This window comes from Rana temporaria, chromosome 1 (genome assembly GCF_905171775.1).
Source record: "Rana temporaria chromosome 1, aRanTem1.1, whole genome shotgun sequence".
NCBI classification, from domain to species: Eukaryota; Metazoa; Chordata; class Amphibia; order Anura; family Ranidae; genus Rana; species Rana temporaria.
In genome coordinates this window covers 25203849-25264992 of record NC_053489.1, presented here as the reverse complement: position 1 = coordinate 25264992, position 61144 = coordinate 25203849, and the positions used below count along the sequence as shown (strand labels likewise).

The window sequence follows — 61144 nt, the reverse complement described above, 5'->3', positions numbered from 1 at the left end:
CCGCAACCTTTATGTCCATGGGAGAAATTGTGCCCCATCTTTGGTATCATTTGGGAGGAACTGTTATCCATCCTTGGTGTCATTGCTAGGACTTGTGCCCCATGGTTTGTGTCCATGGGAGGTAGTGTGCCCCATTTTTTAAATCACTGGAAGGAATTGTGCCCCATCATTTGAGTCAATGGGAGGAACTGTACCTCCTTGCTGATTGCAATTAATGAAATTGGGCCCCAGGGGCCAGATACAAGCCAGCAAAGGACCACATTTAGTCCAAGTGCCCCAGTTTGGAGACCACTGCTCTATAGCATTTTACTTCACGCCTTCCTTGACAGTGACATAAAAAGTTATGTAGGGAAGTGAGGGGAGGGGGAGCTGGGCCAGCACAGACAGTATTTCGATACTCATGAGGAGGAGGAGGGGGCTAGGATGTGCAAGGAGGGGGTAACTCATGGCCCGGTATATATTATGCTCCCCGGACTCTTTTATCACCCGGTATAGACTGTGTGCAGCATAGGAAACAACTTACTATTTCTCCTATATCAAGCGAGTGGTTCAAGGCCAAGGTTGGCGCCCGTTGTCCTTGGTGGAGAACCATGTTTGTGTTTTGTCTTCAGTTTTTGTAATTTTATGTATTGTCTATCTGAGCCGTGGTGTGCCCAGTAGTGTTGAGCAGAATACGCCATATTCGATTTCGCGATATATCACGAATATATAGCCGAATATTCGAGAAATATTCGCTAAATTCGAGTATTCGTGATATTTTATCGAAATGAAATTTTTGCGAAATTTCGCTATTGCGAATGCGAAAATAATTGCGAAATTTCGACAACAGCGGAAGGAGCACTCTGATTGGCTCAGAATATTCGTGATATTTTGCACTCTGATTGGCTCAGAATATTTGTGATATTGTATCGAAATTTCGCAAAATGAGAATGCGATATTGATGGCGAAATTTCGACAACAGCGGAAGGAGCACTCTGATTGGCTCAGAATATTCGTGATATTGTATCGAAATTTCGCGAAATGCGAATGCGATATTGATTGCGGAATTTCGACAACTGCTGGCTTTGATGCAAAAGAAGGGCGGAGAAAATAATCGCGCAATATTCCTATTGCCGAATAATCGCAATGCGAATTTTCGGCAATATAAAATGATGGCTTCAGCTACTCGGCCCAAGCTCTCTAATCATACCAGCAATGCTTTTAGACGTCGATGGAGATCTCTAGGATGTGATCTGTTCTAAAAATAAAATTGAATCGAATATTCGGAATAGCGAATATTGACCGCAAAATTCGAAATATATCGCGAATACTCGAATATGCCATATTCGAGCCGAATATTCGCAATACGAATATTCGTGAGCAACATTAGTGCCCAGAGGCTCTATTTTGTAGTTTGTCTTTGGCTTTTGCCTTAAAAAACGAATAAACTGAATAATAATAAAAAAAAAAAAAAAAAAAAAGTCCTGCCTTATTTTGCCAGATATTACCAGAGATGTTGGTTCTGTGCCCTCCATCTCTGGTTTCCACCCCAACTCCATCTGAGTATTTGAGAGGGCCTACCCCCTTCCAACTCATCTGTTGGGGATTGATAAGGGCCCTCAGAATACTCCAGATGGCTCCTCCCCGCCTCCACTCCCATTCTTCTGGAAGTTTCCAGCAAGTTCCAGAAGCAGAGGGAGGTCTCAGAGATGCTGCCTGTAAGCCATCCAGCCCTCCCTGAGTCTCTACCCTGACCCAGATTAAACACGGCTTGGCTGCCAGCCAAGCCTAAACAATTTTCCTACACTAACAAAAACCTATTGTAGCACATTAGAGGGCGCTACATCTGTTACACAAGCCAAAGACTGGATGGGACTACAAGTCCCAGGAGGACAGAAATATGCAGCCCACCTGACTGACTTCCTCCCTGGAGCTTTGCCCGGCAGCGTTCTCCTGCTGTTCGCCTCCTGCTCCTGTTTCTCTGGTTAGGAAACTTCTTTATGTCGTGAAGAGGATCCCTTCCACACCCGAGGCCCCCCCCCCCCATCCTAGACTAATGGGATACCCTCAAGGGTCTCCGGCAGCCTTCAAACACTCCATCTCTGGTTTCCACCCCAACTCCATCTGAGTATTTGAGAGGGCCTTCCCCCTTCCAACTCATCTGCCCTGCTGTGTGCCCCATGTCCTGATGTGTGCCCCATGCCCGCTGTGTGCCCTGTTGTGTGCCCCATGATGTGCCCTGATGTGTGCTCTACTGTGTGTCCCATGTCCTGATGTGTGCCCTGTTGTGTGCCCCATAATGTGCCCTGCTGTGTGCCCTCCTACATGCCTCATGCCCTGCTGTGTGCCCCATGCCCCGCTGTGTGCCCTGCTGTATGCCCAGTGTCCCACTGTGTGACCCATGCCCTGCTGTGTGCCCAGTGTCCCGCTGTTTGCCCCATGCCCCACTGTGTGCCCTGTGTCCTGATGTATGCCCCATTATGTGCCCTAGATGTGTGCCCCCTGCCCTGCTGTGTGCTCCATGTCCTGATGTGTGTCCCATGCCCGCTGTGTGCCCTCCTGTGTACCCCATGCCCTGATCTGTGCCCTGATGTGTGCCCCATGCTTTGCTGTGAGCTCCATGTCCTGATGTGTGCCCAGTGCGCCCCATGTCCTGATATGTGTCCCATGATGTGTCCTGCTGTGTGCCCCATGTCCTGATGTGTGCCCCATGCTTTGCTGTGAGCTCCATGTCCTGATGTGTGCCCAGTGCGCCCCATGTCCTGATTTGTGTCCCATGATGTGCCCTGCTGTGTGCCCCGTGTCCTGATGTGTGTCCCATGCCCGCTGTGTGCCCTCCTGTGTACCCCATGCCCTGATCTGTGCCCTGATGTGTGCCCCATGCTTTGCTGTGTGCTCCATGTCCTGATGTGTGCCCAGTGCGCCCCATGTCCTGATATGTGTCCCATGATGTGTCCTGCTGTGTGCTCCATGTCCTGATGTGTGTCCCATGCCCGCTGTGTGCCCTCCTGTGTACCCCATGCCCTGATCTGTGCCCTGATGTGTGCCCCATGCTTTGCTGTGTGCTCCATGTCCTGATGTGTGCCCAGTGCGCCCCATGTCCTGATATGTGTCCCATGATGTGTCCTGCTGTGCGCCCCATGTCCTGATGTGTGCCCCATGCTTTGCTGTGTGCTCCATGTCCTGATGTGTGCCCAGTGCGCCCCATGTCCTGATATGTGTCCCATGATGTGTCCTGCTGTGCGCCCCATGTCCTGATGTGTGCCCCATGCTTTGCTGTGTGCTCCATGTCCTGATGTGTGCCCAGTGCGCCCCATGCCCTGATTTGTGTCCCATGATGTGCCCTGCTGTGTGCCCCATGTCCTGATGTGTGCCCCATTGCCACTCTGTGTGCCTAGGGGGACCACATTTCCAAACTATTATTCAGGGACACCCTCCCTTCCCAAAAATCAGCTTGTGCTGCAACGAATCACAGCACAGTGATTGGACACAAGAGGCGGGATTTATGTTGTATCCAATCACAAGCAGGGGGCGAGGACTGTGCTCCTCCAGGCATTCCTGGCCAGGACAAGTACTGTCAGTGAGTAAAGTGGTGATGTGGCGGCCATCAGATTGGCCCGGGGGGGGGCCCCCCTATGGTGGATGTGTCAGTTTCATTCCGGGACACTGTATTGTCCTGGAATATATGTGCCCGGGACAGACCTGCAAAATGCGGGACTGTCCCGGGCTATCCGGGACACGTGGTCACCTGTGCCCCATGCCCTGCTGTGTGCCCTGTGCTCTGATGTGTGCCCAGTACCCCGCTGTGTGCCCCGTGCCCTGATGTGTGCCCAGTACCCCACTGTGTGCCCCGAGCCCTGATGTGTGCCCAGTACCCCGCTGTGTGTCCCGTGCCCTGATGTGTGCCCAGTACCCCACTGTGTGCCCAGTACACCGATGTGTGCCCTGATGTGTGTTCCCAGTACCCCGCTGTGTGCCCCGTGCCCTGATGTGTGCCCAGTACCCTGATGTGTGCCCCGAGCCCTGATGTGTGCCCAGTACCCCGCTGTGTGCCCCGTGCCCTGATGTGTGCCCAGTACCCCGCTGTGTGCCCAGTACCCCGATGTGTGCCCTGATGTGTGTGCCCAGTACCCCGTGCCCTGATGTGTGTGCCCAGTACCCTGCTGTGTGTCCCGTGCCCTGATGTGTGCCATGTACCCTGCTGTGTGCCCCGTGCCCTGATGTGTGCCCAGTACCCTGCTGTGTGTCCCGTGCCCTGATGTGTGCCCAGTACCATGCTGTGTGTCCCGTGCCCTGATGTGTGCCCAGTTGACAGCCATGGTCAGCGCCAAGCGTCACCTCCCTGAAATGAGTTTTTGCAGGTTGGGATGTTGTATTAGTGTGTACCCCACTTTACCATAATTTTCCTTTACTCATGTCAGCATACCCAGCGTCCTATCACGACTGGGTAGGCGTTGGGAAGGTGACCCTGTGGGGTCAAGGGTCGGATGAAGACCTGTGGCGCACCGTCATGAGGAAGGGAACATTACGGTAAGCGTCAGGTCACAATTTCTATAATCTCAGCAGAGAAATATGGCTTTTTTCTTTCATAGCAGCAGACATTTTATTATAAAAATAATCAATGGTATGAATATTGGCTTCTTGGGTGTTTATCTAGACTTGTAATTCACAATAAAGCTTTTTGAAAGGAAAAGAAAAAAAAAAAAGATCAATGAGAGGTTCTCTTTAGTTGGCATAGCACCAAAACCGCTGTCGCCTGGCAACAGGGTCTGGGTCACATGACGTCGCCCGACCAACCAGCCAGAGCGCTAACGGTAAAGGTTCGGCCAATCGGCAGAGGCGCGTGAAACTGGTTTCTTGAATTAAAAAAACTAGACTAAGCCCGCCCACGGGGGATGACTGACAGATCTGGGACGGCTGGGAGGCCGCCGCCAGCTGATTGGTGGAGGTTCGCCCAATGGGTAATGGCGCTGGGGGCTGAGGCGTGTGTAAGTGTGAGAGAGAGAGCGGTGCGGGGGCGGGTTTCCCGTGACATCACGGCGGCTGCTGCTAGTTGCCGGTTACACCGGCTCCCGCTCGGAGTTAGGATTCAGTTGGGCGCTGAGTGAGGAGGCAGCCGCGCGGCCGACAGGTAGGAGAGCTGGTGTGGCTCTGCGCATGCGTGACGTGTCCCCACTGTATTGTACGCCGGCTCATCTGCATATCATTACCTGTCATCCCCCCAATGTGCCCTTGTGAGTGTGTGTGTCACCCTGTGTGAGGGGACCGGGGCCCCCAGAGGGACATGGACTGCCTGGGGTCAGTGTGGTGCCTCAGGGCTGCACTCTTCATATGGGAAAGTGATAGTCCTGGTAGGGTTGCCATAAGTTACAACCAACTTGGAAAGTATCTAGAATTTGTATTATTAATTTATATTATGATTTATAATGTTATAATTATTGGGTATGAATTGTATCCTTCATGGAGAGGTTCCTCGTTACTCCTATGGGGGGGATCTTCCGATAGTCCTTGTACTGGGACCATCAAAGTACTGGGACCATCAAAGGGGTCTCGAATATTGCTGGCACCCAATGAAGGAGGATCGTTGAAGGTGATGGACGGAAAACACGGGATGCCCCATGTTAAAAGCGGCATCCCATGTCCATTCCCCTTTTCCAAAACTTTATGTGCTGCCCCCCCCATGTTCTTCATCCCATCACCTTCAACGTTCCTCCTTCGTTGGGTGCTGGTAATATTCAAGACCCCCTTTGATGATCTCCTTACGTGTACAGAGGTCCTCATAGTCTTCCAAACGACACCCCCCCCACCCCTATAATGCCCTTCCCTTGTCATGTCTGAGGCTGGTGACAACCTGGACACCCTCTACCCCGGATACCTTCAACCATTGTAACCAGAACCCTATTGGGGAAAAAAGTGGACCCTTCATATGTGCTTTGGGGTCAGTTCTATGTGGACACGTTTTACCTATGATATCAGAACTCTTGTGTGTTATTGGTGACCCCCAAATGTGTTTTTACCTCCGGACCCCCTATATCTGCACCATGGGGTGTTATACTCAGGGGACCCTCAATGCTTGGCCCATCCCTTGTGATTTTGGCTGCCTTCCCAGCTTTTACATGGGTGCTCCTGGCATGATTTGCCCCTCCATGACTGGTCAGTTCTAGGTGGACATGCTTCACCTATGATGTCAGAACCCTTGTGTGGTATTGGTGACCCCCAAATGTGTTTTACCTCTGGACCCCCTATATCTGCACATTGGGGTGTTATACTCAGGGGACCCTCAATGCTTGCCTCATCCCTTGTGATTTTGGCTGCCTTCCCAGCTTTTGCATGGGTGCTCCTGCCCCTGGCATGGTTTGCCCCTCTGACTGGTTATGCTGGACATTCCATGGTGACTTATGGAGGAGCCCCCTTATCATCTGTCCTTCCCTTCATACTTCTGCCTTTCTAGCTTTTCCTAGGGTGCTTCTGCCTTCTCCTGCTGATCACCTCCATGACTGGCTATGCTGGACATTCCATGGTGTCTTATGGAGGAGCCCCCTTATCTGTCCTTCCATTCATACTTCTGCCCAGATATAGCTGCCCTTCCTAGGGTGCTTCTGCCTTCTCCTGCTGATCACCTCCATGACTGGCTATGCTGGACATTCCATGGTGTCTTATGGAGGAGCCCCCTTATCTAGCCTTGCCTTCATACTTCAACCCAGATATAACCCTTCTCTAACGGCTGCCCCCTAGCTTTTTTCTAGGGTGCGTCTGCCTTCCTACTGCTGATCTCCTGCATGGCATGATTTGCCCCTCCATGATTGGTTATGCTGGATATTCCATTGTGTCTTTTGGAGGAGCCCCCTTATCCGTCCTTCCCTTCTTCATACTTCAGCCCAGATATAACCCTTCTACAATAGCTGCCTTCCTAGCTTTTTCTTGGGTGCTTCTGCCTTCCTACTGCTGATCACCTCCATGGCACGATCTGCCCCTCTATGGCTGGCTAGGCTGGACATTCCATGGTGTCTTATGGAGGAGCCCCCTTATCTGTCCTTCCCTTCATACTTCTCTCTGGATATAGCCCTTCTATAATATCTGCCCCCAGCTTTTTTTCTATGGTGCTTCTGCCTTTCTACTGCCGATCACCTCCATGGCATTAACTATGGGTGGCTAGGCTGGACATTCCATGGTGTCTTTATGGAGGAGCCCCCTTATCTGTCCTTCCCTTCATGCTTCTGCCTGGATATAACCCTTCTATAATAACTGCCCCCAGTTTTTTTTTCCTAGGGTTCTTCTGTTTTCCTACTGTTGACCCCCTCCATGACATTATCTGCCTCTCTAACTGGCTATGCTGGACATTCCATTGTGTCTTATGGAGGAGCCCCCTTATCTGTCCTTTCCATTCATAGGTCTTCCCGGATATAGATCTTCTATAATAGCTGCCCCCCAGCTTTTTCTAGGGTGCTCCTGCCTTTCTACTGTTGATCCCATCCATGGCATGATCTGCTCCTCTATGGCTGGCTATGCTGGACATTTTATTGTATCTTATGGCTGAGCCCCCTTATATTACCTTAATCCCCCAGATCCCCCTTGTTACTCTCTTACTTTGCCTTTCATACTTCTGTACTGACCTGCCCCCTATATAATGGCTACCCTTCCAGCTTCCATGGGTGCTTCTGCCCTCTTAGTTTTGCTCACCCCCCTGCCCCTCCACCGCTGGCTATGCTGTACATTTTATCATGTCTTATGGCAAATTACGTCAGTCCCCAGATGCCTCTTCTTACCCTCTGACTTTGCCCTTTCTACTTCTGCCCTGTTCCCTATATAATGGCTACCCTCTCATATTTTCCAAGGGTTCTTTTGCCCCCCTCAACCACTGGACCACCCCCATGGCATATTCTACCCTTATATGGCTGACTATAATGGGCATTCTATTGTGTCTTCTGGCAGAACCTCCTCTTACATCTTCAGTCCTTCAATCTCCCCTATCACCCTCTGTCCCTGACCTTTATTATTCTGCCCTGACTTAACCCTTGTATAATGGCTGTCCTCTCAGCTTTTCCTTGGGTGCTCTTGTCCTCCCTCCACTGGGCAGTCTTATGGACCCAGACCCCCTTATTTAGGCTCTTCTGCCTGGCCTAAACTCTTTATAATGGCCACCTCCACAAATTTACCAAAGGTGCTCCTGCCTCAACACCGCTGGCGCAACTCCATGGCATGATCTGCCCATCCACACTTGGCTATGTTGAACATTGTATGGTGTGTTATGGCAGAGCCCCCTTATGTTACCCATGGACCCCCAATGGTAAAGCCCCTGTATTGCCCATGGACTCCCAGTGGCAGAATTCCTATATTACCCATGGACCCCCAATGGCAGAGCCCCTATATTATCCATGGACTCCCAGTGACAGAATTCCAATATTACCCATTGACCCCAATGGCAAAGCCCTTATATTATCCATGGACTCCCAGTGACAGAATTCCGATATTATCCATTGACCCCAATGGAAAAGCCCCTATATTACCCATGGACTCCCAGTGGCAGAATTCCTATATTATCCATTGACCCCAATGAAAAAGCCCCTATATTACCCATTGACCCCAATGGAAAAGCCCCTATATTACCCATGGACTCCCAGTGGCAGAATTCCTATATTACCCATTGACCCCAATGAAAAAGCCCCTATATTACCCATTGACCCCAGTGGCAAAGCCCTTATATTATCCATGGACTCCCAGTGGCAGAATTCCAATATTATCCATTGACCACAATGGCAGAGCCCCTCTATTACCCATGGACCCCCAATGGCAGAGCCCCTCTATTACCCATGGACCCCCAATGGCAAAGCCCCTCTATTACCAATGGACCCCCAATCCTCCTTTATCACATTCTGTCCAAACCCTTTATTCTTGTGCCCTGGTCTGACCCCTCCATAATTTGCTGCCCAGTGACAGAAGCCTCCAGTACCCTCTGGGTCAACCCCCCTGCCTCAATAGTCTGACAACTGACAGCTCAGCTGCCCCATGTGACTGGCAGTTCATGTATGATGAAATATTCTCACTGTTTCTTCACCTCTTGCTGATCCGGCATCTTCACTTTGCACGTTGTGTTCTTATCGGGTGTCAATAGATATTACCCTGATGGAACCCTACAGCTTTGGTTGCTCTTTGGGCTTGGACTATGCCAGAGGATCTAATTTAGAGAGAGCCCAGAAACCCTTCCAAACTGTAGCTTGGCATTAATAATGGGGAAACTGGGTGACTATAGGGCAATGCCCTACCTTCCTCCTTCGTGATGGACTCTCCGGCAGTCTGTGAACATCGGTGTGGACCCTGGCATGGTGGGGGTTTGCAGGAACTACAATGGTTGCCTGTATCTGTTCCTCGAAGAAGGCTAAATCCTCCACTCTTACAGATTTAACCCTCACGATAAATCATTTGCACGTTGAAGCCTCTGCTGCTGGCTTACATGATATATGGGTCTGCCTAAAGGGGAATTGTGCTTTGCCCGTTCTAGGTCAGCGCCCCCCTGTCTTGTCTCAGTGCCCAGGAACAATGGCACCCTGGTTGAGCTGCGCCTTGGGGCAACGAATGGTGTGATTTATCGCTTTCTCCTGCTTCGCTGCCTCACCCTCCAACATGTCCTCAGCTTGGAGTTCATGCTTGGTAACGTGACAGGCTCGTACCAGGCTTCATTGATGGAGAAAGCCGGCATCGCTGCCATGGTACCAAGCTGCCCTTTGAGCAATCAGGAGTAGGAAATGATTGCAGCCATCAAGCCCTGGTATACCCTCTAGTCAAACATAATGGAAATTGGGACAATGGCATTCATGGGGGGGGGGGGGGCATGATGTAATGCTTCTGGATCTAGGTGGGTGTCGGTTAACCCTTTGGGCGCAAGGTTTCAATGAGGGTCTCAAATTGGGGAGGAACAGACCGGCGTGGGCAGAACAACCTGTCTGGATGGTTTTGGCGTTAATGGCAAGAATCGGCTGCCCGTTCCAAGCAGTCTGTTCTCCAGCTGGGTGAGCTTTCCTTATTGGGTCTCGAGCAGCCTGTGCTATCCAGATTGTCGGTGGCTTGGGGAGGGTGTAAGGGGCCAATTTAGTCTGGCACTAATTAATGCTTTTCGTGATTGGCGCTGGAAGAGGGGCGCTCTGTTCTTGACACGCACAGTAATACAAGCCCTAGAAAAATGCACAATGACATGGAGAAGCTTCCTGCAATCCTTCCCAGCTGAGATCCTGCGGCTGGTGTGTCCTATATCCATCCCCGGAATGTGCTTCCTCCTCCCTCCTCCTCCTCCTCCTCCTCTGCAATTCCCAGAATCCCAGCTCGGGAAAAAAATCCATGTGTTTTCCCTGCTGCTTAGTTGTGTTGATGAGTACAAACATGCAACAAAATAAGTCCTCGCTGGTCAGTCCGTGACCTCCGCCATTATGGAACTTCAAGCCTGGATCAGGCTGGGTTCACACTACGGTTTTCCCGTCCGTCAGCCGCATACGATTTATATGAAAAACCGTATGCGGCTGAAACGGACGGGAACGTATGGAACCGCACATATGTGCGTTTTCCATTGACATTAATGTTAAAGGAAAACGTATGCGGTTGCCATGGTTGAACACGGTTTTGCGTACGTTTAAAAAACGTTTTGCCAGCAAATCGTACGCACCCGGATGCATCTGAGTGCATACGATTTGCAATGCATTCTCTATCTATACGTTTTCCCGTCCGTGCCCGTACGTTTTCAATACTGAAATCGTATGCGGCTGACGGACGGGAAAACCGTAGTGTGAACCCAGCCTCAGTCTAGTTGGGATTTCTGACCACCACCAACAACTTAACCACTTGCTTACTGGGCACTTAGACCCCAGCCCCCCCCCCCCCCCCCCCTCCTGCCCAGACCAATTTTCAGCTTTCAGAGCTCTCACTCTTTGAATGACAATACAATACTGTACCCAAATTAAATTGTTGTTTATTTTTTCCCCACAAATGGAGCTTTCTTTTGGTGGTATTTGATTACCTCTGCGGTTTTAATTTTTTGTTTAAAAAAACAAAACAAAAAAAAAAACGAATTATAAATAAATACAAAACATATTTTGTTATAAAATTTTGCAAACGGGTAATTTTTCTCCTTCATTGATGTACGCTGATTAGGCTGCACTGAAGGGCACTGGTAGGTGAGACTGATAGGCAGCACTGCTAGGTGGCACTGATGAGACACTGACTGGCACCACTGGTGGGTATCGATAGGTGGCAGTTAGGGTTGTCCCGATACCACTTTTTTTAGGACTGAGTACAAGTACCGATACTTTTATGTACTCGCCGATACCGAATACCAATACTTTTTTTTTTTTTTTTTTTTAAATGTCCCCCCACATATGTGCAGCCATGTCCCCCCACATATGTGCAGCCATGTCCCCCCACATATGTGCAGCCATGTCCCCCCACATATGTGCAGCCATGTCCCCCCACATATGTGCAGCCATGTCCCCCCACATATGTGCAGCCATGTCCCCCCACATATGTGCAGCCATGTCCCCCCACATATGTGCAGCCATGTCCCCCCACATATGTGCAGCCATGTCCCCCCACATATACGCAGCCATGTCCCCCCACATATACGCAGCCATGTCCCCCCACATATTGCAGCCATGTCCCCCCACATGCAGCCATTTCCCCCGTACCTAAATGATGCCACCGCCACGTTGATCACCGCACGGGGAACATTACAGTCAGCTTTCGTTTGAATAAGCTGTTTTCCCTGCCGCGCTGTGTATAGACACTCCCCCTTGCTCGCGATTGGACAGATCCGTCCAATCCTGAGCAAGGGGGAGTGTCTATGTGCGGCGGGGAAAACAGCTATTCAAACGAAAGCTGACTCTAATGTTCCCCGCGCGGTGATTAACGTGGTGGCGGCTTTGCGATATACGCCGGGGGGGGGGGTGGCAAGTATTCTATTTAGGCATCGGGGGTATTTGCGGGAGTACAAGTACTCCCGCAAATACTCGGTATCGGTCCCGATATCGGTATCGGGACAACCCTAGTGGCAGTGATGGGCACTGATAGGTGGCACTTTATTTTACTGTGGGCACTGGCAGGCGGTACTGGTGGGCACTAATGAGGCTGATGCTCCCCTTCCACTGGGGACCGATGTCCTCACACAAGAACCGGTGGTCGGCTTTTTTTTTCTCCTCACGCTTATCAGCGTGAGGGAAAAAAAAACTGTTACCGAGCTTTGTTTACATCACGTGATCAGCTGTCATTGGCTGACAGCTAATCACATGGCCCCTTACTCGGATTTGTGATCACCTGAGTCTCATTGACTCGGTGATCACAGCGCGCGTCCTGCAGGGGGCGCGTGCAAAAGGGAGGACGTCTATTGACGGCCTGCCGGCATTTGGGGTCCGCGCTGTAGCCGTCATTCGGCTATAGCATGGACGCAAAGTGGTTAAAGGACCAGTTCATCCCAACAGGAGGTTCAGTTATGAGATGGCGTCTAATCGATTCCTATTTACCTTCTGGATCCTAATATTGGTTGGGAATGCTACTGCTGAGACCCAGCTGCCATAATTCCACTCTATCCGAACCCCGTGAGCAAAAAAATATTTGGGTTGGCCGCCTGTCCAGTAAAATCACCCAAGTCCAAAACCACAAAAACGGAGGGGGAGCAGCATCACCAGCTAATGATTTCCACGCTTCCTTAGCGCTTAGTCATAGCTAACATATTGGCACCCACAGCTGGATTTTTGGCCACCCCTCCAATTGCATGCTTGAATTGACATGTAATGGGGAATGCAGCAGGGATGGTGGGAACTCTTCATAATGGGCACAGCAGGTGTATAGAGAAGGGAACTAAGCACATGGATGGTAGGAGCCCCTCCTAATAGGCACATTGGGTGTACAGACCTGGGAACTCAGCAAATGACTGGTGAGAACCCCTCATAATGGGAACAGCAGGTGTACAGACCTCGGAACTTATCACAGGGATGTTGGGGACCCCTCATATTGTGCACAGCAGGTGTACAGACCTGGAAACACAGTACAGGGATGGTGGGAACCCCTCATAATGGGCACAGTAGGTGTACAGGCCCGAGAACTCAGCCCAGGGATGGTGGGAACCCCTCCTAACGGGCACAGCGGGTGTACAGACCCAGGAACTCGGCAAAAGGATAGTGGGAACCCCTTATAATGGGCACAACAGGTGTACAGACCTGGTAACACAGCACAGGGATGGTGGGAACCCCTCATAATGGGCACAACCGGTGTACAGACCTGGCCACTCGGTACAGGAATGTTGGGAACCCCTCCATAATAGGCACAGTAGGCATACAGAGCTGGGAACTTGGCACAAAGATGGTGGGAACCCCTCATAATGGGCACAGCAGGTATACAGACCTTGGAACTCAGTATAGGGATGGTGAGAACCCCTCATAATGGGCACAGCAGATGTACAGACCTGGGAACTTGGGTACTTACCAGTGCCTGGAGTCAACACTGACTCCCCACAGCCGCTTCTTCTTACCATTGTGGTGGGCCATCTTGGATATGGAAGTCAGCTGTGACTTCTGGAGAAATCACGGCCGGGTCCCCATTGCACATGTGCGAGATCGAGCGGCGAGGTAGGACTGGTCTTGCTGCCTCGTGCGACATGTCCCAGGAGGCTACTTGCAGGGAGTGTGCATAAACGAGTACACTAAAGGACTGCCTGTACTGCAGACAGGCGGCCAGTGCAGGCAAAGCAATGTACTGTTATGTCTCTGCCTGCTTTCCAAGTTTAGGGCACAGCGGGAGTCTGTCAGCAGGTCCCAGCCAATGATTCATGGCTGGGACCTGCTGATCAGCTGCGTCTAATCACAGCCCAGAGCTCTGTGTTGACAATCAACACAGAGGGAACGAACTATGTTTTCCTTCTCCGATAAGAAACACAGATCATTAGTAAAAAGCAGCACGTATTACACATTGTTAGGCACACGTTTAACCCTTTGATCACGCCTAGATATTAACCCCTTCCCAGCCAGTGTCATTAGTACAGTGACAGTGTATAGTATTGGCACTGATCACTGTATTGGTGTCACTGGTAATGTCAGTGTCGGATTGTCCGCTGCACTATTACAGCCCTTTTATAATTTGCTAATTACCGCCATTAGCGGTATTTAAAAAAAATAATAATTCCAATACAGAGAGACGCCAGCGGGAGTGTTCAGGCTTGCAGTACAGTTCATGGTTTGTATACGGAATGCACCGGGGTTCAGGGCTCAGGATAAATGCCGTGGTGCCCGCTATTTTATATATTGCTTTTGCGTATATTACTTTCACCTTTAAAAAAAAAAATAGAAAAAAAAATCAGTTTTCGTCTAAATGCATATTTTAACTAAGCTGTGTCTGTCTACAAATCGTCATCGGCGGTAAACTTCCAACCACCCCCCCCCCCCCCCCCCCCAGCAGATTGCAGCATTTTTCATTCACGTCGATTGTATTCAGACAGCTTGTAGCGGGCAGACTGGCACTTCTCATCGGTGACTCACTCAGCCATCATTTGCTGCAAATAGCAAAAATCCCCGGCCTTCCGCTTTTCCCTAATCGGGATGTATTGCCAGCTGATGGGTCTCGTGTTTTGTCACATGGAGGGAGGAGAGACCTCTGCACAGTGACGGATGGAGCTTAAAGCACAACTGGCATCAGATCGTTGTTCATACTCTGTGCGCGTGTGTGTGTGTGTGCTCAGTAATGTGTCCGTGTTCTGTCCCCGCCAACACATTTCCCTCTCTACACAACATGCAAATAAGCCTGACTGAGTGTCATTTTGAAGCTTTATTAACAAAACAGGGTGGGGTGAAACTATTGGGGTAAAAAAAAAACTGAGTATAGTAGTACCTTGGATTACGAGCGTAATCCGTTCCAGAAGCATGCTTGTAATCCAAAGTACTTGTATATCAAAGCGAGTTTCCCATAGGAATCAATGGAAACTCTGATAATTCGTTCCGCAGTGGCTGCTGGTATATGCAGTACCACATGTGGCCAGAGGTGCGGGGGCGCCGGTGTATGCAGTACTGTATGTGGCCAGAGTTGCATGAGTGTACGCAGTACTGCATGTGGCCAGAGGTGCGGGGGCGCCGGTGTATGCAGTACCGTATGTGGCCAGAGTTGCATGAGTGTACGCAGTACCGCATGTGGCCAGAGGTGCGGGGGCGCCAGTGTATGCAGTACTGTATGTGGCCAGAGTTGCATGAGTGTACGCAGTACCGCATGTGGCCAGAGGTGCGGGGGCGCCGGTGTATGCAATACTGTATGTGGCCAGAGTTGCATGAGTGTACGCAGTACCGCATGTGGCCAGAGGTGCGGGGGCGCTGGTGTATGCAGTACCGCATGAGCAACTACAGACCACCAAGGCTCTGAGGAAAGGGGTACGCCCCTGAAACGCGTCAGCCATACCACCGGGCAGATACTACTTGATCCGAGTTGTCACCGTGTTCTTCTGGCGTTGCTGCGTACCAGCTGTATTGTTTGTCAAAGCGCGTTTTACAACTCATTTTGTGAGTATAACCATTGTTTTAATACATTTAATAAAACCCTTTTATACGGTATCGCACTAGGTCGGTGCGCCCTCCTTTCTTTTCTCTTTTTTTTTTTTTTTTTTTTTAAGCCTCATGAATTCCCATGATTCTGAGGAGGGCTGCAAGACCGTTGACTATACCCTGTAATTGGACCACGTTACCCTATAGCAGGAAATACCAGAGCGCAGGAGAATTTTCTGTTTGCAGTACCACATGTGGCCAGAGGTGTGGGTGTGCTGGTGTATGCAGTACTGCTTGTGGCCAGAGGTGCGGGGGCGCTGGTGTATGCAGTACCGCATGTGGCCAGAGGTGCGGGGGCGCTGGTGTATGCAGTACCGCATGTGGCCAGAGGTGCAAGGGCGCAGAGTGTATGCAGTACCGCTTGTGGCCAGAGGTGCGAGGGCGCCGGTGTATGCAGTACCGCTTGTGGCCAGAGGTGCGTGGGCGCCAGTGTATGCAGTACCGCTTGTGGCCAGAGGTGCGTGGGCGCCAGTGTATGCAGTACCGCATGTGGCAAGAGGTGCGGGGGTGCCAGTGTATGCAGTACTGTTTGGCCAGAGTTGCATGAGTGTTGGTGTATGCAGTACCGCATGTGGCCAGAGGTGCGAGGGCGCCGGTGTATGCAGTACTGCATGTGGCCAGAGGTGCGGGGGCGCCGGTGTATGCAGTACTGCATGTGGCCAGAGGTGCGGGGGCGCCGGTGTATGCAGTACCGCATGTGGCCAGAGGTGCAAGGGCGCAGAGTGTATGCAGTACCGCTTGTGGCCAGAGGTGCGAGGGCGCCGGTGTATGCAGTACCGCTTGTGGCCAGAGGTGCGTGGGCGCCAGTGTATGCAGTACCGCTTGTGGCCAGAGGTGCGTGGGCGCCAGTGTATGCAGTACCGCATGTGGCAAGAGGTGCGGGGGTGCCAGTGTATGCAGTACTGTTTGGCCAGAGTTGCATGAGTGTTGGTGTATGCAGTACCGCATGTGGCCAGAGGTGCGAGGGCGCCGGTGTATGCAGTACCGCATGTGGCCAGAGGTGCGGGGGCGCCGGTGTATGCAGTACCGCATGTGGCCAGAGGTGCGGGGGCGCCGGTGTATGCAGTACTGCATGTGGCCAGAGGTGCGGGGGCGCCGGTGTATGCAGTACCGCATGTGGCCAGAGGTGCGGGGGCGCCGGAGACACTCGTGCACCTCTGGCCACACACGGCACTGCACACCCCAGCGGCTTGAATCTTGAGAGACAACGCTCGCAAAGCGAGTCAGGATTTGTTTTTTTTAAATGGCTCGTATTGTAAAATGCTCGTAAACTGCGTTACTCGTAACCCCAGGTTTCGCTGTACGTATAATCCATATATGAAATATAATATACAGAAATACATTGAATAAGCTAGGCTGTAGGGAATGATAAGTAATTCTCTCTGGCGATGCTGCGTTTTATGGGATGCAAGTTTTGGTGCAACATTTCCTCTCATAGCTTGTTCCTTCTTTCAGGCTCTAAGAATGGAGTGTGAGCTCCCAGGATGCCCCTGTTGACTTTTCTTCGACTGAAAGCTAATGGGAACTTTTATTAAAGCTGAACAGTTTCTAGTTTTCTGCAAAACAGTAAATGTTAGCGGTTCCATCTAGTGGTCAAATTTGATATTGCAGGTCGAACCTGGGGGATCCCCAATGAATTCTTTTAAAGGGGGTTGTAAACCCCTGAGGTTTTTCACCTTAATGCCATCCAGTGCAACCTGCCAGTGCCAATAAGTGCCACCTGCCAATTAGTGCCTTCTGCTGGTGCCATCTTCCAGTGCCACGAGCCAGTGCCACCAAAAAAAAAAAAAATCGGCCGCATAAATCGGCATCATATGTCGGCCATCGGCCGCCCTGATTTCTAAATATCGGCCAGAGAAAAACCCATATCGGTCTACCTCTAGTCCTGATTGTATAGATTGATAGCAGCGCAGCCATTGGCTCCCGCAAATCCAAAGACCTGGGGGGGCGGGCAGAATCCTGCTGTCTGTGTCAATGGACGCAGCGGCAGGACACGGGAGCGCGCTCGCACGAGTGCCCCGAGGGAGAACGGGGCACTAGAGAAGAGGAGGAGCCAGGAGCATCGCTGAGGGACCCCAGAAGAGGAGGATCGCGACCACTCTGTGCAAAATCAATGCACAGAGGAGGCAAGTATGAAGTTTGTCGTTTTTTTGTGGGGAGGGGGCGGTTGCTTGTTATAATCCCAAGGCCAGTCCCAGGACTGGGCAAAGCAACGAGCCAATCCCATGAGCTGGATATTTGATCGCTGCTGCCATGGTAACAGAGATAGAACATTGGAATTTGGTAGCGGTATCATTCGCAACTAGCGGTTTTCCTTTAAACCGCGGCGGGGGGGGGGGGGGGGGGGGCGCTGCGTTGGCTGGGCCGGAGTCACGTTCCCAGCTGCGCTCCCCTGATTCATCGCATTAATAAATGCGGGTTCTTGGAGAGAAGAGTTCCGGCACGCTGAGATACAAGTACAGTTACATCACGCCGCAAAGCCTGGGAGGAGGGGCCTGCCGATTGTTCTGCGCAGACATTTCCCCGGAATGTTATTAATAGACGCCTAACAAGTGCGATACGTACTGTACACGCCGCTCACCGCCTGACACATGACAGAGACATTCCAGGAATTACCTCCGTGGCAGGCTGGATGTGTCAGCTGCTGCTGCTGCTGGGGGGAGGCGGAGGCTCTCCGGTTTCCAGGCTTTTCTGGCCAAAGAGGGAAAAATCTGGAAATTCGCTCCTCGGACTCCGGGGGTCACATGTCTCCCCAATAAAAGGGTAGTGCTAGGATTTCAGATTTAATGCTGAAGTTTAACCACTTCGGCCCTGGAAGACTTTACCCCCCCCCCCCCCCCCCTTCCTGACCAGAGCACTTTTTACAATTCGGCACTGTGTCGCTTTAACTAACTCTCAGCCTTGCAATGCCTCATGGGACTTGTAGTTCCACAACAGCTGGAGGGTCGCCAGTTTGAGACCAGTCCCATCATGCCACTTGTCTGTGGCAGTCACGCTTGTAACTCTCAGCCTTGCAATGCCTCATGGGACTTGTAGTTATGCAAAAAAGCTGGAGGGTCGCCAGTTTGAGACCAGTCCTATCATGCCACTTGTCTGTGGGAGTCATGCTTGTAACTAGGGTTGTCCCGGGACCGATTCCGAGTATTTGCGGGAGTACCCGTACTCCGGCAAATACCCCCGATACCGAAATAGAATACTAACCCCCCCGCCACCCGCGAAGTTACGCCGCATCCCCGCTGCCGCCGACTGGTTAATACGCGCGGGGAACATCACAGCTTTTATTTGAATAGCTGTAATGATTCGCACCACGTATAGACACTCCCCCTTGCTCAGGTGAACTGACCAATCCCGAGCAAGGGGGAGTGTCTATACGCAGCGTGGCGCGAATCATTACAGCTATTCAAATGATGGCTGTAATGTTCCCCGCGCGTATTAAGCAGTCGGCGGCAGCGGGATGCAGGGGGGGGGGAGACATGGCTGGATATGGGGGGGGGGGGGGGGAGACATGGCTGGATATGGGGGGGGGGGGGAGACATGGCTGGATATGGGGGGGGAGACATGGCTGGATATGGGGGGGGGGAGACATGGCTGGATATGGGGGGGGGGGGGAGACATGGCTGGATATGGGGGGGGGGGGAGACATGGCTGGATATGGGGGGGGGGGAGACATGGCTGGATATGGGGGGGGGGGGAGACATGGCTGGATATGGGGGGGGGGGGAGACATGGCTGGATATGGGGGGGGGGAGACATGGCTGGATATGGGGGGGGGAGACATGGCTGGATATGGGGGGGGGGAGACATGGCTGGATATGGGGGGGGGGGGAGACATGGCTGGATATGGGGGGGGGGGGAGACATGGCTGGATATGGGGGGGGGGGGGAGGCATGGCTGGATATGGGGGGGGGAGACATGGCTGGATATGGGGGGGGGAGACATGGCTGGATAGGGGGGGGGGGGGAGACATGGCTGGATATGGGGGGGGGAGACATGGCTGGATATGGGGGGGGGAGACATGGCTGGATATGGGGGGGGGGAGACATGGCTGGATATGGGGGGGGAGACATGGCTGGATATGGGGGGGGGAGACATGGCTGGATATGGGGGGGGGGAGACATGGCTGGATATGGGGGGGGGACATGGCTGGATATGGGGGGGGGAGACATGGCTGGATATGGGGGGGGGGAGACATGGCTGGATATGGGGGGGGGGAGACATGGCTGGATATGGGGGGGGGGGAGACATGGCTGGATATGGGGGGGGGGAGACATGGCTGGATATGGGGGGGGGAGACATGGCTGGATATGGGGGGGGGGGGAGACATGGCTGGATATGGGGGGGGGGGAGACATGGCTGGATATGGGGGGGGGGACATGGCTGGATATGGGGGGGGGGAGACATGGCTGCATATGGGGGGGGGGAGACATGGCTGGATATGGGGGGGGACATGGCTGCATTTGTGGGGGGGACATGGCTGCATTTGTGGGGGGACATGGCTGCATTTGGGGGCACATTTAAAAAAAAAAAGTATCGGTATTCGGTATCGGCGAGTACTCGAAAAAAAGTATCGGTACTTGTACTCGGTCCTAAAAGAGTGGTATCGGGACAACCCTACTTGTAACTCTCAGCCTTGCAATGCCTCATGGGACTTGTAGTTATGCAAAAAAGCTGAAGTGCTGCCAGTTTGAGACCTCTGTTTTAGACCCAGTGAGGTCATAAAAACAGGTGACGTGTTTCAGCCTATAAGGCCTTAATCATACTGGTTATGACTAAGGCCTTATAGGCTGAAACGCGTCGCCTGTTTTTATTTGCGTTTGTTCACTGTAGCTTGTCAATAAAGATTTTTTTTTTTAAAGAGCAACGACCGGAGTGCGGATCATTTTTTCCTCATTACTCTACTCGGCCTGTGACTGTGGATCGAGTACCGGGAGCTCTGCTATCTATGTGGTGTATGGGTAGTAGCACTGACTTTTCTGTTTATACTTGGGAGGAGTTATGTAAACACCAGAATACCTTGATGGGCGGGTGTCAGTCTGGAGGAGTGGGCGTTCCTAGGCAGGCTGTATTTGCATAGGTAACGCCCACATGTGATGCTGAGCCTCCCATGATTGAAATAACTGAAATCCAATGAATGGAAGGGGGCGGGGCCAGGGACAGCGAGGCTTAGGAGGAAAGCACTAGATCAGGGGCAGGCAACATGGGGGGGGGGGGGGGGCTCCAGCTGTTGCAGAACTACAAGTCCCATCATGCCTCTGGGGAGTAATTGTAACTGCCAGCCTTTGCAATGCCTCATGGGAAATGTAGTTCCTACAACAGCTGGGAGGGCCCCAGGTTGCCTACCCCTGCAGGAAATGACGCGGGGCTCTGTTTGACTTGCTGCAACTTCTGATGTACATTGTGAGAAGCTCGCAGTGTGCAGTGAAATAAAAGTAAGCCTTTTCAATACACTTTCCGGGGGGGCCCCCACCTGCCTGCATTGCATAGAGATGCAGGAATGGGAGAGAGGGACCAGGAAAGGCAGATTAAACTGTCTGCATTGCATAGAGAAGCACAGGGACCCGGCGATGAAGTCGTTGGGTCTAAAAAGAGGAATGTTTAGAAATCGGAAAGGTTTTATATATAAATGTCATTATCCTTTTGATGGGGGGGGGGGGGGGAGGCAAATTATAAGCAGATTAAATGTCATGTACAGAAGAGTCAATCGGTAAACCCTGCGAGCAAAAGAGCGTTCCGCTTTACACAAAGCACTCGGCGTGACAGCGGGCCACATACCGCGGAGAACATTGGCAGCCTTCAAACCATGCCGTACCGCCACCCACACAGCTCACCGCCGGTACATACTGTACCCGGCGCAGAGACACCGAGTGCACTGGGACATTAACCCTTTACCTGCCATTCCCTAAGGGAGGGGGAGGGGGGCACAATCATCAGACAAAGCTGCCTTCCGTTATATCGCAGCACGCCATTTCGAAGGACAAGGATTAAAACTGCGACTAAATGAGGAGCTCTGCAGATGGATGGCAGTGAGATTCTGTCGGTGTACCAATCATGATTGGTCCTAGGTGGGCATAAATGGAGCTGTCAATAACAGCTCAATGTAATCGATTTTTCCACTCGGTGGCTGCTCCTCACAAAGAAAAGGTTCAATTCAGTTGAAATTGGTTAGATCCGATCTATACTTCTCTCAATATGACTTGTTATTGATCATTTCGTCTGACGAAAGATGCAATTTTCTCTTTTGAATAATCCATTGCATGCATTGATCGTATGGCACTATGTTGGGGCGCAATTTAGAGCCGTGTTACTTACCGGATTTCCAGTAAAGTCGGTGTCTTGGATTGTAGGGGGGCCTAGTCTGAAGTCTGGGTGGAGGGTGTGTGGACCTGCCTTCGGGGGGGGGGGGGGGGGTCTCTCTCTCTTTAGGAGAGCCCCTAACTTAGTACTCATTGGTCAGCCTCGGCTGACCATGTTGAGCGGTGTCCACCATGCCTCTTGACTAGGTGGACCTGAGTGTGCCATGGCCCTCCCATCCAGGGCGGTTAGGGATGGGTTCTTCTTCGGGATGCATTTTTTCTGTGTTTTTGTTTTTCGCACTGCAGAAGGGGAAGAAAAAAGTGTTCTGCATGGGCTGGAGTGAGTAAAGAGGGCGACAACACTTTCCAAAGCCTGCAGTTCTGTAGAGCATTGGTCCCAAACCTGCCTCCTTTTTTGGAGAACATCACTACATTGGTGACACCCATCTTTTTTTTTTTTCTCCCCCTCATGGTAGGCCAACTGGATAACCCTCCTTACTGCTGCACCCAGTATAAAGATTTGCTTTGCCCATTTCCTTGTGGGGTGGTGGGGATCTTGCCATAATTTGCTTTGCCCAGTTCCTTGTGGGGTGGTGGGATCTCGCCATAATGTGCTTTGCCCAGTTCCTTGTGGGGTGGTGGAGATCTCGCCATAATGTGCTTTGCCCAGTTCCTTGTGGGGTGGTGGAGATCTCGCCATAATGTGCTTTGCCCAGTTCCTTGTGGGGTGGTGGAGATCTCGCCATAATTTGCTTTGCCCAGTTCCTTGTGGGGTGCTGGGGATCTCGCCATAATGTGCTTTTCCCAGTTCCTTGTGGGGATCTCGCCATGTGCTTTGCCTAGTTTCTTGTGGGGATCTTGCCATAATGTGCTTTGCCCAGTTCCTTGTGGGGTGCTGGGGATCTCGCCATAATGTGCTTTTCCCAGTTCCTTGTGGGGATCTCGCCATGTGCTTTGCCTAGTTTCTTGTGGGGATCTTGCCATAATGTGCTTTGCCCAGTTCCTTGTGGGGTGGTGGGGATCTTGCCATAATGTGCTCTGCCCAGTTCTTTGTGGGGTTGGTGGGGATCTCGCCATAATGTGCCAGGATGCACAACTGCTTGCTCTAAGCTTATATATATATTTTTTGTGTGTGTATTTCTCAACAGTCTTTGTAAACTCTCTTCAGACTGTAAGTGGTCAACTTTTTTGATATGGTGGCCTTAAGCACGGCCCCTGATATTACCAGTGGGCCACACTTAATATCTAGTGGATGAAATGCTACAGAAAGCTGTCAATGACCGTAGGCATACAACAGGAGACGGTCAGAGACTACATACATTCTACGGGAGACGGTCAGAGACTGGAGACCTGTTTGGCGGGAGACGCTCAGAGACTGGAGACCTGTTTGGCGGGAGACGCTCAGAGACTGGAGACCTGTTTGGCGGGAGACGCTCAGAGACTGGAGACCTGTTGCGGGAGACGCTCAGAGACTGGAATCGTAATTTCTTGGGTCCATACAATAAGTGCCAAAGGGCCACCAGGGCAATAAAGTTTAAAAATCCCAGAAGACCTGCAGTTTCTCAGATTCAACAACTAACACATATGCCACTAACAGCCATCCCACCATCAACATTGCATAGATCACTCATTTTCTGAATTCTAATATTCAATTGGACAATTGAGCTGCAACCACAGGATTCAGTTTTTGTCTTAACAAGCACCTAAAGTAGCAGTAGATATTGATGGTTTGAGTTGTGATGTCACCGGCGACATCAGTTTCCTGTAGCAGTATCATGAATGTTCCCGCTGAAAAGAAGTTGAGTTCCCTTCCCCTGGCTGATGTACGTGGGAAGAAACTCTCGCCTTAACTTCACGCTACAGAAAAACTAATTAACACAAGTTTAAAAGCAAATTAAATCCCCCGAGCAGATGTAGCCATTCGAAAACAACGTTATTAGCGGATAATTAAAGCTAACTGAGCATGGACAGCCACAGTTCCTTGTGGGGTGGTGGGGATCTCGCCATGTGCTTTGCCTATTTTTTTGTGGGGTGGTGGGGATCTCGCCATGTGCTTTGCCCAGTTCCTTGTGGGGTGGTGGGGATCTTGCCATGTGCTTTGCCTAGTTTTTTGTGGGGTGGTGGGGATCTCGCCATGTGCTTTGCCCAGTTCCTTGTGGGGTGGTGGGGATCTCGCCATAATGTGCTTTGCCCAGTTCCTTGTGGGGTGGTGGGGATCTCGCCATAATTTGCTTTGCCCAGTTCCTTGTGGGGTGGTGGGGATCTCGCCATAATTTGCTTTGCCCAGTTCCTTGTGGGGTGGTGGGGATCTCGCCATGTGCTTTGCCTAGTTTTTTGTGGGGTGGTGGGGATCTCGCCATGTGCTTTGCCCAGTTCCTTGTGGGGTGGTGGGGATCTCGCCATAATGTGCTTTGCCCAGTTCCTTGTGTGGTGGTGGGGATCTCGCCATAATGTGCTCAGCCCAGTTCCTTGAGGGGTGGTGGGGATCTCGCCATAATTTGCTTTGCCCAGTTCCTTGTGGGGTGGTGGGGATCTTGCCATAATTTGCTTTGCCCAGTTCCTTGTGGGGTGGTGGGGATCTTGCCATAATTTGCTTTGCCCAGTTCCTTGTGGGGTGGTGGGGATCTCGCCATGTGCTTTGCCCAGTTCCTTGTGGGGTGGTGGGGATCTCGCCATAATGTGCTTTGCCCAGTTCCTTGTGGGGTGGTGGGGATCTCGCCATAATGTGCTTTGCCCAGTTCCTTGTGGGGTGGTGGGGATCTCGCCATAATGTGCTTTGCCTAGTTCCTTGTAGGGATCTCACCATAATGTGCTTTGCCCAGTTCCTTGTAGGGATCTCTCCATAATGTGCCAGGATGCACAACTGCTTGCTTTTTTTATTTTTTTGTGTGTGTGTTTCTCACCAGCCTTTGTAAACTCTCTGCAGTCTGTAAGTGGTCAACTTTTTTGATATGGTGGCCTTAAGCACGGCCCCTGATATTACCAGTGGGCCACACTTAATATCTAATGGATGAAATGCTACAGAAAGCTGTCAATGACCGTAGGCATACAACAGGAGATGGTCAAAGACTACGTGCATTTTACGGGAGACGGTCAGAGACTGGAGACCTGTTTGGCGGGAGACGGTCAGAGACTGGAGACCTGTTTGGCGGGAGACGGTCAGAGACTGGAGACCTGTTTGGCGGGAGACGGTCAGAGACTGGAGACCTGTTTGGCGGGAGACGGTCAGAGACTGGAGACCTGTTTGGCGGGAGACGGTCAGAGACTGGAGACCTGTTTGGCGGGAGACGGTCAGAGACTGGAGACCTGTTTGGCGGGAGACGGTCAGAGACTGGAGACCTGTTTGGCGGGAGACGGTCAGAGACTGGAGACCTGTTTGGCGGGAGACGGTCAGAGACTGGAGACCTGTTTGGCGGGAGACGGTCAGAGACTGGAGACCTGTTTGGCGGGAGACGCTCAGAGACTGGAGACCTGTTTGGCGGGAGACGCTCAGAGACTGGAGACCTGTTTGGCGGGAGACGCTCAGAGACTGGAGACCTGTTTGGCGGGAGACGCTCAGAGACTGGAGACCTGTTTGGCGGGAGACGGTCAGAGACTGGAGACCTGTTTGGCGGGAGACGGTCAGAGACTGGAGTTGTAATTTCTTGGGTCCATACAATAAGTGTCAAAGGGCCACCAGAGCAATAAAGTTTAAAAATCTCAGACCTGCAGCTTCTCAGATTCAACAAACTAAACATATGCCACTAACGGCCATCCCACCGTCAACATTGCATAGATCACTCATTTTCTGAATTCTAATATTCAATTGGACAATTGAGCTGCAACCACAGGATTCAGTTTTTGTCTTAAGCACCTAAAGTAGCAGTAGATATTGATGGTTTGAGTTGTGATGTCACCGATGACATCAGTTTCCTGTAGCAGTATCATGAATGTTCCCGCTGAAGAAGTTGAGTTCCCTTCCCCTGGCTGATGTACGTGGGAAGAAACTCTCGCCTTAACTTCACGCTACAGAAAAACGAATTGACACAAGTTTAAAAGCAAATGAAATCCCCCGAGCAGATGTAGCCATTCGAAAACTCAACGTTATTAGCGGATAATTAAAGCTAACTGAGCATGGACAGCCATTAAGTGATGCAGCTTCCGCTAATAACTGAATGCAGTGTGGGGAAATTTTCTGCTAAGTGCCTGACAGACAGCCAAAGCCAATGGAAAGCAGTTTATTCTCATCCAGCTCAGATTTTTCACAAACTCCATTTTCAAAAGTGCTATAGAAATATATTATTTTTGTCGAAAATGTGACACTAATTTGAATTGGGATGGTGCTGTGTGCGGCCATTGTCACTAATAAGGGGCAGATTGTCATCTGTCTGCTCTGGAGAGAGGAGCACAGTGCTGACATTGTTGCCTTTTCCCCAGTTCACGGTGATCAGCCTCTGCTGAGTTGGTCATTTCCATTCACTCAGCCACAGGAGTGAGGTCGCCGTTCTTCCCGATCTCCGTCTAGAACATTCCCGCATACTCTGTCCAACAACCAGCTCAGTGTGTACAGCATGCTATTATCCCTCAACCACTCACCGCTGCAATACTGCCTTTAAAGGGAAGCTGTTCTGTATTCTCTGGAAGTATTCGCTGGGTCCTGTTAGTGAACCATCTACCCGATTTCCCCCATCGGGAAAACCAATAATGGGGCAGCACTATTCCTCCCAGGAACACCAATAATTAGCAGCACTATTCCTCCCGGGAACACCAATAATGGGGCAGCACTCTTCCTCCCGGCAACACCAATAATGGGGCAGCACTATTCCTCCCGGCAACACCAATAATTAGCAGCACTATTCCTCCCGGCAACACCAATAATGGGGCAGCACTATTCCTCCCGGCAACACAATAATGGGGCAGCACTATTCCTCCCGGCAACACCAATAATGGGGCAGCACTATTCCTCCCGGCAACACCAATAATTAGCAGCACTATTCCTCCCGGCAACACCAATAATGGGGCAGCACTATTCCTCCCGGCAACACCAATAATTAGCAGCACTATTCCTCCCGGGAACACCAATAATGGGGCAGCACTATTCCTCCCGGCAACACCAATAATTAGCAGCACTATTCCTCCCGGGAACACCAATAATGGGGCAGCACTATTCCTCCCGGGAACACCAATAATTAGCAGCACTATTCCTCCCGGCAACACCAATAATGGGGCAGCCCTATTCCTCCCGGCAACACCAATAATTAGCAGCACTATTCCTCCCAGGAACACCAATAATGGGGCAGCCCTATTCCTCCCGGCAACACCAATAATTAGCAGCACTATTCCTCCCAGGAACACCAATAATGGGGCAGCCCTATTCCTCCCGGCAACACCAATAATTAGCAGCACTATTCCTCCCGGCAACACCAATAATGGAACAGCACTATTCCTCCCGGCAACACCAATAATTAGCAGCACTATTCCTCCCAGGAACACCAATAATGGGGCAGCACTATTCCTCCCGGCAACACCAATAATGGGACAGGACTATTCCTCCCAGGAACACCAATAATGGGGCAGCACTATTCCTCCCGGCAACACCAATAATGGGGCAGCACTATTCCTCCCGGCAACACAAATAATGGGGCAGCCCTATTCCTCCCGGCAACACCAATAATGGGGCAGCCCTATTCCTCCCGGCAACACCAATAATGGGGCAGCACTATTCTTCCTGGGAACACCAATGGGGCAGCCCTATTCCTCCCGGCAACACCAATAATGGGGGCAGCCCTATTCTTCCTGGGAACACCAATGGGGCACTATTTCCCCCCCCCCCCCCAGAAAAAACAATGAGGCACTACACCCCCCCCCCCATCCTCCCAGAAAAACCAACGATGGGGTACTAATTCACCCCCCCCCCCTGCCACTACATTATATTGCAGGTGCAGCACGGCGCTCACGGCTGCTTATCGCCTCTCTCTCCCTCCAGTCTCCATTCCCTCGAGGCAGCAGCGGGCGGGGCTGAGAATATCGGGGGGCTGACGTCAGCGAGGAGAAGAGAGGGGGGACCTGCCTGGTCACATGAGCGCCGCTGTATTCTCATGAGAATACAGCGGCACCGCCGGCTTGTACACAGGGACGGAGGCAGGACTGGCAGGGAGGAAATGGCGTGCCGTTGGACCAACTAATCGATGATGAAAATCGTTAAAATTGATAATAATCGATAATGAAAATTGTTAACGATTAATCGTTTCAGCCCTAGCTCTTCTCAATAAATAAATAATGCATCTGAAGGTGTACTCTAGGGCCCATCGCAGTCAGCATGCCACTTCCCAATGTTAATGCAAAACCGGAAGTACAGCATTCATACATAACGAGCAGATATGGCTGCCTTCATAGACCCGTGTAATTAAAGGCTATAGATAGAGCTTTAATTCATGCCTGTATAACTCAGGGGTAGACAAATAATATGGAATCCAGGAGCTTGTCTGTTAGAGCTGCACGATTCTGACCAAAATGAGAATCGCGATTAACCTGCTTGCCGACCGCCGCACGCCGATGTACGTCAGCAGAATGGCACGGCTGTGCATATTGGCGTACAGGTACATCCCCTTTAATATGCGCAGCCGTGGGTCGCTCGCGACCCGGTCGGGTACTCTGTGACCGCTGGACCCGATCGTCGCCGGTGTCCCGCGATCGGGTCACCGAGATGAACAACGGGGAGAGTAAGTGTAACAAACCTCCTCTTCCCGTGCGTCCTGGTCAGACTGTCGCTGATCAACTGTTCCCTGTCATAGGGAACGACAATCGGTGACGTCACACGCCAAGCCACGCCCCCCTACAGTAAGAATCAGTCCCTTATGGCAGTGTTCCCCGGTCCGCGGCCCACTACCGGGGGAATTTGGGAGAGGACCCCATGCCTTTTTTGTTTTTCATGGTTTTGACCTTAAAATTCATACCAGACCTAAAGGGCTTGGTATGATTTTTTTTGGGGGGGGGGCATCACACTGTTTTTTTTTTTTTTTCTTTGACAACTGGTTGAAAGTGCTGAACGAGGACGAAAAGCCCCGCTCTGTGATCAATGTCAGTTAAAGACTGTCATCCTAGGTTAGAGGGGGGTGGGAGAGAGGGGTGGTTGAAAGATGGTTTTATCCCAGAGTGTGGGCCTTTTAAGTGAAGCCATGGTCACATAATGATCCTCCTCTCTTCTTCTGTTTACTTCCCGGGATCCTTCTTCAGGTGTCCACAAGTGAAGCCATAGTGACATAATAATCCTTCTCTCTTCTGTTTACTTCCCGGGATCCTTCTTCGGGTGTCCACATCACTACCTGATTGATGGAGGCAACCCTTTTCAGTGGCTGGGTCCTCTCTCATAGGCTCTAGAGCAGTGATGGCGAACCTTGGCACCCCAGATGTTTTGGAACTACATTTCCCATGATGCTCCACTACACTGCAGAGTGCATGAGCGTCATGGGAAATGTAGTTCCAAAACATCTAGGGTGCCAAGGTTTGCCATCACTGAGGGGTCTAGTGCCCAAAAGAAAGCAAGCAGGGAAAAATACCTGGTCCCTAGCTGTGAATTTGATGCATTACGCTGTAGGATGGCTTAGGAAGAAGTGTTTGGAATCAAGAATAAGGAGTAGGGTAAATGATGTACAATGCATTTAAATTTCATTTTTTACTGGGTTGGGCTTTAAAGCAGGGTTCCACTCATTTTTAAGTTTATTAAAAGTCAGCAGCTACATGCTGACTTTTAATAAACGGATTCTCGCCTGTCCCACGGTCCAGCGATGCGGCCACCCAAAGCCTCGCTTCTCTCCCTCTCCACGGCGCCGGAACTGCAAGTGTGGGCATCCGGCTGTGACAGCTTGCGGCTTCACAGCTGGGTGCGCGCACTGCGCATGCTCGAGTTGCGCTGCGCCCCCCTCCGGTGTCACGTTTTGGCACCTTTCTGGGGGGAGCAGATGGGTATTTTGCTCCCACTTCTGGTCATAGATACCCACGGCTATCTACGCCACTTCCGGTGCCTCCTCTGCCCCCGCTGTCTTCTGGGAGACACAAGTCCCAGAAGACGGCAGGGATCAGCGCGAGTCGCGCATGCGCAGTAGGGATCCAGAAAGTGAAGCTGCAAGGCTTCACTTGCCGGAGATGACGGCGGCAGCACCCGACAGCCGAGGGACAGATCGGCTTCGGGTGCAGACATTTCGGGCGCTCAGGACAGCTGCAGTATTTGTAGCTGCTGACTTTTAAAAAAGAACATTTGGCGGAACTCCGCTTTTAAGCAAAAAATCCTTTTGGGGCCCCTCTCTTGTACCTTCTTGTTGCATGTTGAGGATAAATGTTGTGTAGTGTTTCATTCTGAAGTCGATATATTTCTCATGTGTAAATGGTTAACTTGCATCCGTCCTATATTCAGTCCTCTTCATCTCTTCATGTTCATCCCGCTCCTGGAATGTCCCAAAGTCATTGTCAAATACATTTTTTTGGTCAAAATGTTTAGCTATAGGCATCTCACAGACTTCTCATAAATATCGCAGAGTCATGCCGCGTACACGATCATTTTTCGGCATGAAAAAAAAACCAACGTTTTTAAAAACGTCATTTAAAATGATGGTGTGTGTGTAGGCTACACATAATTTTTCGGCTTCTGAAAAACGACAAAAAAATAATTCGAACATGCTGCATTTTTTAACGTTGTTTTAAAAAATGTTGTTTTTCGGGTTGTAAAAAATGATCGCGTGTGGGCTAAAACAATGTTTTAAACCCGCGCATGCTCAGAAGCAAGTTATAAGACGGGAGCGCTCGTTCTGGTAAAACTACCGTTCGTAATGGAGTAAGCACATTCATCACGCTGTAACAGACAGACAGAAAAGCGCGAATCGTCTTTTACTAACACGGAATCCGCTAAAGCAGCCCCAAGGCGAATGGAACTTCCCCTTTAGAGTGCCGTCGTACGTGGTGTACGTCACCGCGCTTTGTTCATTTTTTAAAAGCGATGGTGTGTGGGCAGCGTAGTTTTTAATGATGTTGGGAAAACATAGTTTTTTGGACATGCTGAAAAACTTTTTTTTTTTTCCATGACGAAAAATGATTGTGTACGCGACATAAACGTTTGCCCCTTTTTTTTTTTTTTTTGGCCCATTTGCCATAAAGAGTTCCAGGTTTCTCTTAAGTATTTCCAGCTGTTCACGCTGACGGTGGAAAGAAACAACTGCATCTGCTGGTTAAAAAAAAATAAAAATCCCGAAAAGTTGGAAGATCAATTTGCTAGATTTCTGCCTCTTTCCTTGGTTGTCGGGATCTAGTTTTAAAGATCAGAGGAGAGGGAGGTTCAGAGTTAGAATACATCAAAAGTACTGGCAGATGGCCCAGAAGTACTGTTTCTCAGCAGAAACCAGTCATGCGAGGATGTATGGGGACTGAGCTTCAGGAATCCCACCTTTTTTTGGTGGCACTAATTGGCACTGGAAGATGGCACTAGCAGAATGCACTTATTGGCACTGGCAGGTTGCACTGGATGGCACTGAAAGATGGTACTATCAGATGGCACTGATTGGCAGGTGGGACTAATTGACACTGGCAGATGGCAGGTGGCACTAACAGGTGACACTGGCAAGTGGCACTGGGTGGCAGTAGTTAGCACTGGTTGGCATTGGCAGGTGGCACTGATGGCTTTAGTTGGCACTGGATGGAAGATGGCACTAATTGGCACTGGTATTGCCACTGGCGGATGGCAAGTGGCACTAATTGGCACTAGCAGGTGGCACTGGTGCAAAAAAAAATGGTGTCACCCCCCCTCAGTACAGACCCCCTCTCCCTTCAGTATAGACACACCCCCCCCCTGCTACAGACACCAGAGAGCGGTGTGTCCCACGAGCGGGGGCCCCTTCTCTATGGGCGTAAACAGAGAGGAGGGCCGCCGCGCTCGGTGTACCAAGATGGCCGGAGCTAGGCCAAAGCCGCGGTCTTTCCTGATGCTGTGACCGCCGCGGATTGCCGCCGCGGTCACAGCATCGGGAAAGGCCGCGGCTTCGGCCTAGCTCCAGATCCGTGGCACCGCTGGCGGGCATGTAAAGTATCGGCCTAATTTGGATAAAAATCGGTCAATGGTGATTTCTCCAAAGCGGCCAAATATCGGCCGATTATATCGGCTTGCCGATATATCGGTCGACCTCCTACCTACGACCTGCTATAGGCATTTGGAGGCCTCCATAAGTTGTTCCCGGGGTGAAATTAAAGTTTGGTGCCAAACTGCTTTTGAGTGGTGGTTACCAGCCTCTCAACACAGATATCTGAGATCTTCTTCCAATATTAAACCTAAGCCTACAAAGTTTTATCTTTTGACCTAGAAACCACTCGTCTGTGAAACACCATCTTGTAGCCACCTCATCACATGTTTCCTCCACTCATGTCAAAGACTCATCTTTCCATCACCTCGGTCCAACTTGCTTCCAAACAAACTGTGTTTCCTTCTACTAGATGTCTGTCTAAAAAGCCTAGAAAAGAAGCTTGCACTACTACCGCCGCAGTGGGAAGCCCACTCCATCGAGCTCTTAGGCCCTGCAAATCATGTTTAAGTGTGAACCCAGGCAAAAAGCCGGCAGCGAATTTTTTATCAAGTCTATTGGGGACGGAGGAGCTCAGGAGAAGCGAAGGACCACGTTTTTCAGAGTGGGCATTACCTTAGGAATTTTATCCGCCCACTTCGGGGGTAGGTATATTTCCGCCATCTGTCAGTAATGCATGCAAAACGTGTATCTGTCGATCTGTGTCTTGGAAACGGAAGAATTTATATTAATGGAAGCATTTTACATTGTCGGGTTTCTTATTTGCCATAGATAGGCAGATGTCTTACTGAGAATGACGGCAATGAGATTTTTTTTTCCACAAGCTGATTAACCACTTAAGCCCCGGACCAAAATGCTGCCTAAAGACCCAAGGGGTTTTTACAGTTCGGGACTGCGTCGCTTTAACAGACAATTGTGCGACGTGGCTCCCAAACAAAATTGGCGTCTTTTTTTTCCCCACAAATAGAGCTTTCTTTTGGTGGTATTTGATCACCTCTGCGGTTTTTATTTTTTGCGCTATAAACAAAAATAGAGCGACAATTTTGAAAAAAATGCTATATTTTTTACTTTTTGCTATAATAAATATCCCCCAAAAACATATATAACATTTTTTTTTTCCTCAGTTTAGGCCGATACGTTTTCTTCTACCTATTTTTGGTAAAAAAAATCGCAATAATCGTTTATCGGTTGGTTTGCGCAAAATTTATAGTGTTTACAAAATAGGGGATAGTTTTTTTGCATTTTTTTTTTTTGCATTTTTTTTTTTTTTTTTACTACTAATGGCGGCGATCAGCGATTTTTTTTCGTGACTGCGACATTATGGCGGACACTTCGGACAATTTTGACACATTTTTGGGACAATTGTCATTTTCACAGCAAAAAAATGCATTTAAATTGCATTCTTTATTGTGAAAATTACAGTTGCGGTTTGGGAGTTAAACACAGGGGGCGCTGTAACATTTAGGGATCACTGTGTATGTGTTTACTAGTGTAAGGGGGTGTGGCTGTAGGAATGACGTCATCGATCGTGTCTTCCCTATAAATGGGATGACGCGATCGATGCGCCGACACAGTGAAGGGGAAGCCTTGTTTACACACGGCTCTCCCCGTTCTTCAGCTCCGGGGAGCGATCGCGACGGAGCGGCTATAAACGAATAGCCGTCGTCCCGGATCGCTCCTGAAGCCACGGGGACCGCCGCATGTACGGGGGGGGGTCCCGATCGGACCCCCGACCCACGTCAAGCAGGGCACGTATATATACGTTGATGTGCCTGCCTGTGCCATTCTGCTGACGTATATGTACATGCGGCGGTCCTTAAGTGGTTAAAGTACCCCTTATGCCTTTACGACAGTATTGCAGGCATCTAGAAGCCTTCATGAGGTCCTTAGAAACTTTGAAAACTCTGAAGTGATGCATTATGAAAACTGTTGGTAAATAAGCCGACCATCGTACTTAAGAACCGGTTCACACTGGGGCGACTCGTCAGGGGGCTCAGCCGCCAAACGAGTCGCATCAATTCCATGCAATGGAACCTTTCTAATAGGAGAGACGTAAGTCGCTCCGACTTAGAAAAAGGTTCCTGCACGACTTCGGGGGCAGCTCGGGGCGACCTGCGTTGACTTCTATACAGAAGTCGTTTTGCAGGTCGCCTCTGAAGTCGTCTTCAGGACAACTTGCAGAGTCGCCCCCGAAGTCGTGCCGCGGCTGTGTGAACCGGCTCTTAGGGTCAATGCCAAGCCAAAAGCCCAGGTAGGGCTTTAGAAACGGAAGCCTGTATTTACATAATTGGATTCTTAGTTGCAAGAGCGCCCTGGGAGCCATTAAACCTATCAATCAGATACATCTTTACACTCATCTTTACAGTTTTCAAATGTTAATTTAAGAAAAGAAGTGCTTTAATTACGGTCACCTATAAATAATCTGCATCATAATCAAAATAATTTATATCTTACAGTAATTTAAGGGGTGAGTTGGCAACCTTGCATAGACCCTTCACAACTTTGGGGAAGATTGGTTAGTGGTTCCTTGTCTCCTCTCTATATGAAAAAGGGTTGGAGCTTACTTGAAGGGTTGAAAAATACCTAAAAAAAAAAAAAAAAATTAAACAGTGAATCTTTGCCCCCCCCCCCCCCCCCCCATCCCCAAGAAGTCCTATGCAATCCATTCTCCCAACTGTTCCATTGCTTCGATTGAATCAGGTATAGTTCTAGGACCTAGTGGATTGTTTGTATGACTTCCGAACAATGGCAATGTTTCAATTTATAGAAGTTCTGATATATGTTCCAAAAATAATCTAAACATTTTTGATGATCAATAAATAGGCAGTAAGGCTGCATCCACACCCAAAACGCTAGAGGGGGAAAAAATACATTATTCTCTATGGAGATGGTTCACATTGCCACTACAAAACGCCTGAAGCCCAAACAAGTTCTGGACCCTTTTTTGTCGCTCGAATTGAGCGTATTTGGGCGTTTTACATTGGTGACCCTAGACCTGTACAAAATTGCGGTAAAAAATGCAGCGTTTTGTTGCCGGTAAATGCCGCAAAACGCTACGCTCAGGTGTGAATGCAGCCTAAGGGGCAATGAGAAATGTGCTAGTCCCCAACCAAAAGTTCTATAACATCAAAATCTTCATCAGGCTTGTTCCCAACATGACCAGCAGTACATAATTCTCCCAAGAAAAGGGAACAGCTGGTACTTGCACTCAAAAGTTCTCATATATGGGAAGATATTGGTGTGCCCAGTTGTTCCAAAGGACAGGAAAAGAGCGGAGAATTATAAAGGAGCGTTTTAATTATTATATCCGACCCGGGGGACTGACTTGGCTCGTGTCTAAAGTGTGAACAACGCCGGTGAATTCCTTGATGAACTGCCAATAACAATGAGTATAACTGATGTGCGTTTTGATCAATCATACTCTGTTATTGTATGTTAATTAAGGAATTTACCTGCATTGTTCAGAACACTAGTTCACACTTTATGAACACTTGCTTATTCATTATCTATGTTTAGTGCGACAAAATTTTTTTGTGTTGCCAGCAGCTTTCACTTTTATATTTAGTCTGTATACCTGTGCAATAATTATTTTTGTTTATGTTGGCCCAACCAAGACCTAGCCGGGGGCTGGCTTGGCCCAACCGGGGGCCGGCTTGGCCCAACCAAGACCTAGCCGCGGGCTGGCTTGGCCCAACCGGAGGACGGCTTGGCCCAACCAAGACCTAGCCGGGGGCTGGCTTGGCCCAACCGGGGGCCGGCTTGGCCCAACCAAGACCTAGCCGGGGGCTGGCTTGGCCCAACCGGAGGACGGCTTGGCCCAACCAAGACCTAGCCGGGGGCTGGCTTGGCCCAACCGGGGGCCGGCTTGGCCCAACCAAGACCTAGCCGGGGGCTGGCTTGGCCCAACCGGGGGCCGGCTTGGCCCAACCAAGACCTAGCCGGGGGCTGGCTTGGCCCAACCGGGGGCCGGCTTGGCCCAACCAAGACCTAGCCGGGGGCTGGCTTGGCCCAACCAGGGGCTGGCTTGGCCCAACCAAGACCTAACCCGGGGGCTGGCTTGGCCCAACCAAGACCTAACCCGGGGGCTGGCTTGGCCCAACCAAGACCTAACCCGGGGGCTGGCTTGGCCCAACCAAGACCTAACCCGGGGGCTGGGCTTGGCCCAACCAAGACCTAACCCGGGGGCTGGGCTTGGCCCAACCAAGACCTAACCCGGGGGCTGGGCTTGGCCCAACCAAGACCTAACCCGGGGGCTGGGCTTGGCCCAACCAAGACCTAACCCGGGGGCTGGGCTTGGCCCAACCAAGACCTAACCCGGGGGCTGGGCTTGGCCCAACCAAGACCTAACCCGGGGGCTGGGCTTGGCCCAACCAAGACCTAACCCGGGGGCTGGGCTTGGCCCAACTGGCTTTAACTTTGTCGGTAGATCAACCCTTTAAAAACCCTAATTTGTGTTTTGAGGATATGTTGCCTGACCAGCTTAAGTCCTTGGTCACTTGAGGTGCCCCAATAGAAGTCAAAGATGACATTCAATTACAGCATCCAAAAGGAGGTGGTCTAAATTTTAGACCACCTCCTTTTGGATGCTGTAATTGAATGTCATCTTTGACTTCTATCTTGTGGTCATCAACCTTGTCCTGCAGGGCCCACTAACAGGCCAGGTTTGCAAGATAACTGAAATACATCACAGGTGATATCATTTGCTCCTCAGTGATTGCAGTATTCTAGACTGCATCTCCCCAAGGTAATACATAAAACCTGGCCTGTTAGTGGGCCCTGCAGGTCAGGGTTGATGACCACTGGAATGGTAATCCTATAATAATGGCTTCCACCCAAAACTACAATATAACTCTTTTAGATTTGTATACTCTTAACATTATAAGTACATTCTCATGGAAAAACATTCCCTTTTAATTTCTGGAGTGTTGCACTGCACTACCAGTAGTATCATGATTATATAAAGCCGTGAGCTCTGTCAGCATAAGTCATTAAATGATCATCACTAACTTAATACTCTCCAGAAATAGTCTGTGTAAGTGTCGCATCAACAACCCGATATTAATACGAGCCTTAGACGTACAAAGGTGAAATTACTTTTTGGACTCATCTCCCAGCCTTGCGTGTCCATAGATTGTTTTTCTCATGAGTAGTTGTGTCGGCGCTCGCTGGTGACCTCACTTCTATCTAATATGGATAAACCTCATACCTTTCCAAAACAACTGCTGTAAATCAGAGTCATTAAAATGTATGTTGGATAGTGTGATAGTACTGTGGGTTCCTTTTTTTTTTTTTTTTTTAACATTTGTGTAGTAATAGAGCTTATTTATACTTTACAGCTCTTGGCCCTACCAAGGTATCTTTACTTATCTTGAAGAGTGACAACACTTTGACTACCTTCTAATTACTTCCCAGATTGTCCCTGGTCTGAAATTGATGGCTTGCATGCAGGGAACAATGGCTATTTAATCTAAAGTGGAGTTCCACCCGAAAATGGAACCTAGCCGCGGGCACTGTCTTGGCCCCCGTCCAAGACCTAGCCGCGGGCACTGTCTTGGCCCCCGTCCAAGACCTAGCCGCGGGCACTGTCTTGGCCCCCGTCCAAGACCTAGCCGCGGGCACTGTCTTGGCCCCCGTCCAAGACCTAGCCGCGGGGACTGTCTTGGCCCTCGTCCAAGACCTTATAATGGAGCTTATTTATACTTTACAGCTCTTGGCCCTACCAAGGTATCTTTACTTATCTTGAAGAGTGACAACACTTTGACTACCTTCTAATTACTTCCCAGATTGTCCCTGGTCTGAAATTGATGGCTCGCGTGCAGGGAACAATGGCTATTTAATCGAAAGCGGGGGTTCCACCCAAAAATGGAACTTCCGCTTTTTGGAATCCTCCAGTGTCACATTTGGCACCTTTCAGGGGGGGGGTGGAGGAGGGAGCAGATAGCTGTGTAATCCAGGCACTTGCTCCCACTTCCGGGTATAAGTTGCCGCGGCCGGCGCCTACTGTCTTCTGGGAGACACACAGGTCCCAGAAGACAGCAGGGACCAGTGGGATCGCGCAGCGCAACTCGTGCATGCGCATTAGGGAACCAGGAAGTGAAGCTGCAAGGCTTCACTTCCTGATTCCCTTACCGAAGATGGCGGCGCCTCTACCCGAGAGCCGGGGAACAGATTGGCTTCAGGTGCCGGCGCCCAGGACAGGTAAATGTCCATGTATTAAAAGTCAGCAGCTGCAGTATTTGTAGCTGCTGAATTTTTTTTTTTTTTTACGGAACTCCACTTTAAGGAAGGGTTACCAGTAAATACACATAGCAATTTAGAAATGTATACTTGTGTTGAGCAATTGTTTCTCTATCTCTCTCCCGCTCTCATTTCCTAGGAAGGTCATAGTTGCCGTAGAAGTGAATTTTGAAACACATTAGACAGGTTCTCTTTGAGTGCTGAGACATTTTGTGGTGTGTGTGTGTGTGTGTGTGTGTGTGTGTGTGTGTATTCAGACCTATAGGATTGACCTATGTTTGCCTTTAGTCTTTTGTGGTACCCTTAAATAGGTGCCAGATCTGAGATTCTTCTTGGGTGACGGAATTATTGAGCTTTGCTGTGCTCGGCCGCAGTGTTGAAAACATCTGACTGATCCACCTAACATCTCTTGTTCTCTTTCCAGGGGCGAGGATTCTCGATCAGAAGCCTCAGACAGTGGACATGGGAAAAGATTATTACAAGATTCTGGGCATCCCCAATGGGGCCAACGAGGATGAGATCAAGAAGGCCTATCGCAAGATGGCCCTGAAATATCACCCCGACAAGAACAAGGACGCCAACGCTGAGGACAAGTTCAAGGAGATCGCAGAGGCCTACGACGTCCTCAGCGACCCCAAGAAGAGAGTGGTGTACGATCAGTATGGGGAGGAAGGTGAGGAACGCTGGATATACTGGAGTACTTTTGCATGTTGACCACAGTGTTGGAGAGTAGATTAACAGAGGATCAAATTTCCTTTCTAAGTGCATGCCAGTTATCGGCAGTGGAAGGGCTGTGGAGTTACGATGGAACTTCAGCCAAAACTTTTTTCAGCTTTGGATAGAGTGGGGAAAATTTAGAGCCTGTATCCTGTTTTTTTATGGTTTTATCCATGTTAGGGAAATTTCCTCTTACTTGGGAAAAGCATAGGTTTGGTGCAGGAAAAACAAAACTGCCTCCCCCCACTTCTTAGCAATGTTCCTTGCTTGTTTTTTAGAATCAGGTTTATAACATCCATTTATTTAAAATAATAAATTATTAATCAGTAGATACGATTGTCGTAACTCTGAATCTGCGACGTAGTAAATTTAAGCGTATGCTCAAACTGAGATACGCTTAAATGTTGCTAAGATACGACCGGCGTAAGTCTCCTACGCCGTCGTATCTTAACTGCATATTTACGCTGGCCGCTAGGGGCGTGTACGCTGATTTATGCGTAGAATATGTAAATCAGCGAGATATGCCTATTCACGAACGTACGCCCGGCCGTCGCAGTAAAGATACGCAGTTTACGTAAGCCGTTTTCAGGCCTAAATATATTCCACCAAAAAGATGGCGCAGCCAATGTTAAGTATGGATGTCAGACCCGCGTAGAATTTTAACATTTTTACATCGTTTGCGTAAGTCGTTCGTGAATGGGGCTGGGCGTAATTTACGTTCACGTCAAAACCAATAAGTCTTTGCGGCGTAATTTGGAGCATGTGCACTGGGATATGTCCACGGACGGCGCATGCACCGTTCGTAAAAAAAACGTCAAACACGTCGGGTCACATAAAACACGCCCACCTCTTCACAATTTGAATTGGGCGCGCTTAGGCTGGCACATTTACGCTACGCCGCCGTAAATTAGGACGCAAGTGCTTTGTGAATACAGCACTTGCCTCTCTAACTTACGGCGGCGTAGCGTATATGCGATACGCTACGCCTGCCTAACGTTGGGCTCATCTACCTGAATCCAGCTAATAATTATTAATTACTTTTTTTTGGTGCCCCGTGTGAGGAACGAACTTAAGTTTGCAATCGTCATTCCTCATGGGTCAACCCGTTTCTTATCTAGGCTTCATCAGGAAGATTACTGCAGTTGTAATAACCATACAAAATAAAAACACACATTTTTATAATCGTACATAATTATTCATTACCAATATCATTTGCAAATGATATTGGTAACGAATAATTATGTACGATTATGAAATTTGTGTCTTCTTTTGTATAGTTATCACAACTGCAGTCCTGATAAAGTTATCGCTGACACAAATGTGCTTGAACTGTAATTCGGGGCAGGACCATCATTGTCAGGGTGGGACATGGCTACTGGTAGGATTGCCTGCCCATATTGTGTCGCGGAAAAGTGGAGTTGTTGCTGGGTCATGAATTACAGTGGAAACTCTGATTACGAGCATAATCCGTTCCAGGAGAATGCTCGTAATCCAAAGTACTCGCATATCAAAGCGAGTTTCCACATAGAAGTCAATGGAAATGAAAATAATTTGTTCTGCATGGACTTCAATGACATGCAATACCGCATGCGGCCAGAGGTGGGGGACGCGGAGAGGCTTGGAAACGGCCGAAAAGGCCTGAGGACAGCTCGGCTGACCTCGGAAAAGCTCGGGAACGTAGTATTTCCTAGCATTTCTGAACAGCGCCAAACGGCTACGCTCTGCTCTGGTGAAGCCTCAGAAAGACATCGTTACAGAGATTTGCCCGAAATCAGCCGAGCTGTCCTTGGGCCTTTCCGATCGCTGATGTTTGGCTTTGCTTGGCTCCAGCGACCCACCCCCCACCTCAGGCCGAACGCGGTACTGCACACCGCTTTGGCCTGAATCATGCTCGTTTTGCGAGACAACACTCGCAAACCGAGTTACCATTTTTAAAAATACAGTGCTCATATTGCGAAACGCTCGTTAACCGCATTACTCGCAATCTGAGGTCCCACTGTACAGTTTTGGTGGATGGGGGGCACAGGAATAACCTGTAATACTTGGCTTGTTTCTCAATGCTGTGTGACCAGTCACTCAAAGCCTCTTCTCTAAAGTGCTCTGGTTGGCAGTCGCATGCCGACATCAAGTACAATGCAAGACCAATAATCCTGCGTTATACATAAGGACAGCAAGGGCCCGGCCATAACTCGGAGCATTGAAGAGAGTGGAGAATAAGGTAAGTATTGCAGCTTATTCCTTTATCCCAAGACTTAATGATCATTTAACCTTTACAGTGGAGATGGGGACCCCTACACAAGGGTAGATTTTTCTACAATCAGGTTTAAAGTGTATCTAAAGTCCAAATCTTCTTTCCACTTGGCATGGGGGATAGAGTAGTGCAAGGTTTCTCAATTGGGGTTTTGAGACCAGAAAGTTATTTCAAGGATTCCTCTGTTAGGAAAGGCTGGAGTAGGGAATGGTTAAAACCCCCCATCCGGTATTTCCCTTGGGGTGTTTTTCCATCACTCCATTTCCAAAAAGTGAATGGAAATCTCTGTACAGTGAGGGGACACCCTGCTCTGACACCAAACATCTCCATTGGAATAGATCCCCGTACCTCCTATTCTGGTGACAACTGTCTGGCTAAGGTTAATGTTAAGTTAGCTAGTAGTGGGACTGTGATGGGTGTACACTAGGGTTCTCCCGATACCACTTTTTTAGGACTGAGTACAAGTACCGATACTTTTTTTTCAAGTACTTGCCGATACCGAATACCAATACTTTTTTTTAAATGTGTCGTCCCCCCCCCCACAGATGCAGCCATGTCCCCCCCCCCCCCCCCACACAGATGCAGCCATGTCCCCCCCCCCCCCACACACAGATGCAGCCATGTCCCCCCCCCCAACACACAGATGCAGCCATGTCCCCCCCCACACACAGATGCAGCCATGTCCCCCCCCCCCCCCACACCCAGATGCAGCCATGTTTCCCCCCCCCCCCCCACACACACAGATGCAGCCATGTCCCCCCCCCCACACAGATGCAGCCATGTCCCCCCCCCCATGCAGCCATGTCCCACTTACCGTACATGCTGCCGCGCCGCGCCTGGTTAATACGGGTGGGGAACATTACAGCTTTCATTTGAATAGCTGTAGTATTTCGCACCGCGCTGTGTATAGACACTCCCCCTTGGTCGGGATTGGACAGTTCACCCGAGCATGGGGGAGTGTCTATACGCGGCGCAAAACACTACAGCTATTCAAATGAAAGCTGTAATGTTCCCCGCCCGTATTAACCAAGTTGCAGCGGGGATGCGGCGTAGCTGCGGGATGCGGCGGGGGGGTGCAAGTATTCTATTTCGGTATCGGGGGTATATCGGTACCGATACTAGTATCGGTATCGGGACAACCCTAGTGTACACCAAAATATTGGTTAAAGTGCGAAAAACATATGGGAAATTAAAATCTACTTGTATAGTGGAACCTTGGATTACGAGCATAATCCACTCCAAGAGAATGCTCGTAATCCAAAGTACTCGCTTATCAAAGCAAGTTTCCCCATTGTAGTCAATGGAAACTAAAATAATTTGTTTCACATTGACTTCAATCACATGCCATACCGCATGCGGCCAGAGGCAGGGGGCACCGGAGAGCCTCAGAAAGGCCCGAGGACAGCTTGACTTACCTCGGAAAGGCTCAGGAACGTATAGGTAGATTCATGTAGGGGCGCCTAACTTTTGGGCGGCCTAGCCTTTTTAGGCTAGACCGCCGTAAATTAGTTAGGCTATTAGTGATTCTCAAACCACTTGCCTGCTAATTTTCGGCGGCATTGCCTAAAACGAGCGGGCGTAAGGGCGCCTAATTCAAATGACTTGGAGGGGGGCGTGTTGTATGGAAATGAGGCTTGACCTCACGTTTTTTGACACTGCGCATGCGCCGGGCGACTACATTTCCCAGTGCGCATTGCGGCTAAGTAGGCTGTACGGGCCTATTGATTTCGACGCGGACGTAAACGACGTAACTCCCGATTCGCGGACGACTTGCGCAAACAACGTTAACATTTCGAAATTTGCGGCGGGAACGGTGGCCATACTTAACATTGGCTAGGCCACTAGAGCATAGCTCTAACTTTAGGCGGCCTATCCCTTACGGAAACTACGTAATTCGACGGCATAGGCCTGGCATACGTTTGCGTTCGGTCGTGAATCGGCGTATCCCCTCATTTAAATAATCTACGCCGGCCGCAATGGAAGCGCCATCTAGCGGCCAATAGAAACCTTGCAATCTAGGATAGAACGGCGCAAGCCGTTCTATCTTAGATATGTTTAAGTGTATCTCTGTTAGAGAATACACTTAAACATAGGTCGGCTTAGATTCAGAGTTAGGTCGGCTTATCTGTAGATTAGCCGGCCTAACTCTTTGTGAATCTACCTAGTAGTGTTTCCGTGCATTTCCGAACAGCAATGATTGGTGCCGTTCGGCTCCGGTGCCCCCCTACCTCAGGCAGTACTGCACACCGCTTTGGCGTGAATCCTGCTCTTATTGTGAAATGCTCGTTAACCCGAGGTTCCACTGTACTATTGTTAGTATGGACTGACCCTTAAAGACTATAAAAGATGCAATTCTGTACTTCCATAAATCGCTGGCTTCATTTTTAAACCCCATTTCCTCTCTTTAATTTTTCTAGGTCTAAAAACTGGAGGTGGCTCATCCGGTAACACAGGCAGCTCCTTCCATTACACGTTCCACGGTGACCCTCATGCAACCTTCAATTCTTTCTTTGGAGGCTCGAATCCCTTTGATATCTTCTTCGGCTCAAATCGCACACGCATGGGCAACGGCTTTGACCACGAAGACATGGACATCGACGATGACAACGATGACCCCTTCGGCAGCTTCAACCACTTCGGCTTCAACGGTGTGAACGGTTTCCACCGGCGGCACCAGGACCAAATACCCAACCGCCGGAAGGTGCAGGACCCTCCAGTGATTCACGAGCTGAAAGTGTCCTTGGAGGAGATTTATCATGGCTGTACGAAACGGATGAAGATCACGCGGCGGAGGCTGAACCCAGATGGCCGCACTGTGCGTTCGGAGGACAAGATTCTCAACGTGGTCATCAAGAAAGGGTGGAAAGAGGGCACCAAGATCACTTTCCCCAAAGAGGGGGACGCCACATCAGAAAACATCCCCGCAGACATTGTGTTCCTACTGAAGGACAAACCTCACGCACATTTCAAAAGAGACGGGTCCAACATTGTGTACACCGCCAAGATCACACTGAAAGAGGTACGGAATCCCAGGATTGGTGAGATTCTCATTACAGGAGATGAATGTGTCCATAATAGCAAACACACCATTTATTTCTTTTAGAATGAGAGAAATTGCTGGCTGTTATTTTTGGCATTTTTTTTTTTGTTAAATGTGATGTACTTTATATTCTATAGTCTCCTCCCAAGACGTTTATATGGCTGACCGAGAGACCGTGTGTGAGGTCAGGGCAGCAATTGTCAGACTTCAGGTGACCTGTGAACCCTGACTTCCAAGCCAAAGTGTCAGGCTCAGACTAAGTAAAATAAGTAGGCCTAAATGTTAGACTGAACATTTTAAAGCTGAACTCCTGGCAGATATCAAATACACAAATGTATGCCTTTCTGTATTTTTTTTTTTTTTTTTAAGTGTATTTTGTGCGTGTACTCGAGAGAGGAGCCGGACTGCAGGAGTTGGGAGTAGGCAGGCCTCCCCCAGAGGCAATCTGCCACCTTTCTCCATTCCCCCGGGTGGCAGGAGGTCCTCCCACATAGCCCGCCCTACCTGCTCCGCTTTGAAGCCCAACGGGGCAGAGGGACTCCCTATAAGTGAGTGAGAGGATTTGCCCGCTCAACCAGCCCCGTTAGTCCTTCGCCTCTTTTTTAGAGACCGCGTGGTCAAAGTGCGTGCATGTTAACCCAATTTCGAGTGCGTGTAAGTGTGGTGGTTTTTGTGGGAGGGGGGTGGGCGTACTAAGCACAGGCTTACCTCGCATAGCACACCCACCGGGAGCCGGGCTGAGACCACCAAACTCAATTCACATGTAGCCGAGACCGGAATCCGAACCTCTAGCAGCAGAGGTGAATGGCTTGTCAGCGCAGAAAGGCTCCCTATGCCTTTCTGTATTAACCACTTAATTACTGGGCACTTAAAGCGGAGCTCCACCCTATTTAAAGACATTAGCTTAATCAAAAAACGGACAAGAATGCAGAACGGAACGGAACTTTTTATTTTTTATTTTTTTTTCTGTGACAGTACCTTTGTTAGCAGCAGCTGTCACTCTGCTTCCTGTCTCTCCTTTTGCGGGTTTTCTTCGGGCAGAACGTCATATCCTGCAGAGGTTTCCTCTGAGTTATCGCGGGATTTCCTAAAGCGCGACGCTGGCTCGTCGCATCAGGCTCCCCGTCACAGATTGATCCGGAAGTGACGTTCCGTCGCCGCCATCTTGCTACTCCCCACACTCATGCACAGTAATGATAGAGTGAGAAGGGTCAAGCGGTGTAGCAAGATGGCGACGACAGGACGTCACTTGCAGAGCAATCTGTGATAGGAGAGCCGAATGTGACGCCCGTTTCGATGGAAACCCGGAGCTCGACGTGCTTGTGGGCTTCACGTTGCCCAAAAGCAAAATGGAAACGGCGCTGCAATTATAATATAACTTCTTTCAAACGAAATCGGATAGCGGACGACTTTAAACGGCAGAAGCGTGAGTCCTCTGTTTATACGCCATACATAATTTAATGCCCCCCCCCAAAAAAAAACCGAATGGCCGCGGGAGATCTGCTTTAAACCCCCTTCCTGCCCAGACCAATTTTCAGCTTTCAGCGCTGACGCATTTTGAATGACAATTGCGCGGTCATACAATGCTGTACCCAAATTATATTTTTATCATTTTTTTTTTTGCTACAAATAGAGCTTTATTTTGGTGGTATTTGATCATCTCTGTGATTTTTATTTTTTGCACTATAAACAAAAAAAGACCGAAAATTTAGAAAAAACGACCTCAATTTTTTACGTTTTGTTATAATATCCCAATATATATATATTTTTTAACCGATTAATTTTTTTCCTCCGTTTGGGCCGATATGTATTCTTCTGCATATTTTTTGTAAAAAAAAAAATCGCAATAAGCGTATATTGATTGGTTTGCGCAAAAGTTATAGGGCCAGATTCACAGAAGAGATACGACGGCGTATCTCTGTGATCCGCCCGTCCTAACTATGCGACTGATCCATAGAATCAGGTTACGCATAGATGGCCATAAGATCCGACAGGTGTAATTGACTTACACTGTTGGATCTTAGGATGCAATTCTATGCCAGCCGCTAGGTGGCGATTCCATTGCGGTCAGCGTAGAATATGCAAATGACTAGTTACGAAGATCCGCGCATTCGTCACAATCCGTACGTCGTCGCTAGTCGTTTTTACCCATCGCAAAGTTACACCTGCTTTAACATGGCTTATCTTTAGATCAGCCATGTTAAAGTATGGCCGGCGTTCCCGCGTCGAATTTCGTTTTTTTTTGCGTAAGACATCCGGGAATACGAAACGCCGTAACGCATGTCGCATTTAAAAAAAAACGTTGGCGCCGTAATTTCGCGCAAAGCACGTCGGGAAAATTAAACACGGAGCATGCGCAGAATGTTCAGCGCAGGAACGCGCCTAATTTAATGGTGCCCGCCCCATTTGAATTAGGCGGGCTTGCGCCGAGCGCATTTACGTTACACCGCCGCAAGTTTACAGGTAAGAGCTTTGTGAATCAGGCACTTACGCTGTAAACCTGCGGCGGTGTAACGTAAATCAGATACATTACGCCGCTCGGGAGCAACGTAATTGTACCTGAATCTGGCCCATAGCGCCTACAAAATAGGGGATAGATTTATGAATTTATTTTATTTTTTGACTAGTAATAACGGCGATCTGAGCCTTTTTATTTATTTATTTATTTTTTTCAGGCCTGCGATATTGCGGTGGACATATCGGACACTTTTGACACTATTTTGGGACCATTCACATTTATACAGCAAACCGTGCTAAAAAATGCACTGATTACTGTATAAATGTGACTGGCAGTGAAGGGGTTAACTCTCGGGGGCGAGGTCCACCTTTTAAAAAAAAGACAAAAAGGCTACAAAAATTTTTATATATATATATATATATATATATATATATATATATATATATATATATATATATATATATATATATATATATATATATATATATATATATATATATATATATGTGTATGTATGTGTGTGTATATATATATATATTCTTATATATATATATATATTCTTATATATATATATATATTCTTATATATATATATATATATATATTCTTATATATATATATATATATATATTCTTATATATATATTCTTATATATATATATATATATATATATATATATATATTCTTATATATATATATATATATATATATATTCTTATATATATATATATATATATATTCTTATATATATATATATATATATATTCTTATATATATATATATATATATATATATTCTTATATATATATATATATATATATATATATATATATATATATATATATATATATATATATATATATATATATATATATATATATTCTTATCAGAAGTGGCTGTTACTAGGCAGATCTCCTAATCTGCCACTGCCTCGTCCACGGTGGTCTTCTTCTTTCTTCTCCTCCTCGCGCCGCCTTCTGGGAAATGGGGAGCGGTGTCTTCTGGGACTGTGTGTGTGTGTCCCAGGAGACATCCGCCCATTCACATAGCGCCACGCGGCTCGCGCATGCGTAGTAGGGAATTGGGCAGTGAAGCCGCAACGCTTCACTTCCTAAATCCCTCACCGTGTATGGCGGCCGGTCAGCCGAGACCCGACTGATTGCTCGGCTTCAGCTGCCGACATCGCGGGCACCCTGGACAGGTAAGTGTCCTTATTAAAAGTCAGCAGCTACAGTGTTTGTAGCTTCTGACTTTAATAAAAAACATTTTTTTTTTTTTTTTTTTTTTAAGCCGGACTTCCGCTTTAAGGTGAATAAACATCTTGCAGTGTCCAGCCCCTGGCTATGGCCGCCGAGTGTATGACACAGGAGCGCGCCCGCAAGGTAACCCTCTCGGGAGAGAGCTTCCCAAAGGGGGTTACCTATTGCGGGGAAGAGCCGCCTTGGGACCCCAAAAGAGGACGATCGGGGGCCACTTTGTGCAAAACTAACTACACAGTGGGGGTAAGTATGACAGGTTAGTGTCACTTTTAACACTGAATGTTCAGATTCTTGCATAAGCACAATTGGGACGGCTTTTGTTAAGCAACGCTGACCTAGATGAGGCATTCTTGCTGCATTAGAATGCCGATCAAGAACCCACGTGGGCTCAGCATGTCTTGGTATGCTTTAGAGAGTCTGAACATCCCTGTTGCAGGCGTGTGCATGTGACAGCTGTCATACATGGCAGCTGGCAGCATTGAGATCCGTTGTGATCACTGATACTTTCCTTGGGTGGAGACTAATGACTCAGTGCAAGGATCTGCCATCACTGAATGTATGCCAAGATTGATGTCATGGTTTAACTGTGCCAACAACAAGGGCCACAGTTGGGTTTTTGGGTTAGAATGGCATTTAAGCCTGTTTCCGACGTCCCCATGGAATAGATCCGGGGGGAGGATACAGATTTAGTGAGCAGAAAGACACACGGGATTGATTTACTAAAACTGCAGAGTGCAAAATCTGGTGCAGCTGTGCTTTGCAACCAATCAGCTTCCAGGTTGTTTTGTCAAAGCTTAAAGCGGATGTTCTGCCCCAAAAAAAATATTAAAAGCCAGCAGCTACAAATACTGCAGCTGCTGACTTTTAATATTGGGACACTTACCTGTCCTGGAGTCCAGCGCCGATCGCAGCAGAGGACGAGCGATCGCTCTTCACCCTGCTGCTCCCCCCTCCATCCACGGTGAGGGAACCAGGAAGTGAAGCGCTGCGGCTTCACTGCCCGATTCCCTACGGCGCGAGTCGCGCCGCGCCCGCCGATTGGCTCCCGCTGTGTGCTGAGAGCCGAGTGTTCCCAGCACACAACGGGGGGGGGGGGGGGGGCGGCGTTATGTGACGCAATGCCCGTCTTTTGCCCGTGAATGCCGGGCCGGAAGTGGGTGCAAATACCAGTCTTTAGACAGGTATCTGCACCCCCCTCCCCCTGAAAGGTGTCAAATGTGACAGCGGAGGGGGGGAGGGTTCCGATCAGCGGGACTTCACTTTAGGGTGGAGAACCGCTTTAAATTGAACAAGCTAAAAAAAAATATTATTATACAACGTTTATATAGCGCCAACAGTTTGTGCAGCGCTTTTACAATGTTAGGGCAGACTGAACAGTTACAATACAAGTTAGAAGCTGATTGGCTGCCATACACGGCTGCACCACATTTTGCAATCTCCAATTTAAGTAAATTAACCACTTCAGCCACAGAAGGTTTTACACCTAATCCCCCCCCCCCCCCCCCCAGGCTATTTTTTGCGATACGGCACAGCGTTACTTTAACTGGAAATTGTGCGGGCGTGTGACGCTGTACCAGGGTGGATTTTGATTTAAATCACGATTTTTAAAGAGCAACTGTCATCTCTGACCCGCTGTTGGCTCCTCCTCTGACCCGCTTTTGGCGCCCTCCTCCTCCTCTGACCCGCTGTTGGCGCACTCCTCCTCCTCTGACCCGCTGTTGGCGCCCTCCTCCTTCTCTGACCCGCTGTTGGCGCCCTCCTCCTTCTCTGACCCGCTGTTGGCGCCCTCCTCCTTCTCTGACCCGCTGTTGGCTCCCTCCTCCTTCTCTGACCCGCTGTTGGCTCCCTCCTCCTTCTCTGACCCGCTGTTGGCTCCCTCCTCCTTCTCTGACCCGCTGTTGGCGCCCTCCTCCTCCTCTGACCCGCTGTTGGCGCCCTCCTCTGACCCGCTGTTGGCGCCCTCCTCTGACCCGCTGTTGGCGCCCTCCTCTGACCCGCTGTTGGCGCCCTCCTCTGACCCGCTGTTGGCGCCCTCCTCTGACCCGCTGTTGGCGCCCTCCTCTGACCCGCTGTTGGCGCCCTCCTCTGCCCCGCTGTTGGCGCCCTCCTCTGACCCGCTGTTGGCGCCCTCCTCTGACCCGCTGTTGGCGCCCTCCTCTGACCCGCTGTTGGCGCCCTCCTCTGACCCGCTGTTGGCGCCCTCCTCCTCCTCTGACCCGCTGTTGGCGCCCGCCTCCTCCTCTGACCCGCTGTTGGCGCCCTCCTCCTCCTCTGACCCGCTGTTGGCGCCCTCCTCCTCCTCTGACCCGCTGTTGGCGCCTCCTCCTCCTCTGACCCGCTGTTGGCGCCTCCTCCTCCTCTGACCCGCCGTTGACTCACGACAGTCCCATTCACTTTAATGGGACAGCTGGTGATGCAGGCAGTGACTCCACAAGGTGAGGGACGTGGCAACAGCTGAGTGGATGCCCTCTGACAGGCGCTGCCATGATGGATTTTAAATGACAGGTGCTCTTTAAATGTAAGGACTTATTCTTGTTGGTAGTTAGAATCTTTAATATTTGCAAAAAATTTCAGAGCTGGGCCAGGCTCTGGAAGGATCGCGACTATATGGTCTGGATCCACCCACATGCCTGGACCGACTCTCGGCTCAGCCTCTCAGCGAGCCACTGAGACCCTGAGCCGGCCGCTCCTACCCCCCTCTACAGCCCAGCGCTCCAAAGAGTGAAGGGGGGAAGAGAGGAGAGCCAGTGACTGACAGTCACCGACTCTCTGCTCAGGGAGCTGTGAGAACTGAGCTATCGGTAGTGCTTGATCACTCGGTTCTCAGTGTTGAAGCCGGTGGGGGATGATGCTGCATCCACCTAGGTAAGTATGATCCAACAGAGAAAAACATTTCTTCAGTGTTGTCACATGAAAAGATAGAAGAAAATATTTACAAAAATGGGAGGGGTGTACTCACTTTTGTGAGATTGTATGTATGTATGTATGTATGTATGTATGTATGTATGTATGTATATATATATATATATATATATATATGTATATATATATGAAAAAAAAAGTAGAATCTCTATTATGTACACAATCCCAGAACCTATCTTGTATACTAGAGTTCAGCTATAAGTAGCTGTGGGATATTTCTCTGCCTCTTAGGGTCATGTCTTTGAAGATTTGCACGTCCAGTTCAGCCCTTGTTAGAAATCCAGATATACTTGCCGACTATAAACAGTAAATTCAGAACTTTAACCGACTCCCCCCATTCCCGGTGACCTTTTATCCTCTCCCACCTGGTGAATGCAGAACCTCCATGGCTGCTATTTTTAAAGCCGTGTGTGTATTTATACCCCGAGCTGCTGGGAAAGCAGGCGGAGGGATGCGCGGTCTGTGCTGCTCCACATTTCTCTCTCTCCGTGATCGCACTCCTGGGATCTGGGAAAAGCCGGCTCGTTGTATAGAGGATGAAGGTCACGTGGGCCGAGCGCCTAATCCCAAGTCTCTGGTCACATCTGCATGTTTGAAAAAGCCACGATTGCTGCGTGTGGTTTGTTCTGGTTTCCAGCAAAGACCTGCATTAACTTGGGGTTCATTGGCAGCACATGTGAAACACCCCAAAAAAGCGCCCCTTCCATAGAGCGAAGGGCACCAAAAAAGCGCCCCTTCCATAGAGCGAAGGGCACCAAAAAAGCGCCCCTTCCATAGAACGAAGGGCACCAAAAAAAAGCGCCCCTTCCATAGAACGAAGGGCACCAAAAAAAAGCGCCCCTTCCATAGAACGAAGGGCACCAAAAAAAAGCGCACCTTCCATAGAACGAAGGGCACCAAAAAAAAGCGCACCTTCCATAGAACGAAGGGCATCAAAAAAAAGCATTGCACCTTCCATAGAACGAAGGGCACCAAAAAAGCATTGCACCTTCCATAGAACAAGGAGCACCAAAAAAAAGCGCACCTTTTTATAGAACGAAGGGCACCAAAAAAAAAGCATCCTTCCATAGAACGAACGGCACCAAAAAAGCGCACCTTCCATAGAACGAACGGCGTAAAAAAAAACGCACCTTCCATAGAACGAACGGCACCAAAAAAATTGCACCTTCCATAGAAGCGATTCAGTTCGCATGCGCCGCGCTTTATAAGTTTTTCATTCATTCATAGAACGAACGGCACCAAAACGCACCGTACAAAAAAAAACGCACCTTTCATAGAACGAGCGGCACCAAAAAAATGGGGCTTTTGGGTACAAAGTAAGGAAACCTCAGAATAGTTTTGAATTTACACCAATAATTTCTGTCCCTATGTACATTGTAAAAAAAGAACTACCTCGTTTTTTTAATTAACGTACCTTAGAGAAGTTGATGTCATCGTTTGCAAACAGCTTTGCCCAGGCCCCTTGTGGGAGGTATTAGGGAGGTACTGATGTCACATGAAACATTTGCTAGAACAATTCCCATCATGCAATGAGAATGATAGCTGTCTATGGGTGTCAGCGTTTGGTCGGGATTCTAGTGGTTGTGGTAGACCAGGAGTCTTTGACCTGTCAGTCCAGGTATAATGTCATAGTAGGTGGGACAGACAAGCCCTGTAAACACGGCCGGGAATCTCGTCGGGGGGGGGGGGGGCGGACTTTGTTTTTCCTGACGAGATTCCTGGCAAGCTTTCCTTGCTCGCCGAGTGTACACACAGCCATTCAAAAGAACCGCAGTTCTTTTGAATGGCAAGAACGCATTGACGTCATCGACTACGATGAGCATGCGCTTGTCACATTGGATGCCATCTTGCTACACCCTACACTATGCCTTGGAAGCTACCGCGCATGCGCCAAAGTCTCAACAAGCATGCATGGGTTTCCATGGAGGCGGGTAAGTATACACACACACGGGTTTCTCGGCAAGAAAACACTGCCGAGAATCCCGACGAGAAAATAGAAAGCAGGTGCTCTATTTTTCTCGTCTAGATTCCCGCACAGTTTTCTCTGCAAAAAGCTCTGCCAGCAGTTTTCTTGCCGAGAAAACCGTGCGTGTGTACGAGGCTTAAGAGTCTCCTGATCTGTCAGTTAAGGTTTGATGTCATTGTAGGTGGGAGTCGGACAGACTAGGAGTCACCTTGCCTGGTAATCAAGGCTTGATGTTATAGTAGGTAGGACAGACTAGGAGTTTTCTGGCCTGATAACCAAGGCTTGATGTCATGGGGGGTGGGACAGACTAGGAGTCTTCTGGCCTGGTAGTCAAGGCTTGATGTCAAAGAAGGTGGGACAGACTAGTAGCTAGATTCAGTAAGAGTTAGACCAGCGTATCAGTAGATACGCCGACCTAACTCTGAATCTGCGCCGTCCTAAGTTTAAGTGTATTCTCAAACAGAGATACGCTTAAACATCTCTAAGATATCTTAGGTTGCAATATTTCTGCTGGCCGCTAGGTGGCGCTTCCATTGCGGTCGGCGTAGAATATGCAAATCAGTAGATACGCCTATTCTCGAACGTACGCCTGGCTGCCGCAGTACATTTACGCCGTTTACGTAAGATAGGCCGCCTAAAGTTATTCCATCAAATAGATGGAATAGTAATGTTAAGTATGGCCGCCGTTCCCGCGGCGAAATTCGAAAATATTACGTCGTTCGCGTAAGTCGTCCGTGAATAGGGATTTACGTCGTTTACGTCCACGTCGAAATCAATAGGCCCGTGCGGCGGGCGTAGCCGCAATGCACACTGGGAAATGTAGGCGCATGCGCAGTTAAAAAAAAGTCAGGTCAAGCTCCATTAACCTAAAACACGCCCCCTTAGCTAAATTTGAATTGGGCGCCATTACGCCCGCCCGCTTTAGGCTACGCCGCCGTAACTTAGCAGGCAAGTACATTGTGAATCATGTACTTGCCTCGCTAACTTATGGCGGCGTAGCTTAAATGCCTTAAGCTACGCCGCCTTAAAGTTGCGGTCATGTATATGAATCTAGCTATAGGAGTCTAGGCTGAATCTTTGAAATAATAATTCAACCTGGTGGGTGGAGTCTGACTCGGGTTGGCTTATAGAGAATGGTGGTCAGCCCACTCCTATTTGTCCTTGTAGACACAGCTCATCATTAGTTATAGGATTGGCTGCACTGAAGGCTGTAAGCGCTGCGCACATCATGCGTTGTCATTCCAAGGAGCTCCCAATCTGCATGGTCTGTATAGGTTTATCTCTTCTTTACATAAAGCGGAGTTCTACCCAAAAATGGAACTTCCACTTTTCGGAACCCCCCCCCCCCCTTCGGTGTCACATTTGGCACCTTTAAGGGGGTGCAGATATCTGTAGAGAGCGGGGACCAGTGAGCGCGCCGCGCTACTCGCACATGCGCACTAGGGAACCAGCAGTGAAGCCGCAACGTTTCACTTCCTGATTCTCTCACCGAGGAGGGCGGCGGAGGCAGCCGAGAGACGAGAGTTTGCACAGCCTCGTCTGCTGACATCGCGGGCGCGCTGGACAGGTAAGTGTCCATTTTTTTTTTAAGTAAGCAGCTGCAGTATTTGTAGCTTCTGGCTTTAAAAAAATTTGGGTGGACCTCCGCTTTAAAGTGGAAGTTTTACTGCCATCAGGGGCAGGAGTTCTGCTTTTAGGAAAACGTTGAACCCGGCAAGGAGATTACACACTGGGTTGCAGTTCTGATGTTATTTTATTCAGTGGTTTGGAGAAGAGAAAGGGGGCATGTAGCCCCTAAGGGTCTATGGCAGGGAGACTCCACTGTCCGAGGTCTCAGGCGTCCAGTGATGGATTTTGGTTACCAGACTCCACCTGTAAGTGAAATGTCACTTTTTGGGGGGACCGACCTATTTTAGCAACCACAAAGGTGCTAAGGTATCTTAACCACTTGCCGAACCGCTGCATGTGTGTATATATACACATCGGCAGAATGGTACGTCCGCGCAAAAGGACGTACCTCTACATCCCTGCGTGGACTCGCCGTCCGCGGGTTCCCACAATCGTCTCACGGAGCGGCAGAACGGGGAGGTGCCTATGTAAACAAGGCATTTCCCTTTTCTGCCTAGTGACAGGACACTAATCTACTGTTCCCTGTCATCGGGAGCAGTGATCAATGTCGTGCCACTCGTAGCCCAGCCCCCACACAGTTAGAATCACTCCCTAGGACACACTTAACCCCTAGTGGGTAACCCCTTCCCTGCCAGTGTCATTTACACAGTAATCAGTGCATTTTATAGCACTGATCGCTGTATAAATGACAATGGCCCCAAAATAGCGTCAAAAGTGCCCGCCATAATGTCCTAGTCACGGTAAAAATCGCAGATCGCCGCCATTACTAGTAAAAAAAATAAAAAATTAATAAAAATCTATCCCCTATTTTGTAGGCGCTATAACTTTTTTGCGCAAACCAATCAATATACGCTTATTGCGTTTCAATAATATGTAGAATACGTATTGGGCTAAACTGAGATCTCTCTATAGATATAGATATAGATATTAGGGCTGCGCATCTTCACCGGTCTCACGATTCGATGCGATTACGATTATCAAGTCCACGATTCGATTCGATTCCGCGATGCATCACGATGCATCACGATTGCAGCGCAAGTGCGCATGGCTTTCATCAAAAAAAATTTAAGTACTCCATTTTTTTTTTCTATCTGTTTAAAAAAAAACACACACTAACACTTCCTGCATGTAGCAAAGTCTAAACACAGCAGACATGCTACAGGAGACGGTCAGAGACTGCAGACATGCTACAGGAGACGGTCAGAGACTGCAGACATGCTACAGGAGACGGTCAGAGACTGCAGACATGCTACAGGAGACGGTCAGAGACTGCAGACATGCTACAGGAGACGGTCAGAGACTGCAGACATGCTACAGGAGACGGTCAGAGACTGCAGACATGGTACAGGAGACGGTCAGGGACTGCAGACATGGTACAGGAGACGGTCAGGGACTGCAGACATGGTACAAGAGACGGTCAGGGACTGCAGACATGGTACAAGAGACGGTCAGGGACTGCAGACATGGTACAAGAGACGGTCAGGGACTGCAGACATGGTACAAGAGACGGTCAGGGACTGCAGACATGGTACAAGAGACGGTCAGGGACTGCAGACATGGTACAAGAGACGGTCAGGGACTGCAGACATGGTACAAGAGACGGTCAGGGACTGCAGACATGGTACAAGAGACGGTCAGCAGGTAAATATGATATATTTTTTATATTAAAGGAAAAAATAATACCCTTTAGTCTTTTGGCAGCAACTTGGATAGTAAACAGGTCAACATCAGTGCAAAAAAAAGAAAAGGGAAGACATTCCAATCAGTAAGAAATAATATACTGCTTGCAGATCACTGCATGTTTCCAGAGGGGAGAAGTGATAGGGAAATCTTTGGAAGAAATTAGACGGAAAAAGAGTGTGCACTGTGCAGCCCCCAATGTGAGTCAGCGCTCAATGGGTTAAGACCAGAATGAAGTCAATCAATTAGTGACAGTAATAAAGAAAAACAAAGTTTATTTGATAAAACCCATGGAGGGACTGGACCAGTACATGTTTATAGGTAATAGGAATGATCAAAAAGATCCTACGGTATCACAGGAGTTTTGTTTAGCATGTCACTTTTCCCAGTTGGTGTTCAGTTTACATCAATTCATTAGCACTGGTGAAACATTTTTTTTTTTCAGCCCCCAATGTGTTAGGCACACAGACAGTATACACTGGATGGGGGGGGGGGGGGATATGCCACTTCTCTGCACTCACCCCTCACATAAATTAAGCAGACTGACAGACTTATCTCACCTCCGGAGCACTCCTACCATCCCCCCTCCTCACAGCTTGTTTTCTGAAGCCGACGCTATTCCTTATTCCACGTGTCCGTGCAGTGACCTGCGCCAGCCCATCGGGGAGATGACCCGTGTCACTCCACACAGGTACACATCCTGAGAAGGGGGAGAGCGTGGGTGAGGGGCCGGGCAGAATACTTATTAGGCTACATCCTCTAATAAGGGGAACGGCACCAGGCGCAGCCAGCCGGTCACTGGTCTGTCATGACCGGAAAAGATGCTGCTGTGAGGGGGAGGAGCTAGAATGACGTCATTCATAATCGATTAGGCTGCATACCCGCATCGATGCCGAATCGGGACAGGCATAATCGCGATGCATCGATGCGGCGATCATTTTCAACACCCCTAATAGATATATCTATTTTATTATAGCAAAAAGTTAAAAATATTGCTTTTTTTTATTTATATTTTCGCAATTTTTTTTGTTTATAGTGCAAAAAATTAAAACCACAGAGGTGATCAAATACCACCAACAGAAAGCTCTATTTGTTGGGGGGGAAAAAGGACGTCAATTTTGTTGGGGTGCAATGTCGCATGACCACGCAATTGGCAGCCAAATCCTCCGGGGCTGAAGTGGTTAAAGCTAGAGCAGATATGTAGTGTCAGAGTAATCAAACATCCACTGAGGAACTACAAATCCCATCACGCCCAGGCTGTGGCTGGCAGAACGCCCAGCAGTTCCCCCTGAACTGGAGAGAAGCAAATTGCCGCAGCTCAGCGACTAGCTCTGCTCCATTAAAGGTGATGGCTTTGGAGAGCGATTCTCCCACGGGATACTGACATGAACATTTTTCCTCTGTTGCCATATTTAGTACAGCACTCCTGTGCCAGGAATAGTCTGTCAGGCTCTGCGGGAGGCACATGAATCACTGATAAGGAGAACTTGCCCGCTACAATATATATATACAGCATTGTCCCAAAGGGCACCTTATACCTGCCTAAGGACAAGTCACCTTTATAATAAGGTGTATCCCTAGGGACACCGGTGTCCTCTGCCAGAACTTATTCTGATGTGCCAAGGACAAGTCACCCTTATAATACTGTGTATCCCTAACGGCACCTGGTGTCCTCTGCCAGGACTTAGTATTACGTGCCAAGGACAGGTGACCTCCTGCTGGTGACCCCTCTAGTGATACAAAGATCTATATAGAGAATCAGGACCTCCTTCCTCCTGCTGGTGACCCCTCTAGTGATACAAAGATCTATATAGAGAATCAGGACCTCCTTCCTCCTGCTGGTGACCCCTCTAGTGATATAAAGATCTATATAGAGGAATCAGGACCTCCTTCCTCCTGCTGGTGACCCCTCTAGTGATACAAAGATCTATATAGAGAATCAGGACCTCCTTCCTCCTGCTGGTGACCCCTCTAGTGATATAAAGATCAATATAGATAAATCAGGACCTCCTTCCTCCTGCTGGTGACCCCTCTACTGATATAAAGATCTATATAGAGAACCAGGACCTTCCTCCTGCTGGTGACCCCTCTAGTGATATAAAGATCTATATAGAGGAATCAGGAACTCCTTCCTCCTGCTGGTGACCCCTCTAGTGATATAAAGATCTATATGGAGGAATCAGGAACTCCTTCCTCCTGCTGGTGACCCCTCTAGTGATATAAAGATCTATATAGAGGAATCAGGACCTCCTTCCTCCTGCTGGTGATCCCTCTAGTGATATAAAGATCTATATAGAGGAACCAGGACCTCCTTCCTCCTGCTGGTGATCCCTCTAGTGATAGAAAGATCTATATAGGAGAATCAGGACCTCCTTCCTCCTGCTGGTGATCCTCTAGTGATATAAAGAACTATATGGAGAATCAGGACCTCCTTCCTCCTGCTGGTGATCCCTCTAGTGATAGAAAGATCTATATAGGGGAATCAGGACCTCCTTCCTCCTGCTGGTGATCCCTCTAGTGATATAAATATTCATATAGAGAACCAGGACCTCCTTCCTCCTGCTGGTGACCCCTCTAGTGATATAAAGATCTATATAGAGGAATCAGGACCTCCTTCCTCCTGCTGATGACCCCTCTAGTGATATAAAGATCTATATGGAGGAATCAGGACCTCCTTCCTCCTGCTGGTGATCCCTCTAGTGATATAAAGATCTATATAGAGGAACCAGGACCTCCTTCCTCCTGCTGGTGATCCCTCTAGTGATAGAAAGATCTATATAGGGGAATCAGGACCTCCTTCCTCCTGCTGGTGATCCCTCTAGTGATATAAATATTCATATAGAGAACCAGGACCTCCTTCCTCCTGCTGGTGACCCCTCTAGTGATATAAAGATCTATATAGAGAATCAGGACCTCCTTCCTGCTGCTGATGACCCCTCTAGTGATATAAATATTCATATAGAGAACCAAGACCTCCTTCCTCCTGCTGGTGATCCCTCTAGTGATATAAAGATCTATATAGATGAATCAGGACCTCCTGCTGGTGATCCCTCTAGTGATATAAAGATCTATATAGAGAATCAGGACCTCCTTCCTCCTGCTGGTGATCCCTCTAGTGATAAAACGATCTATATAGAGGAATCAGGACCTCCTTCCTCCTGCTGGTGACCCCTCTAGTGATATAAAGATCTATATAGAGAATCAGGACCTCCTTCCTCCTGCTGGTGATCCCTCTAGTGATAAAACGATCTATATAGAGGAATCAGGACCTCCTTCCTCCTGCTGGTGACCCCTCTAGTGATATAAAGATCTATATAGAGAATCAGGACCTCCTTCCTCCTGCTGGTGATCCCTCTAGTGATATAAATATTCATATAGAGAACCGGGACCTCCTTCCTCCTGATAATGAAAACCTGACAGAGGGTCTAGTGCTTCTCCAGGATGCAGTAACTCATAGCAGTCAATTAGAATACATCTTACATTTATTGCGATGCCCCTAGCATCGGCCTGTCCTAAGATTGGCTGCCGAGACATTGCCTCCATGTTTGTGAAGCTCTGTTTTTATAAAAGGACATTGACAACCACGTATTACAATTCTTCCTATGTGACGCCATTGTCTTTTTTTTTTTTCTTCTATCCTCAGGCTCTTTGTGGCTGCACCGTCAACATTCCCACCATCGATGGACGGGTCATCCCGCTGCCTTGCAGCGACGTCATCAAGCCCGCAACGGTGAAGCGCCTGCGGGGCGAAGGACTACCGTTTCCGAAAGTCCCCACCCAACGGGGCGATTTAATAGTTGAGTTTCAGGTTCGCTTCCCAGACAGAATACCCCAAAGCACCCGTGAACTGCTCAAACAACACCTGCCCTGCTCCTAGTACTATAAGTGGAGACAGGGAGGGGGAGACGAGTGACCCCCCGTGCAATACTCCAGACATAATGCCGATAAACCCTGCAGGATCCCGGGACAGCCGTCGTCACAACACATCCTATGCACAAGAAGAAGAGACGTTTTGTTAAGTTTGTATTTTGTAAAAGAACTTCAGAGCTTGCGTCACGGACAGCGTGTGCGCAGATCACGCCGACGCAATGGTGCCACTACGGGAACGCGCTACCTCCTATCCCGCCCTTGTGCGATAATGCCCTGCTGGCAGTGTAAATGGTTAAAGGTTTTCTTAGATAACCCAGTATTAATAAAGAGCCAGTCCACCCAGAATTTACGTTCCATAGGTTGGCATTTTTGTATCGCTCTGGGTCTCCGGGGACAAGATCTTCTCTTGATTCCCTGCTCCGCCTCCCTCTGCATGGCACTCCTGCTCAATGACAAAGAATATCCGCTCAGTAAGACCGCATGTGACAGGTGGGCGGAGCTAGGAACTCAAGAGTAGCAAATATCACCCATGGTGGAGTCCCCAAGAAGCCAATATCCCAAAAACAATGGAAATCTCCAATTTTGGGTGGACTGACCCTTTAAAGTGTAGACTTTTATCAGCTGGTATGTGTATATATATTTCCGCTTTAGAAAGTGATTTTATCAGTATTTTTAAATATTAGAGGACAGAGGAATGACTTTTCGAAAAAACTTTTTTTTAAGCGACTTGAAGGTTTGTAAATATAATTTAAACTGACCTGTGAATTTTGACATTTCTACACACTGAGCTGAAATTAAATAAAACGATTTGTGGATTTTCTATGGCTGTTCATATTTATTATATGTCTAGGTGGAGTGATGAGGCTGTAGGTGGGGGTGTCTTCCATGACTGTAGTCCATAATTATTATATGTCTAGGTGGAGTGATGAGGCTGTAGGTGGGGGTGTCTTCTATGACTGTAGTCCATATTTATTATATGTCTAGGTGGAGTGAGGATGAGGCTGTAGGTGGGGGGTGTCTTCCATGACTGTAGTCCATATGTATTATATGTCTAGGTGGAGTGATGTCTTCCATGACTGTAGTCTTATTATATGTCTAGGTGGAGTGATGAGGCTGTAGAGGTGGGGGGTGTCTTCCATGACTGTAGTCCATATTTATTATATGTCTAGGTGGAGTGATGATGAGGCTGTAGGTGTGGGGTGTCTTCCATGACTAGTCCATATTTATTTATATGTCTAGGTG

General features: G+C 49.1%; 1 protein-coding gene across 2 annotated transcripts; it reads left to right on the top strand.

Annotated features, from left to right (window-relative positions):
• The first annotated feature begins 4973 nt into the window (after nucleotides 1-4973).
• DNAJB5 (DnaJ heat shock protein family (Hsp40) member B5) lies at nucleotides 4974-60722 on the top strand. 2 transcript variants are annotated; one of them, XM_040336023.1, is made up of 5 exons: nucleotides 4974-5110; nucleotides 32287-32518; nucleotides 38536-38784; nucleotides 43497-44098; nucleotides 59676-60722. In XM_040336023.1, the coding sequence occupies exons 2-5, from the start codon at nucleotides 32377-32379 to the stop codon at nucleotides 59907-59909; spliced, it is 1227 nt and encodes a 408-aa protein (XP_040191957.1). In that variant the 5' UTR covers nucleotides 4974-5110; nucleotides 32287-32376; the 3' UTR covers nucleotides 59910-60722. The 2 variants fall into 2 exon arrangements, with proteins under 2 accessions (XP_040191957.1, XP_040191958.1); XM_040336024.1 differs by lacking the exon at nucleotides 32287-32518.
• The last annotated feature ends 422 nt before the right edge of the window (nucleotides 60723-61144 follow it).

Bases quoted from the DNA above. Each gene is read 5' to 3' on its own strand.
- DNAJB5 (XM_040336023.1), top strand. From the start codon at position 32,377: ATGTTTAAGTGTGAACCCAGGCAAAAAGCCGGCAGCGAATTTTTTATC. The intron at 32,519-38,535 runs GTAGGTATATTT...TTCTCTTTCCAG, and splicing joins TTTATCCGCCCACTTCGGGG to GGGCGAGGATTCTCGATCAG. The intron at 44,099-59,675 runs GTACGGAATCCC...TTCTATCCTCAG, and splicing joins CCAAGATCACACTGAAAGAG to GCTCTTTGTGGCTGCACCGT.